The sequence below is a fragment of the Asterias rubens genome, chromosome 10 (genome assembly GCF_902459465.1).
Source record: "Asterias rubens chromosome 10, eAstRub1.3, whole genome shotgun sequence".
Lineage (NCBI taxonomy): Eukaryota > Metazoa > Echinodermata > Asteroidea > Forcipulatida > Asteriidae > Asterias > Asterias rubens.
In genome coordinates this window covers 11,623,029-11,695,117 of record NC_047071.1, presented here as the reverse complement: position 1 = coordinate 11,695,117, position 72,089 = coordinate 11,623,029, and the positions used below count along the sequence as shown (strand labels likewise).

General features: G+C 38.6%; 1 protein-coding gene and 1 long non-coding RNA gene across 2 annotated transcripts; both read right to left on the bottom strand.

Moving 5' to 3' along the window:
- Window positions 1-4,373: 4,373 nt before the first annotated feature.
- Window positions 4,374-8,627, bottom strand: LOC117295290 (cephalotocin receptor 1-like). The gene is made up of 2 exons (XM_033777847.1): window positions 8,613-8,627; window positions 4,374-8,232 (listed from the first exon to the last, which is right to left on the bottom strand). The coding sequence occupies exon 2, from the start codon at window positions 8,146-8,148 to the stop codon at window positions 7,102-7,104; it is 1,047 nt and encodes a 348-aa protein (XP_033633738.1). The 5' UTR covers window positions 8,149-8,232; window positions 8,613-8,627; the 3' UTR covers window positions 4,374-7,101.
- A 47,885-nt stretch (window positions 8,628-56,512) lies between these two features.
- Window positions 56,513-66,789, bottom strand: LOC117295325. Its single transcript, XR_004519679.1, has 3 exons — window positions 66,666-66,789; window positions 57,712-57,812; window positions 56,513-56,547 (listed from the first exon to the last, which is right to left on the bottom strand). It is a non-coding gene; the product is annotated as an uncharacterized LOC117295325 (long non-coding RNA).
- Window positions 66,790-72,089: the final 5,300 nt, after the last annotated feature.

Genomic DNA, 72,089 nt, shown 5'->3' with positions numbered 1-72,089 from the left:
ACCAGGGGTTCAATACATTGCAACGAACCAATGTGTACTTGAACGTGTCCCATTCGAACACACGCGAGACTTCCACAACCTTTTAAATTCAACATAACACACACTCTTTCAACCTCGAAATTCCACATACATGTACATTATCAAGAGCTGTCTTTCGCGAGCGAACAAGTAATCCTTGCTGGGGGAAATGACGCGGCGATATCGACCACCTCTGAGAACGAGGTTACAGATGGTTTCGGTCGAATCAAGCGACTTTGACTTCAACGCGACTTTAAACGAAAACCAAGCTGATATGGGGTGAGCTATATAAGTCAATATTGCTATGTGTCACTATTTCAGTAGACTTGACTCTAGTCTCAACCCGTGAGAGTCATTTTTATTTCCAATCCCCTCGCCTAACGTCAGAAAACTTTTGCGCGGCCGGTGTCAGATGTAATTGTGTCCGCCTTGCAATACTGTCCGCTCCGGACACTTTTGCACCTGCAATCGTGTCCGGGGCTATGCAAACACAGTCCAGTGGACATGTACATGACTGTACATGCATATGTGCGCGCGCAAGCGAGCATGCATAGCTTGTAAAAAAAATGGCGAACGTGTTCCGTCGACCAAGGGTGTTTTATTTGCACGGGGGCGGACACAATTGCATTATGCAGCAGCGTCCGGGCGGACACGATTGCATATGCACAACCGCTCAGCGGACATTATTGCATATGCAATAATGTTCTCCGGATAGTATTGCATAGAGGACATAACTGCATGCGACATCGGCGTCCCCCAAACTGTGTGCATGCTGCAAAACAAAAGCCACAGTTTGACGTTGACGGCGCCCTGCTACACGGCTTGTTTACCATAGTTTGCACGAGAAAGTGACTTGAATTTCTTCCCACATGCTTGAATCAAGTCCACTGCATCAGCTGTTAAAAAGAGTCCCCAGGGCATAACAATGATGCCCAGCTGTAAATGATTTACATCCGCGCGCCCTCAAGGTTGATATCCTCATCGCAAATTCAATTCACTATTTCCTCATTCCCGTTTAACGAGGTGGGATTTCGGCGCCGTTTCTTGTGGCTGCATTACGGTATCAATCGTTGTCTCCTCACCCGGGGTACAAGGACAGACCGCGTGTTCTTTTGTATAAAATTAAAAGGACATATCAAATTCAATTTGTGTGATTTTTTTCATTTTTCAATAGGCTGAGCCATAGTCCTCATGTAAGTGTAGAGCAATTTACAGTTCTTTAATTCCCTCGTTAAAATTGTACAGGTTACCATTATTTGAAACCCTTCTATCCATGCAAACTGTCAACATCAACATCCGATGACATTATTTTGAGAAAACTGGGTATGTTCATTTTTGCTTTGGTTTGTTTCTTTGCACAGCCCAGCGTGCAGTCTATACTATGGCACCCTGGGTAGGCCTACACAATGTTTTTATATTTTTTTTTATTCCCCCACTTTTTCTTCTGTTTTTTGTTTGTTTCCCGTTTAATAAAAGCTGTGGCAATTTTCTCTCGAGAGGGCATCAATACGGCATGCTGCCCTTAAAGACACTGGACACTATTGGTATATTGTCAAAGATTCACAGTTAGTGTATGTCAACAGGTGCATAAAATAACAAAACCTGTGAAAATTTGAGCTCAATCAGTCGTCGAAGTTGCGAGATAAAAATGAAAGAAAAGAAAACACCCTTGTCACACAAAGTTGTGTGCGTTCATATGCTTGATTTTGAGACCTCAAAATTCTAAATCTGAGCCTCGAAATCAAATCCGTGGCTTCAGTGGAAGCTGTTTTTAACAATGTTTTGTAACTATCAACCTCTCCCCATTACACGTTACCAAGTAAGGTTTTATGATAATAACTGTTTTGAATAATTACCAATAGTGTCCAGTGCCTTTAAGATAGCGAGGCTGAAGCATCAGGACCGCAATGTCATATTCTGCCTATACCGTTAAGCATAAGCGTATTTCACAGGTTAGCAAAATATTAGGCGGCCATCTTGTTCGCTCACCATGGATTTGTTACTTCGTTCATGTTAATACAGTTAGCATCGAAATGTTTAGTGTGCTTACGGTTAGCAGCGCTATGAAATCGAAATCGAATTGTAAGCACAAACTAGGTCGGCAGCGCACTGGAATTGGGCCCCGTTAATCTGAATGTTTCAGTCTGCATTCTTACCGCGTCATCATCCTGTTGCTATTACCATGTTTTCCCCAGAGTTAACTCCCAGCCACATTTATGTTCTGATGGAAGTATCGACTTGTCCGTATGCTAACCCCCTTAATTGTGTTTGTGCGATTACAATAATCCAATAGCTCGTGTTAAAGCTGTCTAGTGTTTTACTTCGGCGTCAGTTTTTGTCTAAATAAAAGTTTTTTCCATTCTGTTTAGATGTATGGTCTGAAGGCAGCAGACAGAACATTTTATTTTTTGAGAAACCTAAAACTTTGAGTCACTGTACCACTTTTTGCATATGCTCGAGCCCTTGCCCTATCCGATCTATATTAGTTGAGTTTTTTTTTTTTATAAGTGAGCTCCCCCACAGCATTCAGTTTTATTAGTATCTCTTTCAAATTACAATTTTTTACAGGATACACGCGGTCTGATCAAATCAATATATTAGACTCAAATAAATGTTAGAATTAAGTTAAGGAGAGCCTATTTCCACTCCACTTAATAGCAGCCGGTCTTTGAACATCGCAGTTCAGGCAAAACAACTTCGCATGACTGTGGTTAATGCAAACTACTTTTGTTTCTATGTTGTAATGTAGGATTTTAAACTTTGCATGGTGGAAATACGATATAGAAAGATCTGCGGTAACACCATGTAATGACTATCTCTAATGAGTTGGGGTGGTTCTAAAAAGAACCGTTGGTTTCAACTCGACGTTTCGATCAGTATGCTCTGATCGTCTTCAATGTTGTTGTTTTGGTACAATTTTGCACACTGTAATTTTGATTTTCACTAACAGTGGGTGGTTTCTTTTAGATGAGTTAACCCAAATAGCAAATTGTTTTAAATTCATGTATCCCTGTCCAAAATTTACCCAGATCCCGGAATGCAGGAGGCCTGACCGTAAAAGAGTCAGGCTGACCCGACAACTTGAAAAAAAGAGAGGATTTTCAGCTCCGATTCTTCGTGAGTTTGACACAGATTCCAAGTCACACTACCCAGACATACCTGGAGCACGCTCTTAAAAATAATTTTAGCTCGACTTCTTCGTCAATTTAACGACTTACTCAAGGGTCATTTTGACACAGATACCGAGCCACATTGACCCCAAAGGGGTGAAGACCACTGGGACACAGAGCAGGGTTAATTTTGACCCGGAAGCTCCCTTAGTGTGTACATGCGCGTTAGTAATCGAACATTCGTATCGTACTTCTTTCATCACATTTTATCATTCAATTGTCTTTTCACAAATATTTACCACCGATTTATAACTCAGACATCTCATCTATGTTTACTCGATAAAGCATAGCATCAAATAACATTCGAAAAACTCAATCTCCCAAAATTATACATCACGTACTCTACACGAACAAATATTTCCCCATCTATTTCAAAAACTTTTGGTCTCAAGAAACAGGCGTCCGCAACTTACATGTCAAAAACAAATCACATCAAGTGGCTTACTTCTCTAGACAAAAAAAAATATCTATCGCAGTTTTCATAAGTCGATAAGCAGAAATTATTTGTTTAGCACAATTAAGCAGCGAACCAGTCACACGATAATGCAGCCAAACGTGGCTGGTCATCAGCCAAGTTTACCAACATTAGTGTTTCTGCCAAAGAAACGTATTCACACCCATGTTAGGAAACTATGATTGTTACCTCACCCACCTTCAAGGGTTTGGGTAATTTGTGTTAGGACACAAAACAATTTGTCACAGATCTACCTTAATTTTACACGGTTTGGAGATAATAATGGCACGAAGCTTCCCTTAAAATATTACTTGCTGAGATGCTGTCATTTTTGAGGTGAGGTAAGTTATATTACATACATCTTCAAGTCACGACCAAAACCCTTACAGGCAGTGGACACTATTGGTAATTACTCAAAATAATTGTTAGCATAAAAACTTACTTGGTTACAAGTAATGGAGAGCTGTCGATAGTATACAATATTGTGAGAAACGGCTCCCTCTGAAGTAACGTAATTTTCAAGAAAGAAGTAATTTTCCACAACGTTTAATTTCGAGACCTCAGATTTAGAATTTGAGGTCTCGAATTCAAGCATCTGAAAGCACACTACTTCGTGTAACAAGGGTATTTGTTCTTTCATTATTATCTCGCAACTTCGACATCCAATTGAGCTCAACTTTTCACAGGTTTGTTATTTTATGCATATGTTGAGATACACCAATTGAGAAGACTGGTCTCTGACCATTACCAATAGTGTCCACTGCCTTTAAAAGAGGACTCTATCTATTGACGATTGGGTCCACCGGACACATATTTTACTTGTTGTCCCCTTTGAGCATGCCCCACGGCGACCCCGAAATAATACATGAATGATGCAGAATTGCAATTGCATAAATAAGTTTGCTATCACATAGGAGTTATAATTTACAGTTTCTTTTCCAAATTAGGCATATTGTGATGAATAGTGGAGTGCTCAAGCGGTGCTACGGCAACCGTTTATAACCTTTCTGGAGTTTTGTTGGTTGCCATGGAAATAATCATATCCTTGTCATGAGGTGCCCACGCAAAAAAAAAACCCAAAGACAGTGATCAGCAGTATTGTTGAACTATTATTGATTGAACTAGTACATTCGTCATTATATTATGTTTGTAACAGGTAAAGCATGCTCCATGCTCTTTTTTCGTTTCAATAAACTTTAGTCATTTCTATTAACTAATTATTTTGATAAATCGAGCGCCCTCCACGTCAAGTTTCGTGTGCTTCAATAATTGCATTCTATGAAGACGGCTCTAACGTGTGCCTCGTCTCCGTCTTCACTTTTACAGATACAGAGAATAAGATAGGAGATTGCCGGTTCTTCAGAACAGCGTAACGAGCCTTAATTTATGAGTGTCACGTGTTCAAGAAACAGAGGGGAAAAAACAATTAAGAGCAAACACCCTTCCTTAAAAATCGTAACATTTGATTAAACGGTCGTTTATTGTCAAGCACTAGTTCCTAAAGAATATAAGTACCAGAAACAGAGCAGAACTTAAAGCAAACTCTTGTCCCATAATTAAACATCGAACTTACAAATGGGCAGTCGTCAAAACTGTTAATGTCATGAAGGTTTTTTAAATGATTCATTCTGTTTGAAAACAGCAAAGGGTAAAACGAGCAGTTTTAGAGAGAAATGACTTACTGCGAGCAATCCACGAATGGCAGTGCAATGAGTTAAGCCCATTACAGACTAATTGCAAAATGGTTTAATGTTTCGTTCATTTTATTAGTGATCGTTAAAGAAGTGCCGTTTAGCGAGCAATTCTATTTTCGAGTTTGGCATGATTTACCGACTTCTCAACCACACAGTTCTCTATCTCTAGACGTAAGTGCCATTCATAAACTTGCTAAAGTTGCCGCATTCAGCATTTTTGTTTCATTATCTCATGCCACAATGTTAAAATGAAATAGTTCATCATATTTCTAACAAAGGACACCGTTTTACATAATTATTATCATTGCAGACGATTTAAGCTGAACTGGCTCTGTAAACGATGTGCCGGGTCAAAAACGAACCGGTTTCCTGGTCCCATGTAGACTTGACTCAAGTCCCTATCTCCCCCCGCCCCCAAACCTGGGACCACAACAGCTACATTTTGACGGCGGATAAGCTTAAGAGACCTCTCGCACGAGAACGGGACTTGAATCAAGTCTACACCCATGGGGCATGATCTTTAGCAGCATCCGAATTGGCGGCTACAGCTACGGCTACGGGTGTTGCTAAGGACGTCCTATACTTCTAGCCAAAGCCGTAGCTGTAGCCGCTTATTCGGACACGGCTTATGTATGGGTCAAGTTGACCAGTAAACTAGTTAAAATTGGTAAAGATTGAATGCTTGGCACGGACTGTGCTCTACGCATAAACGCACACAACCCATGATGGACTCCTAGATTTCCGGCCCCAGAGAAACAGTTGCGATCTCAGACTTGTTACTTTAAACAAAATGAACTTCAGCTTGTTGTGTTTGCCCCAGAAAATTTGCTTGGATAACTGATTAAAAAAAAAATAATACGTGACACTCAATTCAATTCAATTTCAGGTTCAACTCGCATGCACTACTGACCACCGCTAAGTGAACAAAGCATGATTCGATTAGGTAAGCTTTTACCACACAAAGTAAACAGTTGACCTATTTGGTCAACCTGCATCGCTCAAAAAGTGCCCTGCTGATATGTTCCCACCCTCGGTTCTCTCAAGTAAAATAACTATCTGGCATTAGTTGTTTACCCAAACAATAAACGTGATTACAATTACATGTACTGGGTAAATTGAAGCTGTATATTTTACACTTTACTCTCGATCTTAAAAAGAAAAAGTGCAAACTTGCCAAGGAGTTGACAGTTCTTATGTACAATGCACTTTCCTAAATATGTACAGCGTGACTAGACACTGCAATTACTGGGGTGTTAAATGGATTCCTCATGGTATCCATATGCGACAACACCAGCATGGTTTTATTTAAACCCATATATCGTTGGTATACCGTGTCGGTACTGTCACATCGCTGCCAAGAGAATCAATTTAACACCCCAGTTTTTGCAGCGTAAGTCAACTCATTATTTTGTGTCTACTACAAAATATGGGGTGTTAAAATTTACACCAGGGTCGTTGTTACACATACCGAAGAGAGAACCACAATTAACGTCATAGGGTGTTTAAATAACACAAATTAATTGTTTTCTTTGGCAGAAAGAAGTGTTATTTTTAACACCATGGTGTACACTTGGATTCTCTCTTTTGTATATATAGTGTGACAACACCCATTGTGTCAATTTTAACACCAAAGTTTTTGCCATGAGTGTGTGTGGAAAAGAAAACTGTACATCCATTTTGGCCCAACTCCTCCCACCACAGTGGCTTGGCACTTTAATTTACATAATAAATTACACCAATTTATTTAGAATTGCATTAATATATTCTACGTGGTTGAAGTACATGTCCGGTCCCTCCTCGTTTTGGCGTGGCTTCCCAGGTTGAACACCAGGAAAATGTACGGATTGACGGCGGAGTTTGACACGGCAAAGGTGCCGAGCACGGCGTAGACATTCTGGTTGATTTGAAAACCCTGGCTGTACGAGCGGATGATCTCCACGATGAAATAAGGCGACATGCACGTCATGAAGACGATAATGATGACGGTGGACATGGTGAGTGTTTTATTTCGTGCTTTATTCATCAGCGGGGACGCCGTCACCCGCATGTTCAATCGATCGCCGTTGGAGTAAACGGCCGTTGTCTTGATCGAGTTGCTAAAACTAGACCCAGCGGAGGCGCGAATCCAAATCTTCTGAGTGATCCTGATGTACGCGATGAGAACGACGAAAAAGGGTACGATAAAATCCACCACGGCCGCATAGGTGATGTAGGCCACCCTCCAGGATAACACCGGTGCTGGGAAGAAGGTTGTGCATGTCTTGGAGCCACGGGTGTCCTTCTGGTACCAGATGAACATCTGAGGGATGGAAAAGAGCAGAGCGCACGACCAGGCTATTGTCAGACCCATCCTGACTGAGTAGCCCTTCTTCAAGGGGCTCCTGACGGCTTGATGCCTGTCAACTGCTAAGAGCACGACGCAATTGCTCGAAGCGATCAGGCTCACGCTCTGCATAAACATGACGAGTTTACACAAGACATTACCCGCGTACCACACATCGTCTTGGAGTTCCAAAATGGCGCTCACCAGCACGTTGAAGATACAGACGCACATATCTGCGATCGAGATGCCGAACACGATCTTGTGAAGACGAGATTTCCTCCGGCGAAACAAACACAGCCAGATGAAGACGAGCGAGTTGCCGAAGCTCCCAACGCCGAAGAGGATCCAAAGGGTGACGATCCTGGCCTGGGCTCCGTACGGTAAATCGTCATCGGCCACCTCGGTTTCATTCGATGTCCACCCCTGCCAAGTGGTAGTGTAGCCACTAGCCTCAGGTAACGGGGCGTCAGTCAACAGTTTATAACTCATCTTGAAGTATGGGTTGGCTGTTTCCTCATCGTATTACAAACAATCCACAGACAAACCTCACTTTTCGGATGGTATCAGTTCAATCTGAGGAACAATATAAAACAATGTTACATTGATTACACTTTAAGGCTATATGGTGGAACAAGTCTGTAGGCCCATGTTTTGTTTTTGAAAGGGCAGGGGCAGCAACATTTTTTTCTTGGGTGAAGGGCACCCTATGAGGAAAATGTAAATTTCTGCGGGAGCATTTCAAGAGCAGCAATGCAATGACGAGGGGGCAATGAGGAAATCATCTCCGTTGCCTCTGTGAAAACACTAAGTAAGGCATTAAGTAAGGTTTGCGGTGACATCATGTAAACATCTCTTAAGTGTATTGGTAGATCTGGGTGCAAACCTGTATACATCATCAACTAGGCCTATACGTATAAGGTAAAAGTAACTAGAACTGCAACACACGTCCTTACCACTGTGGACCTCTTTTCACATTGACACCAATAAATGCAAGTCTGAATAAGTCACACATACACGCGTGCGTCAGGACTGAATAAGTTGAACTAGTAACTGCCATTGAGTGACGGACAATCAATCGTTTTAGGTTCGTGACTCTCATACCATTCCTGCTTAATTAATGCATTTATACCTCCTCTTGACTTAGTAATTCTATCTGAGCCTGCAATTGAACACGCTGAAGAAGGTCTACATGGAATTATTAGGGCATGCACCTCGTACAAGTTTGAAGGATATTTGTATGTAAATAAAGCATTGTTGTCGGGTAGCCGGGGAAAACAAAACGGATGTTTATTTTAATATACACGCAATGCGTAGTCATTGGTCTGTGTGGTATCTCGAATCAGGGAACAATTTCATAGAGATACTAAAACACCAAAATAGCATAGCACAACAAAAAAATAGCTTAGCAAAACCACATTTATGCTTACCAGAAAACGGTTACCAGCCAAACTATTTGTAAAATTTGTGACTGGCTTCCTGCCAATTTCTGCTAAGCAGACAATATTGTTAAGAATTTCTGTCTGCTCTAAGCGGCTCTATGAAATTTGACACAGGGCTCAATAAGGTTTAACAGAGCTGCTTAAACAGAGAGCTCAAGCAGAGATTACAATGCCTAACAATTTTCTGCTAAGCAGATATGAGCAAGATACCAGTCGCAAATTGCACTTGTGGTAAGCAGAATTTGTTTATGCTAAGCCATTTTGTTTGCTTAAGCAGCTCTATGAAATTGGGTCCAGGTATTGACTGCGGACAAGTTTGCCAGCATGCCACTTAAACGAGAAGGCTTTTGGTCACGTATCGACCACTCTGCCTGGCAAGCTTACAGAGGAACATCCTTTTAGCCTCGTAGCATAACTTACGGGCATAACTCGTTGGAATAGATGGGATGTGACAATGTGGCTCTAGCAGTATACAACCCCGGGTATGAAAGGATGCCACTTTGCAGCAAATTGGGCACAATTTCTTCTCATTGAAAAGGTCGCTCCTATATTTTCTCAGGTGTGGACCGGAAGGGGGTGCAAACATGTTCCGATCTGAATATATCGCCTTGCGAGAGGCAAAATGTTCCCTGTACATTGGAGTTTGCCCGATTTTTCTTTGTAAGGATTCCCTTCTTTGAATCGATTTAGAAGAACACCATAATTCCCCACCGAAAAGCACTACAATAGTGGAACTTTGATGTATAGAACACAAAAAGGTTGCCCCGGGTAAAAAATATGCCATTCATCAGCAGCAAAGTGGGCAAACTTTCTTCCGATTAAAAGGTAGCTCCTATGTTTTGTCAAGTAGACCGGTAGGGTGCAAACATTGGGGAAATATCGCCGTATACATGAGATGCCCGGTATTATGAAACATACATTTGGGTTGCAAACTCAGGTTTGATCGAACTATATTAGTTTACATTCCATGATGCAATATTTCCATAGTGAATTAGATGTAGGGTGAAGGCACATTACGGGATTGCAGATTGAAGAAACAAATGGCAAGCAATTTGACAAGTAGAGTCAACGGCACGGAGCAACGGCAAACATGTCCCAGATGTTACATTTCCTTTTTATTTTAAAGGAACACGTTGCCTTGTATCGGTCGAGTTGGTCTTTGAAAAGCGTTTGACACCTTTTGTTATAAAAAATGCATATGGATAGAAAGATATTTTAAAAGTAGAATATAATGATCCACAAAAGTATCACTCGAAATTGACTGGTTTTCCTTTTACCCCGTCGACTATTCACGGTCGGCCATTTACGGGAGTCAAATTTTTGACTCCCATAAATGGCCGACCGTGTTAGTTCGCATAGTAAAAGGAAAACCACAACCGATCCAAGGCAACGTGTTTCTTTAAATCTATGCGATCTAAACGATACCCGAAGATAACGTGCACATCAACCAGAATCATGGGTACACATTTTAAATGTTCGTTTTATGAACAACAATTTTGAAAACTACTTATGAAGCAGTTATCTCAACGACCGAAGCCTAGGTTTGGAACTGACTCAAAATATTACGAATGACAGTAAATGTTGTAGGACAATCAGCCATGGTGGGCACTCTCTAAGTTGCCAATTAACCAATTCATTTAGAAAATGTACCGCGTCATCAGACGCAAAACAAACAGGGAAAAAACCCGCAAACAAGCAACAACCATCAACAACGAACAAAAAGACTCACAATCGAAACTCTTCGGTTGGTCACCATCTTCAGACAACTAATCAACTAATCAATATGCACATCTTTAACACGCGATGCATACACGCGACGGTTCAAACACCTTTAACATCAGCCAAGGTGAAAGTACATCATCGAACAAAATTGCCGACGGCATCTGAAAACCTTCCAAGCTTCAACACCCTTCAATAAAGAGAGGGAGAGCTTCCTAGACGAGTGAAAACAAAACGATGACGATCAAGGAGAATGTTGGCCACGGGTTGATTGGCCAACAAGCTGACCGTGTACGTGCAGTGAACCGGGCGCTAGATGCAACAGACTGTGAACAAGTGAGTGAATCAGTCGTGTCATTCGCACCGAAGCACAATTTCATAGAGCTGCTTAAGCAGAAAATATTGCTTGAAGACTTTCTGCTAAGCAGAAATGAGCAGGATACCAGTTCATGTGACATGGTAGTTTACCTGATAGCCTGATTCCGGTAGGGAACATTAGCAGTTCTATGAAATTGAGCACAGGGGGGGGGGGGGGGGGGGGGCATAATTTCATGGAGCTGCTTAAGCACAAACAGTAGCTGAGCATAACAAAATTATGCTTACCAGAATCAGATTACCAGCTAAGCAGACAGATGTTAAGCTATATTTTCTGCTTAAGGAGCTCTGTGAAATTGGGTCCTTGATTGCCCGCCTAAAACAGGAAGGCGTGAACGAGACGAACTCAACTTGGTCGCTCTTTGTTTTGGGATGCGAAGGAATAATGAAGGCCTTTTCTGACCCTTCAGTGTGAATTTAATGGTGCCCCAAAAATTGAGAGAAAATTATCAGGACAGCTCTATATAGTAAGACGAAAATGAACTATTAAACACAATTCTCTGACATAAACAGAAATGAGTCGCTAAAGAAAAACCCACACAAATCAAATTCCCGGTGTTCACTAAAGCGTGCTTGCTCAGAGGAGGCGAGTTACTCTTGTAAAAAGGGAAAACTTAAATTAAAAAATACAATGATTGTGTGAATTCACGTGAAAATGTTGAGGTTATTATTACTTTTTTACAAGTTGTTATTTTGTTTGACAACATTAAACAGCAGTTGTGACCGATCGACGAGTGTGTTAAGCCACTCGAGAGATCGCTGTTTGTCGAACCACGTTGAATGACGTGTAGAGAACCGTGTTTACGTGGCTGTCGAAAAGAAGCAGCAGGGAAAACAAACTCTATACTTCTTGAACTCGAGGTTGGTGATAGAAACCTCATAGCCTTGAGAGTACTACGTAGTATACCCCCTGCCTATGACGTCACTCTCACAAACAGCGCCCTCACTGAGGCTAAAAAAGAGGCAGATCATTGGACGATTGTTCTTGGTGGTGTGTTTAAGAACGTGCGCATTATCTTCGTTCACAAAATTATGCCACTTGTTATACTTCTTGATAATTGTGTTAATAGCATCAGTTCCTCGAAAACCAATCTCTACGATCCTAACCTTTAAACACGATCATAGTTGGTTATAAAAAAGCAACATCGCTCCATTTAACCCAATTACATGTTCATATTAGTTAGCGATGGGGACCACACATACAGTGAAGATTAGAAATGACTCCCAGTAGATTTCAGACCAATAGTTTGAAGGTAGAATGCAATTCGTGACTGGGGGGGGGGGGGGGGGGGGGCATAACCGCGGGTATACAAGAGTAATGTCATGTAAACAAAGAGCTGCCTGGTTGTTTGTTTGTGCACTGTTAGCGCTTTTTTCTGGATTCGTTGAAAAAGTTGAATTTCCAAAATACTGTACGTAGGCTATCTCTTGAGGCTATTATTTGTACAGAAATTTTTGGGGGGACACAGTCGCAGCTATTGGCTGATTGTTTGCTGTTTGAGTCGATACAAGGTGCGGCTATGCGTAATTGGGTGTTTGTATTAAAGACACTGGAAACTACTAGACCAGTCTTCTCACTTGGTGTATCTCAACATATGCATAAAGTAACAAACCTGTGAAAATTTCAGCTCAATCGGTCGTCGAAGTTGCGAGATAACTATAAAAAAAAAAAGCACCCCTGTCACACGAAGTTGTGTGCTTTTAGATGCTGGAAGTCGTGGAAAATTACTCGAGTCTTTTCTCGAAAACTACGTCACTTCAGAGGAAGCCGTTTCTCACAATGTGTTATACTATCTTCCTCTCCCCAGTACTCATTACCAAGTATTAAGGTTTTATGCTAATAATTATTTTGAGTAATTACCAATAGTGTCCACTGCCTTTAATATCTCATTGGTCAAAGCATGGTACAGCAAAGGTTGAGAGTCGGTAAAACTGTTTTCGTATTATTGCACGGGTTATGTTTTCTTTTTGAATCAAGACAATGAACAGCACCGACTGCTATTTCAGGTTGAATGAATTGTTGCTGGTATGCTATGCATCTTTTGAAGGGGATAATGATCAATTACGTTTTTATATTTTTATCATCAATAATTTCACATGCCATTTGAATGGAATTCACTGAACATTGTTCGGCCCATATATTTGAAATTAGGATTTGGGTACCTTTTCAAAATGTCCATAGATTTACATTAAACTTACAGGGTTTGAAGATAATGAAAGTGGAAAGCTTCCCTTCAAATTTTACGTACTGAGGTGCTGTAGTTTTTGAGAAATGAGTAAAACAATGTCATGAAAATACGTTTGTAAATGATTAAAATAATTGAGACGAAAATTATTTTCATGACATTGTTTAACTCATTTTCCAAAAACTACAGCACCTCGGCACGTAATATTTTCAGGGAAGCTTTCTACTATCATTACCTTCAAACTGTGTAAGTTTAGTGTAAATCTGTGGACATTGTGTTTTTTTGTCCTACAAAAGTTACATAGACCCTTTAAAGGGTTTTAACTAAAGTGTCACTTTACACCACTTTAACGTTAAGTTAGAGAGCTAAACTCATTTCTCGACTCCATTAAGGACTATATGAAATAGTGTTCGAACCAGTTTATTTTGTCGTCAACATCAGTCCAAATTAAAGAACAAAAAAGAAAAAGACGAAAGTCTGAAAATAAGTTGAGCTTGAAATGCCCTCTTGACGTATAAATCTTGCACTGGACAGATATAATTTTCAAGTCATACCCTTTTCCTGTCACAGGTGAAAAGCGAACCTGATACACACACCTTGGAGGCAGATATTTGAACAAAGAGAAGGTAAACATGTTTCATTCAATAAAAGCCGAGAGGGGACTGCTCTAATGAAGAAGGAGAGAGAGAGAGGGGGGGGGGGGGGGGGGACAAGGGACAATGAAAGAACAGAAGAACAAAATCAAAACTCCCTCAAGATTAATACGTCAAAATTATAAGCCTTCCGGTGAAAGACGTACGAACTATTTACACTTTATTGAGAAACTCTCTCATATTCTTTTCGTTTCTATGTATGCCTATCTTAAAGTGACAGTGCATCGTTGTCCTTGAAAAGAGAGTTCATCCCATTCTCTACGTTTCAATAAGCTTATCATAATGCCCAAAACTGTGAGAACCTTTTTTATATTGTTTTAAATTTTAGTAACAGCTACAATTTACTATTTTTGACATAATGGTGGACATCTTCAACGTCTAGCTTTCTCGCGAAGACGAGCGGAGTATTCTGTTCGAAACGTCGAGACCACACTGGCTCTTTTTAGAGCCAACATTCCAACAAAAGAGATTTAAAAATGGATTGTACCCGCAAGTTCACTATTTATTAATATTTTCTTCCTACTAATCCACACCATGGAACATTTCAAACATTACTTAACATTCCATTTAATATTGGTGTTTGGTTTTGGTTTTAATGTACCTGTGTACACCCATATAGCAAGCGATGTGTTCCTACGTTCGCCATATCTCACAAACACCAAAATGTGCTAAGCAAATTTCCCTGTTCTGTTAAAAATAGCCAGGATTTACCCATCATAAATTGTATGGTTTCGGGCGGTGGTCTGATATCGCGTACAATTCGTGATCTAATGTGGACCATAGTACGGAGTCCCTGAAGGGACATCTAAACACAGAGCCACCTAAAGGGACAGGCAGGAAAATAATTCCCTTTCAATTCGTTCACCCGAGATATTATTTTTTTCCTCGAAGGATAACTTTCTTTCTATCAAAGTATTCTAGGGAAAAACAATCTGCCTACCAAAAAGACCTATGATATAATTACAAATAAAAGTTGAACAGTGGGCTGACGTTTCGACACACGAAATCGCAGATTTTTCTCGAAAAAAAAAATGTAAAAAATTTCCCTCGAATGAGCGTTTGTTACTTATAAATTATACTTAGTTCCATGTTCCATCGAAAAACTAAGTCGCGCCCTCGAAAGTTGGTTCCGAATCAATACCTAGGGGGCAAAGACCCCACTCGAGTTAATTATTTAGAATAATTTGAGCAAGAAAAACATTCCTATTTTGAAGGAGCAAAACGCAATTTTTGAGGGAATGAAAAACATAGATTTCTTTCTCCTTCCTTTACTATTTGTATTGACCTGTCCCTTATGAGGTTCCGTATCATGTGACCTTTGACAAACACACCTTGTCAGATACGCCACTGGCGCATTTTGCACACGGCTCAATTTCTTACATTCTATGTAATTGCATTCACTGAACAATATTGTTATTATATGGTGTTACCGCAAACCTTTCTACATCGTATTTCCACCATGCAAAGTTTCAAATCCTACTCAAATATTGGTATTATCTGGGCCCAGTTTCATAAAAAAGAGTTGCTAAAAAACAAAAATTGGTTAACAGTTTTAAAACTGCTTAGAAGTAATTAGAAGGAAAGCAATCACGAATGAACATGTCATAATGGTATGGCTGGAATATTTCATACAGAACTATCGAAACACTCTTCTCAGTTCTACCCCTTGTAAAATTCAGGACAAACACATTTATAAAGAGGGAGACCTTCGGTAAACAGTATTGTCCAACCCACACTTCGTGTATCACAACTTATATATAAAAAAAACAAACCTGTGAAAATTTAGGCTCAATCGGTCATCGGAATCGGGAGAAAATAACGGGAAACACACCCTTGTTTCCGCACGGTTCGCCGTGTCATGACATGTGTTTAAAATAAATCCGTAATTCTCGATATCGAGACTTGATATTGTTTGTATGTTTTCTCAAGAAGTAAAGCATTTCATGGAATAATATTTCAAGAGAAGTCTTTCACCTTTACCTTCAGTAAACCCTGTAAGTTTTTTGTAAATCTGTGAACTTTTATTTTTTTTTCTGTACCGAAAGTGTCCAATGCCTTCATAACAAACACTTAATCTTCGCGAAGGTGAAACCTATTAACTCAGTACGGCTCCCATTTAAACCAAACATTTTCTCTTGGCTGAGGTTCATTTGATTGCAATATGATGTTTATACGCACCGATTATTAGTGTTATGTGATTACTTCAAGAGAAAATTGTATTTTTAACCCGAATATTTTCTCAAAAACAAATTATTTCATGGTAAAATTTTTATAATCTGGTTCCCCAAGACCTTGAAGTATTGATTCATGTATTAGATTTCAAGACTCTTCGTTTGGGTAAATAATACGTGATCAGACGAGATTTAATGACTGAGGATATAACTTAGCTTGGAGAAAATAACAACTACAGTCAACACGACCCGGGCAATGGCACATTGGTTAATCACTAAATCTCCTTAAAGGCACTGGACATGTTTGGTAAATATCACAGACCAGATTCTCACTTGGTGTATCCCACAAATCCCACAAATCTTTACCCAATATTGGTCATCGAAGTTGAAAGAAAGAACACCCTTTGAAGACATTTGTTGCACAAATTAGTAAAAAATTACTAGCCAATCGTTCCCTCACTTCAAAATTTGGGCTCAATTTGTCATCAAAGGCACTGGACACGCTTGTCAAAGACCAGTATTCTCACTTGGTGTGTTCCAAAATAAGCATAACGTAACAACTGTGAATATTTGGACCCAATTGGTCATCAAAGTTTCAAGAGAACAATGAACTAAAATACACTCTTGTTGCAGAATTTTGTGTGTGTTTCAGATACCTAATAATCAGCCCTGGCGGCCTTACACTTTCGTTTTGTACAGAGAAAGAGTCCTATATAGGGCTACCTAATAGTATTAGATTTCAAGACTCTTCGTTTGGGTAAATAATTTCAACCGAATGTGAAGAAACTGCAAAAAATGTTATTTCGTTTGCGAGCTGTGCAGTCTATATGAGTGGGTGGGTGGCACGAACAGTCGATAATATTGGCAATAAGCCATGTTGGAGAAAAGCAGAAAACCTACAGAAATGCGTGATCTTTCTTTACATTTCTAGTGGCAACACTCGTGGGATGGAACGTGGTCGTATAAAAACATTCACATCTGGACGTTGTTATAGAGTGAAACAAAACATTTTCCAGTTGTATAACTAATTTATTAGTTGTATAACTATTTTGAAAACAAAGTAAGCATTGCGCCTTGGGGCATCGTACTATTATAAGCAACTGGGTTAATCTAAAAAAAAAAAAAAAAAAGTAATAAATAATGGAAAGCAAAATATCTTTGAGGTTCGGTTGATCCAAATTAATGTCCTTGCCGGAACAAATTGCTTTGGCGTGAGTTTCTAATCAAGTTGCGTTGATCACAAACATTTCATACGGCATTACTCTAATCTTGACTGAATGTTATTCTTATACTGATGCTGCATCTCGCTGTATGTTTTTTTACATGTTTTTTATGAGAGTCGAGTCCAGTCTAAACAAATTATGTCCAACCAGTTGAAAAACATGTCTCCTTCATGCCCGGGACCAATTTTGTTTTAAATACACTGGACACTATTGGTAATTGTCAAAGACCAGTCTTCTCACTTAATGTATCTCAACATATTTACAAAAAAAAAAAAACTCTGAAAATTTGAGCTCAATCGGTCGTCGATATTGCGAGATAATAATGAAAGAAAAAACACCTTTGTCACACGAAGTTATGTGCTTTCGGATGCTTTATTTCGAAACCTCAAATTCTAAATATATGAGGTCTCGGAATCAAATTCTTTGAAAATTACTTCTTTCTCGAAAACTACGTAAATTCAGATGGAACCGTTTCTCACAATGTTTTATACTATCAACCTCTCCCCATTATTCGTTACCAAGAAAGGTTTAAAGCTAATAATTACTTTGAGTAATTACCAATAGTGTCCACAGCCTTTAAAAGGAAAGTGCATCTTACAAGAGCTGTAGTTGTAGTAACATCATAAATCAGACAGCCTTTCCAGCGCATCCTTGTATACCTGACAGCCATAGCCATTCTCAAATAGAAACTCTGATTGGCTATAATTTTCCCGCCTTTTTTCTGGATCCTTTCCTCAATCCTTTCTCTTCTTTTCATTTCCTTCTATAAAAGGATATGTATTTGTTTGTACTTCTGGTTTGGATGCTTCTGAAGAAAGTCCGGTTTGGATCGATATCAGGCCATTTAACCATTGAAGTTGACAGCAGTTATACATAAGTCAATGTTTTACGCGGGAAAAACCCATCAGCTAATAAACAGTAAAAGATAAATATCACCAAAGACCAGTGTTGTCCCTATTTCTAGCCATAACTCTTAATGTTTTATTGGAGCTGGCCAACTGATGAAATTGCCTATCGAGGAGGATAATTTAAGTTTTATGATTTGAATTGAAATCGATGATACGCCCTTCAAGGTTGGAGTTTATATTTTTCACGATTGACTGCCCATCAACGTGAAGTGAAACGTGATCAGACGAGATTTAATGACTGAGGATATAACTTAGCTTGGAGAAAATAACAACTACAGTCAACACGACCCGGGCAATGGCAAATTGGTTAATCACTAAATCTCCTTAAAGGCACTGGACATGTTTGGTAAATATCACAGACCAGATTCTCACTTGGTGTATCCCACAAATCCCACAAATCTTTACCCAATATTGGTCATCGAAGTTGAAAGAAAGAACACCCTTTGAAGACATTTGTTGCACAAATTAGTAAAAAATTACTAGCCAATCGTTCCCTCACTTCAAAATTTGGGCTCAATTTGTCATCAAAGGCACTGGACACGCTTGTCAAAGACCAGTATTCTCACTTGGTGTGTTCCAAAATAAGCATAACGTAACAACTGTGAATATTTGGACCCAAAGTTTCAAGAGAACAATGAACTAAAATACACTCTTGTTGCAGAATTTTGTGTGTGTTTCAGATACCTAATAATCAGCCCTGGCGGCCTTACACTTTCGTTTTGTACAGAGAAAGAGTCCAATATAGGGCTACCTAATAGTATGCTACATGCCTGAAGTCTTTTATTATTTTGAGTAAGAAATTACCCCTTTCTAAAAAACTACGTTACTTTAGAGGTTGCCATTTCTCACAATGTTGTACGCTATCAACAGCTCCCCATTGCTCGTAAGTTGTTATGCTATCAACTAATTTGAGTAATTACCAATAGCGTCCAGCGCCTTTAATGCATAGCATTTTGAAGCTGAGAACAAAATAAAGATGACATTGGTTTCCATTAAACGAGAGGTAATCGGCGTGGGGGCTTGTTCGTGCGAATGTTGTAGACGTTAATATCTTCAAAATCCTTTAAAAGGTACCTTTTAGACTGTGGAAAGGCAAGGATTTGTTTTTATTTAGAAAAAGGCTTCTGGACTTTTTAAAACAAATTAAAATCTGACCAGAGAAGTGTTTGATCTTGTATAAATAACAGAGGGACATGTTAGAAGGGGAGCCAGAGCACGTAATTCGCCCGTAACCATACTTATGTCTCTGTATTAAATAGCATTCTCATACTTGGCGTTTCTCCAGATGGATGAGGCCTTGATGAACGGGGAAAATATTTTAGGAAGAGGCTGAAACTAATCTATCTGTTTTAATAAATAACGAAGAGGAGAAGAGATACGATGGAGAAAAAGGAAATAAAGAAGTATAAGATAACTTTTATACATTATAGTAAAAATGAATAGAATTATTAAGTGAAAAAAATGGCGAGACATTTTGACGCCTGCATCTGTAGGCCTATTTAGAGGTTGCATGTTTGGGCATAAAATCAGATTGCAAAAAATATGTCTTTTGATGACATTTTGGTTTGATTGTTTATACTTTTTTGTGACTTTTTTGTTGATAACATCAACATCGTATGGCGATAGATCATTCTCAGCTGCTGCTCCCAAACTTGTGAATGAGCTCCCAATGTCCATAAGATCTGCTAAGTCGTTAGATGTTTTTAAGACTTTGCTGAAGACCCATCTTTGTATCTGTAATCAAAACCTGTTTCACTGACTGTGTATAGTTTCTGTGTAATTTTCAGCATTTACATGTAGGTATGTAATTTTAACTTTTGAGTGTAAAGAGTAGTATTTGTAGTATTTTGTAATGGTTTCATTTAGTATACGTGTAGGTAACAACTGGTCTAGCCTAATGTTATAATTATATGTTTTGGGATTTAATTGGGGAATTTAGGCCTATAAGTTTTGTTTTCTTGTAATGCTTTTCAATTTGCTGTTAAGCGCTTTGAGGAATGCCAATTCATATTGCGCTGTATAAATACTGTTTTATTATTATTATTATTATTATTTTTGTTTTTGCATTGTAGCTTGCGCCTTCGAATATTCTCGGGTGGAAAGTGCTCAATAGAATAATAAAATAGTAAAAACAATTATCAAACTCATTTCAATTTGAAATCTTTTGCTTCGTGAAATCGAGCCCTGAGTCTCATCACGGCCTCGACTATCATACGTGTCAATCGTGCATGGCAGTCTATATACGCTACATTGAAATTAAGTTTTAAGGCACCAGACTGCCTGCCTTCAACCATGGAGCTATAGACCTGTATCAAGCTGTCACCATCTTGGTCATGTTCCCTGTTTCAATAACAGTAATGAATTCTCACATTCATTGCGCAAACATGGCACCAGACTATTATTTCGCCCACCTTCAGTTTGGTTACAATGCGTTGGAATGGAGTAAAATCAAGATGGTCACACCGTGAAAAAGGTCTATAACTCCATGCTTCAACATTATTGGTATGTTTTGATATCCAGAGATTTGTCAATACAGAAGTGACGGTCTGCCAGTTGTCATTTTTACAAAGTGTGACTTTTACGATGGCCATGTTTCACACGCTCCGTTGCTTCATTTTGCTTTGCAATACTCGGGAACTCTGTAATATTAAAAAATATCGAGAACATGTCCGCGCTCTGACTGATCTAACCGCCCTGCCACACTCCTACATTTTCGTCTGTGAAAGTAAAATGAAGTTCACTTCTAATAAAGCTCCCACTTTCGTATACGGACTGAGTAAATCGTTGGGGAAGTGGACACGGTGGTATACAAAGGTTTATACAATCTCAACAACTTCGTTGTCTCTGATTTACAATTTTCATCTAATGTAAATTTAAATTTGTACAGATTGCACCTGCTCGTATCAGGTTATGAACACACACCGTAGTTCGTGTCTGTGCAGTTTTATAATACAGTTCGATATTAATTCCAGCTGGATTTTCGTGGCAAAATGGATTATATTTGACCACCTAATTTTTGTAATCATTTTTTTTTTGGGGGGGGGGGGTACAGTTGGTACCTCATTCCAACTGTGTCTTCAGTCGCATTTTGAAATTGAAAATGGCCGTCAGTACCCCCAACATATTTGTTCTAGATCTGTAGTCTTATGGCAATGCCAATGCTCATGATGCTAAAGATATCCAAATTACTGCAAAAATTTCCGGTATGTCACTTGTAGTTCCGTTCGGGTCCGTTTGTTCTAGCCACTATAAAGCAAGTCTTGGTAGGGGTCTACAATTATACGAAGGCAAAATTTAAGATAAACAGATAAACAAAATAACAGACGAGCTGAAGATAGGAATTCCTTCTTAAACAATAGATCGTAAGATGGAGGGAAAAATACTCAGGTAGTTCCAAATAGATGCAGTACGTGGACAAAGCTGTTGGAATTGCTAATTTTTCTTTACATCTCCTCAAAGCAGAAGTGTATTATAATGGGTGAGCAAAGGCAGACAGCCTGGGACCAATTTCATTGCCTATACCGCCGAATATACCGCCGAATTCAGCGCTTACGACCACTTATCCCCGTTTCGTGCAAGCGCCGAAGTTCTGCGCTAGCCTTGTAATCGTAGAATGCTTGGTAACGTGGAGTAAGCACGCACAAAAACCAAAATTTCCGAATTTCCTGCTTCCGTAAGCGCCGATTCTGTGCTTACGGTATTAAAGCAGAGCCATGAAATTGGGCAATGGTTTCACGCTCAAACACCCTAATAGTGGAATCAGGTCAGACACACTGGTGGAACATTTACCAAGAAAACATCCACTGAAATCAGGGACCAATTGCATAGAGCTGCTAAGCACAAAAATTTGCTTAGCATGCTATTTCTTCCTTAAAACAGGTAACCGACCGAATTTCCACGTAATTTTCAGGATAAGCAAACACCATCTGAATACCAGTACCAACAAGCAATATACAACGAATGGAAATTCAGATGGTAATCCTGTTTTTTTATCAAGGAAGAAATTTCATGCTAAGCAAAATAATGTGCCTGCTAAGCAGCTCTATGAAATTGGGCCCAGTCTGGAAAAGGCTCATCCTGCGATCTAGGCCCTTCTAAAATAATCGGTTTTTAGGTAAAGCTGACCACTGTTTGATGTGTTTTGCATATTCAAAAGAAGCTAAAACAGAAAAAAAAATCAGAATTGTTGTTTTTATTGTTGTACATCTTCAAAGTTGTACAACCTAAATTGTTAAAATGTTTACATTGTCGACAACAAACATAAAATCATTGACATTTACATGTTAGCCTTTGAAAATCCTTTTAGCTATCTAGCAAATACCTATTTGAAGATCGGCAGTGTCATTCATAAAAAATGGAGAACAAAAACAGATAAATAAATAAATAAATCAAAAGGATAATATAACAACAGCTTTAGTGTAGAGCTTGAAGCACCTAATCAATCTTTTACGTGAAGAACGTTTTTGATTTCCCCACTTCTCCAAACCAATCTTGAAGAGGTAATACCTTTAGGTCGGCCTCTGTTATTCTTAAATTTTTTTCTCTTCTGAATGCCCCACCCCCAACGGTATTCTATTAAAAGATGACATCTTTTGGCGGGTATTTAGAAAGGTCAGGGATGAGTTTTTCCTCAAAAAAGTTTTTGTTTACTGAAAAAACAAACAAAAAACAACCTTGTATTTTGTTTACAAATGATTTTAATTTTGTTTTTGCTTGAAGTTGTTAAGGTTGAGAGAAAGGAGTAAAACAATGTCAGTGTTAATCTTTAGAACCAAAAACAGTGAGGATCTGTGCGGTTCGTCAATACGCGAAGCGAGGTGACAACGGGTACCAACTGCAATGCTGCCGCATTATTTGCGAATGGACACCACCGTGCGGAACTTTTAGAAAAACTCTACTTTGTCAAAAATTGTTTAAACTACTAACAGCTGTGCTGCTTTCTTTTCCAAGTACGTTTTTCTGAACTTAAACTAAGTCTATGACCATTCCTGTAAACGGCTAAATAAAACTGGGACCAGATATTAAAATCACCAACTCAAATATGAAGTAATTGCAACCACTGCCAGAAGGCACACAGTGGAATAAAAGACCAATCATCACGACACCAAGTCTTCGCCCTATCGCCTTTCAAACCCGGCCCCTGATATCCGGTCTGTTTGTCAGATTGCCTCTTCCCTCGTAGACTTGTGGACAAGTCGTTAAATGTCTGTCGCGGTGATAGCGTTCCGAATCTCCCCGCAAATCCCGCGGTATTCTCACGAGACTGTCGGCCCCGCGAGACTACTGCTCTCACGACTAAGGTCCCAGTTAATGGGAATAGAAGTCGGCAACCAGCAGTTCGCGCGAGAGCAGTGATCTCGGGAGAGCACTGCCACAACTCGACTATCTCACCGCGGCAGACCATTAACGACTTGTCCGCAAGTCTACGTCCCTCTTGAAGATCAGTAAAATTGAGAATTGTTCATTCTCGGAGACCAAATTCATTTACATCCATCTCGTCACACGTTCTAACTGAATGACAGTACGAAATAAAGTTATCAAGTTTTGTTAACCTTGGAATTAATTAGGTGTATATAAATCCAGTCGGATGGAAGATGGAAATATTTTAAAGGCACTGGACACATTTAGCAATATTGTCAAAGACCGGTGTATGTCCTAACACATGCATACAATAACATACCTGAGAAAATTAATTGGGCTCAATTGGTCGTCGAATGGATTACTCTGTGTGCTTCCAGATGCCTAAAAAGTCTTTCAATATTTCAGTGAGAAATATCAACAACTCTCCATCGCTCGTATACCAAGTAATTTTTGTATGCTAACAATTATTTTGAGTAGTTACCAATAGTGTCCAGTGCCTTTGATAACAAAAACATTTCAGGTGTGATTTGTGGACACTATTGGTAATTATTCAAAATAATTAAGAGCATAACAACTTACTTGGTATCGAGTAATGGGGAGAGGTTGATAGATATAAAACATTGTGAGAAATGGCTCCCTCTGAAGTAACGTAGTTTTTAAGAAAGAAGTAAGTTCCCACTATTTTTTTCAAATTGAATTCGAGACCTCAGCTGAGGTCTCGAATTCAAGTCATTTTAGAACACACAAATTGTGCGACTATGGTGTTTTTTATCCATTATACTCTCGTAACTTCGACGACCAATTGAGTTCAAGGTTTTCACAGGTTGTTATTTTATTTTATGCATATGATGAAATACACCAAGTGAGAAGACTGGTCTTTGAAAATTACCAAAAGGTGTCCAGTGCCTTTAACTCTACAAATTCACCATCTGCGGCCTTGCCAAATAATTTACATCCTTACTTGACAATCGCAAACATTGGGATGCTTTTGCTCATTCAAGTGGCTATAAGTTACAATGACATATCGCACCACTTTAGATCGTAACAAAATGATATTAAAAAAAAAGACAGGCATTGACAAGTTGATTAGCCGTTGTTTATTTTGTTCAGCTACCGCGATTATGTCAAACTTGTGCACTCGAGTAGTTCACGGCTATCGCCTCTTCATCATGGTAAAATATATTGGATACCATATTAGTTTTAAGTCATACTGGCACTGACTTTAAAGGCACAGGGGTAGATTTCACAAAGAGTTAGGACTAGTCTTATCTCGAGTTAGGACCAGTTATCGTCCTAACTTAGGACAATCCATGCAATTAGGACAATCCATGCAATCTCCTAGGACTAGTCCTAAGTTAGGACTAGTCCTAACTCTCTGTGAAATTGACCCCTGGACACCTTTGGTAATTTTCAAAGACCAGTTTGCTCAATTGGTGTATCCCATCTTAATAACAAGTCTGTGAAAAATTTGAATCAATTGGTCTTTGATGCAAAGAAAACAAAACCTTTGCACAATTTTGTGTGCTTACGAGTTGCTAATAAAAGTCTTCAAGTCTTAATATTTGAGTGAGCAATTATCTCATTCCCAAAAACTACGTTACTTAATAGAGGGAGCCATTTTTCACAATGTTTTATACTGTCAACAGCTTTCCATTGCTCCTTACCAAGTAAGTTTGTATGCTGACTATTATTTTGAATAATTACCAATAGTGTCCAGTGCCGTTGCATCATTGCGTCTGCGTGGATGCATGACATCCAACGTAAATTTGTTCGGATTCAATATTTTTTTTAAAGTGATATTTCAAATCTGGCAGTGGTTGAAAATCATATTCATGTACTTCTTAACGTTACTTTAAATCCATAATATCAATACAACAAGGCTGGTTAAACATGAATTTGGGGTTGAGCAAAAATAGTAACCCATAATGCTAAAACCATTTGCCATACAATCCAACGTAAAATATGTCCCTGAAAGTCATATTTAAAGTCACCTGGAAATATAATTGTTTTTCTTTCAAACATAAGAGTATATGCTTACGACAAATAAAACAATTTTTTTAGTAATTGTTTGTCACGATTTATATGTTTAAAAATTATATAAAGTTGTTTGGGGGGCTGACTCCGCCTACCCCTTTTGTGACGTAAATCGAGGCAGACTTTGCCTGCAATGCGTAAGTAAACACACGTGCAAAGTACATATGTACGTCCAAGTCGTGAGTTGGTACATTTCAAAAAAGTGTTTTTCTGCATTCAGCAGCAATACACCTGGTCGGCATTGCCGGAAATTTAAATCCATATTATGTTGAATACATTTGCCAGACATCCAACGTAAAATGCTTTTGAGTTCCATATTTTCTGAAAGTCATATTTCAAACTTGCCAACACTGGCTGTAAATTGTATACTTCTAGAAGTTGTCTTTAAATCCATATTATGTTGAATACATTTGCCAGACATCCAACGTAAAATGCTTTTGAGTTCCATATTTTCTGAAAGTCATATTTCAAACTTGCCAACACTTGCTGTAAATTGTATACTTCTAGAAGTTGTCTTTAAATCCATATTATGTTGAATACATTTGCCAGATATCCAACGTAAAATGCTTTTGAGTTCCATATTTTTTGAAAGTCATATTTCAAACTTGCCAACACTGGCTGTAAATTGTATACTTCTAGAAGTTGTCTTTAAATCCATATTATGTTGAATACATTTGCCAGACATCCAACGTAAAATGCTTTTGAGTTCCATATTTTTTGAAAGTCATATTTCAAACTTGCCAACACTGGCTGTAAATTGTATACTTCTAGAAGTTGTCTTTAAATCCATATTGTGTTGAATACATTTGCCAGATATCCAACGTAAAATGCTTTTGAGTTCCATATTTTTTGAAAGTCATATTTCAAACTTGCCAACACTGGCTGTAAATTGTATACTTCTAGAACTTGTCTTTAAATCCATATTATGCTGAATACATTTGCCAGACATCCAACGTAAAATGCTTTTGAATTCCATATTTTTTGAAAGTCATACTTCAAAATTGGCTGTAAATTTTATTCATGTACTTTTACAAGTTGATTTTTAAATTAATAGTGACATCCAACGTAAAATATGCCTTTGGATTCCATATTTTTTGAAAGTCATATTTCAAAATTGGCTGTAAAATTTATTCAAGTTGATTTTAAATCAATAGTGATAAACACACTTGCCGGAACCGGAACTATTTACTTAAGTGCGAAAAAAAGGAAAGTTTAAACACAACACTGATCGACGCACATAAAATACGAACAGTTATTGAATTTCACTCAATATTCTACAACATATTGGCCCGCCAGAGATATTATAAATAAAGATGCTTACATACGGGTTTTTATTGAACATTGTTTTAAGCCAGCAGTGAGTGGGTTTTTATACTTCAGTCCATGTCGAACTTGTACTCAATTGCCAATATCATACGTGTGAGGAATATTTTGTTTAGCCACAGCATTGGAGATTATCACTTAATCCATGATGGCGTTGCTCACACAAGTTTGTAAAGTATTTTGATAAGTCACTTGGGGTGTTCACTTTGAGTGCATTATGTCCCCAAGGGCCCTCTACCGAGATAGGTTTAAAAAACTGCGGCGAGTACATTCAGAATACAAGGAAGAGCCACTGATGGGTTTTGATCAATTCAAGTACGTCCAGAGGCCAGTTACAGGTTTCGCTCAGCCCCAGCGGCCAGTCTATCCATCCAGGACCGCTGGGATGGGCCAATCGCTTGCACAGATTCTTGTTCAGGAAGTACGTCATGCATACAGTGCAATTCAATCATGGTGCAGTGTGAGTGTGATGCATGATGGGACTGTGCATTAATGAACCGACGTGCGTGCATGATACGTTTGCCCATCCCAGCGCCTATGGTTAAAGCAAGGCGCTGGGGACGAGCGAAGTTTCTGGTTGGGTTGGCGTAGTTGTATCTTTCATTTCCCTCTAACTCTAGGACCTAGGTTCGAATCATGCCGGTGGGCACTATGTGGAATGGAATTTCAGTCCCTACCCGACTGCGTGGGCACTCCCTCCTGGAATAATTATCTGTGGTTTCCCCCTACGACTAAAACCGAAATTCCTTCCTTGTTGTCTCTCAATTGGGTTATTGGCTATAGTAAAGTGACTGAGCTCACTTTCCCGAGGGTTTATGGCTTCACAACCAGAATTAAAATTAATGTAGGGTCCTACAATAAAACAATCCCTTCCTCCATGATTTTAAATGAAACTGTAAAAATGATTGGTTATCATTATTATCAGATATTGAACAACCATAAATGTAGCGCAGTGTTTACGGATCTCTCTTTATAAACAACAATACAAACATTTTGGTACAGATGTTATCTCTTCCAAACATCATAGGCTGGTATAAATCCAGTTGCCCCCACAGAGGGCACCATAAAAAGGTCTCACTAAGAATAATGTTCTGTCTGATTACAACACGGGTGAGCAAAAAATCAATTGCAATTACGAGAGCACAGGTGTACAACTGTTGACTTTCCAACAATCCCGAATGCGCTTCACTTGAAGCTACGTGTTACGAAAACATGTCCGTCTTCAACAACAAGAACGTAATTGGGCATTTTAAAAGCAGCAAATAGAAATTTTCTCCGGGAAAAAAAAGTTAAACAACCTCTGTCCGGCCTTGAGAAAGTGCAAAATCTCCTGTGAAAAGCCGCATATATATTTCCTATTTCATACTCCTACAGAATGTTTTTTTTTTTTAATCGTGGGGGAGTATTGGCTTTTGAAAGACTGCAATGACGTAAAACAATATCATGGAGGTTTATCTGCACGTAGTTTAGCTACACGTTACGCAAGCAACGTGAACGTGGGTGTCAGAAAATTGTGTTGTTAAAATCTCACATTTTTAGCATACGTGAAGTTAACAATTTTCACGTCAGGTATATAAGTGCGGACGTCATACGTGAGCATGAAATAAGCCCAAAGCGGTGACGTCACCTAGAACAACACAATTTTCTGCGGTTCACGGTCACGTTTTTGGCTTACGTAACGTGCAGCGTAACAACACTATACGCCTCTCTTAATATTTATACATGAGGTACGTCACAATGTAACCCAAAAAGAGGCAATGGGCGCATCCACTGCAAGTGATGGGGGACTTGCGCCCATAGCCTCATTTTGGGTAAGAATTATGACGTCGTGCATAAATGTTAAGAGAGGCGTATTGTCTCCTGACGATGACTAGAGCAAAATTGAAACGTTGAGACCAGCTAATAAGTCACTCCGCGGTAGTGAAGTTAATAACGATCCTCTTTAAGCTAAATCAGTAGTAGTCCCAGACGAGTTTCTACCTTCCGCCCAGGAACATAAAAAGCAGTACAGTTTCTTTTAAGAACTGAGAAGTCTCCCGAAATCCAAAAATCTACTCCACGGTAGTAGAATATAGCAAGACAGTTCTCTAAGGAGCACAATCTACCTGACAACTGGTGTTACCGCAAACCTCACAATATTGTTTAGTGATTGACATTGATTTTCGCACTTGATAGGGGGACGTCGTTCAATCTCATGCGTCAGTAGACTATTAAAATAGTAATATGGTAAGGTTGGGAAAAACAAACCCCTATGTCGTCGTGTCAGACTACTCATGTCGCTTCAGGAGATTCTAGACTGTGATTTCTGAAGGTTGAGTTTAAATGGATGCTGCAGTGAATTAAAATAAAACAGTTAATTTTGCTGTCATTTATTTCTGATATATGTATTGAACATCAATAAAATGTGTTTTGTTTTTCCCCCGACATATCTCACTTGTGTAATTAGCGAATAAGTCATGCCCCCCTTTTGTGGATTGTTACCGCCCCCTACCATCGACGTCACGTCGGGAATTCAAACATATCGTCGGCAAAACAGCCAGGGGGACCCGACGGCTCGGGTTCCCGACATGACGTCACATGAAGGCTCCCTTTTAGGGGCGGGGTGGGTTCCCCTAATCTCTTGAAAACCACTTTTAAAACACTTGCGCATTAAATAAAAAAACTAAAAAGATATGTCAGGTTTAAAAAGTCATGTTTAATCGTTTAAATAAAAAAAATAAAAAACACTGCAGCCCCCTTTAAAGGCACTGTACACTATTGGTAATAACTCAAAATAATTGTTGGCACAGAAAGTTACTTGGTAACGAGCATGGAGAGAAACGGCTCCCTCGAGGTAACGAATAGCTTTCAAGAAAGAATCCATGAATTTGATTTTGAGACCTCATACCTAGATTTTTTTTTCTTTTTTTCCTTTTTGCATACGTTGAGATACACCAACTGAGAAGACTGGTCTTCGACAATACCAATAGTGTCCAGTGTCTTTTACGGCAGCATATACTTTTAGTGGGAACTCAACAAGTTAAATACCATACAAACTTACTTGGGAAAAAGCACTAGAGAGCTATTTCTTCAGAGCCAACACTCACTCAAATTAAAGAGAACTACTATATATGGTGGTGCCCACAAGTTTACTATTACGTTTAGTTTATTTCTTATCCTACACACCTTCGCAACATTGCAAGGAACGACTGCTTTAAAGTATGTAAAGCAATTTTAGGGAAAGAGGTAATTGTTCACCACCAATAATTTGAAACTGAGAAAGGCTTGAGGCATGAAGGTAAAGAGATTGAAGATGACTTCATTTCACCACAGTGTGAGATGTGATGACGCTCGAACTAAATTGCACGTGACAAAGTAAGACACACCAACATTAGGCAAAAAGCTGAAGATCGTAGACATCAAAAGATCAAGGATATGAAATGGGGATGTGCAAGACACTTGTCACGAGGACATGAGAACAGGTGGACCAAGAGAATCACCGAATGTCAATCTAAACTTGGAAAAGACTAAAATGACTATACACAAAGTCCACAACTTGGAACAGAATAGCAAAAAGAAGAGAATGAACTTTTGCAATGAGGAGGGCTTCATCAAATAATGATAAAAAGGATTGTAAAAACGGGGGTGTTTAAATTGACACAATGGTTGTTGTCACGTATAGATGCAAAACTAGGGTCTTAAAATAACACCAACTTATGCCAACACTAACACTCTATGTTGAGTTCTATATTCTCTTCGGTAGCTTGTGTGGCAACACCCATGGTGTCAATTATAACACTCGATTTGTTTTGAGTGTATAATAGGTTATATGAAGATAAAGTGCATACTTAATCAGGTTTATGGAACACAGGAACCATGCGTTCGTTCCTTACGGGATTGTTTACAAACAATAATACAAAGTGTGGCTTGGTTTTCACATGTTTTTTTACAACTACAACGGATCCCTGAGTGGACAGGGTCATGTTGAGTAGACAGGGTCATGGTGTGGCAAGTGTTCATTGGGTCTAGCGGACCGCGCCACTACGTGTTCGCATCTGATTGGAGGAACATAGCAACAGCATTGTCTGTGTGCTTAACCCCGTCTTTACCTTCACCATTACAACAAAACACACAACTCGCCATTTAGGATGCTTGTTGTTTTCCAGTTTAAAAATGAATAATACAACATAAAATTTATAAATGTCACGGCCAGGTGTACATAAAATAACACCCCCGTTTAATTTTGGTCAATTCCTGCTTTGCGTAGCGCCCCCTTCGTTCTCATTTGTATTTGCCGCCGTTAGCGTCATTCTGAAATTGGCCGAACTGTCATTAACAATAAAATTAGATTATAAACAAATAAATAAACAAAAATAAACCCAGAAGAAGTAATGGTGTACAACAACATTAGTTGCACTCTTGCGTTTTGGTTCCGTTTAGGTCCATACATGAATAATGTTTGGCTAAAGAACTCACGATGCACGTACCCTGACAATATACCCCTGTACCGATAAATGGCAGCCGCAAGGTAGACAACGGAAGAGGATCTGCCCCATGCTTTGCCACACTCAGTTGTCGAGATTTATTAATTAAATGCACTGAGAGTTATCGATGTAGCGCTGAGATAGATTTTGAGTTTGTGCGTTCAAGAGTTACAACCGAAGGAGAGCATTGCAATCGACACATGAGCGCAAATGGGAACCCCATGAGGCCGAATGATACAATACATCACTTTATTGACAATGAATTGCACACGGGGAGCAATGAGTTGAGCATGAGAGGTTTCTGTGTTGGTTCGTGTGGCAATTTGCCGCTCATTAGACAGAGCAATGCTTCTGCGGAGACAATGACACTTGGCTAATTAAGATATGCCTTTCCTTTAAAGGTAGTGGACACTATCGGTAATTACTCAAAATAGTTATTAGCATAAAATCTTACTTGGTAACGAGTAATGGGAAGCTGATGATAATATAAAACATTGTGACAAACAGCTCCCTCTGAAGTAACGTAGTTTTTTTTTCGAGAAAGAAGTAATTTTCCACGAATTTGATTTCGAGACCTCAGAATTAGATCTCGAGGTCTCGAAATCAAGCATCTGAAAGCACTCATTCTTTGTGTGACAAGGGTGTTTTTTCTTTCATTATTATCTCGCAACTTCGACGACCAATTGAGCTCAAATTTTCACAGGTTTGTTACTTTGTGCATATGTTGAGATACAGCAAGTGAGAAGACAATTACCAATAGTGTCCAGTGCCTTTAATAGTACACCATGGTATGATGTGTCTCCATAGTGTTGCCCTTCTGTGTGAGCCTTCTACCGATCATGTGCGTCTAACAGCAAGGCACTTCACTACAAAAAACCTCTATGCCATTGTGTCGAACAATAATCATAACAGTAACAGTATTTTTAATACAAACAACATGTTTACAAATTGGGGAAAACTTAAGGATTATAAAACTTAAAACTGTATTACCACAAAGGGCATATCCACAAATTCACTCCATAAAAGACAATTGACCAGAAAGAACAATAGAAAAAGTTACTTTCATCAACATTGAAAGTAGCTTTACCATATCAATGACTTAACCTGTGGAGAATATTCCTAGGAAATGCGTATTGCGAAAATAACATCGCTTCCCAAATTACCCCCCAAAAAACCCCAACTCTATTATATTCAACTTATTTGTACACCGAGCGGTCTCTGAGACCCAATAAAAGTAGTTCATTTTTGTATTGGTTAACAAAAGAAAATGAGTCAATAATAACTACTCGAAATTAGGTCCTAAAGAACGTTACACGATCACGTTCATTGAACGAATTCATCCTGGAGAGTTACATGATACCGTCAAAGCATGGTGTCTTAAATGGAGACTCAGATGCAAAGACTTTCATTATTATTTATATCTAGGTGAGAAGATAATGGTCTAAGAATGGCGTATATATGAGAGCCCCTCAATTTCACACACATTGACAATTTGGGTAATTGATATCATCCATTGATATCTAACCCGTCTTTTTCACGGTTGAGACTCCCGTGTCTTTGTGTTGGATGACAGGGTATGTGAACAGTGAATACCAAAATAGCATTGATGAGAGAGTGAGCAGTGTTAAAATTGTCTAGCTCGAGGCAACTTGTTTTGCACCGGGGAGCGGGGCGTAAGGCCTTTTGTTGATAAAGAGGCATAAATAACACCGTTTTAAGGCACTGGACACTTTTAGTAACTGTTTAAGACCATATTCTCACTTGGTGCACCAACATATGCATGTAATAACAAATCTGCGAAAGTTTGGGATTAATTGATCATCGAAGTTGCAAGAGAATACTGAAAGAATAAACGCCCTTGCTTCAACATCGGTGTTTATTCGGGCCTGACGTCTTTCTTATATTTTGCGTGAGCAATTATCCTTTTCTCAAAACTGTATTTTTTTTCAGAAGGAGCAGTTTTTTTAACAATGTTTTGATTGCTCGTTACCAAGTAAGTTTTTATGCTAACAGATATTTCGAGTAATCACCAAGTGTCATGTGCCTTTAAGAGACAGGTATCATGTCGTTCGACAAGTGCAAACCAGTACTTCACTTCGTGATATGTTGACATTTAAAAAAGACCCAAACCTCCGCTCAAAGGCAGTGATTATTCTTTTTCCCCCCGATCGAATTCAAATGATGTGAAAGTACATGCATATTAAATAACATGCAAAACTTCAAATAAATGGAACTCCAACCTACGTCACGAGTCGGTGCACGAGACGAGGTTTATCAAAAGCAGTTAAGACGTACTTTTTCGAGTCCGTACAAACAGTGCACTGAATTCTTTTTCATTTATGCTTTTAACCCGGCCTGAATTAGCTGCACGAACGACAAGACAAACATCCACGCGCGTTCAACTTAGATAACCACTGACACATGTGAGTGGCCTTCCATTAGCTCTGACAGTATTGAACCTAAAGGTCAAAGTTCGAAGCAACGCGACGTTGTTCATTTACACTTGCACGGCCGTGCACCTTTAAAGGCACTGGACGCTATTTGTAACTGCTCAAAATAATTGAGCATAAAACTAAATTTTGGTAACAAGCAATGGAGAGATTTATAAAATATAAAACGTTTAAGAAAAGGCTCCCTCTAAAGTAACGTATTTTTTTTTAGAAAGGGGAAATTTCTCAGTGAAATATTGAAATACGTCAGGCCTCAAGACTTTTTTTATTGCCATCTGAAATTTAGTGCAAAAAGGGTGCTTTTCTGTCATTATTCTCTTGCAACTTTGATTACCAACCGAGTCAATTTCTTCTGTAGAAGTAGACTCAAAGGAATCGAAAACTGTAATTGTTCTAGAAGGTCGTTGCGAGACGTCAGGAGATAGGCAGGTGCATATAGCATCGATCTTGTTTGTGAAGAACTCACCAAAGAGCCGAGCAAGAGATATACTGCAACTGTGAGTAGGAAGTGGAGAAGCTTGCTTGCGATTAAGAAGTTGATTAGCCACACGAAACAGACGTTTTGTGTCATTTCCACAGTCATCAACAACTTCATTATAATAAGCACGTTTATACTTGAAGTTGAGGGAACTGACGTGCTGACGTTGCTGCGGTAAAGGTCACGATCCACCTCCAATCCAGAGGATCGCCACTTTTTTTCCAGTTGTCTTCGTTTTCGTTTCTCGACGGTAACAGTGGGGTTGTACCATGGGGCATGAGGACGAAACTTGACGGGGCGAGATTTAGCAGGAGCATGGACATCCAGTAAAGTTTTAAGGGTGGAATTATAGCAATCGATCAGATTGGCAATCCCATCAGAACAGCTCGCTATAAATGTTACTCTGTTGAACATCCGCAGCGACGGAAAGTCTATCAATGGCTTTGATGTTCCTCAGGACTTTTGTTCGACAGACAGGGCTTGGCTTTTCCAAGCGTAACTGGCCTACGATGGCAGGAGTGGTCAGAAATGCCAGGAACAACATCAAGGTCAGATAAGACATTGCCGTCAGCAATGCGTACGATGAAAACATCAAGGATGTGACCATAGTCATGGGTCGGCGACAAGATTCTCTGCCTGAGACCATAACCGACAAGCAAGTCGTTGAAGCGTAAAATTCGTGGAAAATCACTTCTTTCTGGAAAACTATATGTCACTTCAGAGGGAGCCGTTTCTCACGCCGTTTTATACTATCAACCTCCTTACTCGTCACCAAGTAAGGCTTTATGCTAATAATTATTTTGAAATAATTACCAATAGCCTTTAAAGCACACGAACAGCGGTAACTTTCAAAGACCGATATATTATGGATGTTTAAAGGCACTGGACACCTTTGGTAATTGTCAAAGACCAGTATCCCCATTATAACAAACCTTTGAAAATTTGGACTCGATTAGTCTTTGAAGTTGCAAGAGAATAAAAAAAAACAAAAAAAAACAAACAAAAACACCATTGTTGTGTACATTTTTGTGCTTTCCGATGGCTAAAAAATGCACCAGGCCTGACATCTTGTATCATATTAAAATATTTGAGTGAGACATTACCTCTTTCTAAAAAAAACCGTCATTCCAGAGGGAGTCGTTTCTCACAAGGTGTAATGCTATCAACAGCTCCCCATTGCTCGTATAAGTTAGTTTGTATGCCGACAAGTATTTCGAGTAATTGCAAACCGTGTCCAGTGCCTTTAAGTTTTCAACTATTCTGTACTACATATAATGGTTCTACACACTCTTGAAGGTTATTTTCGGCTTAATAACTCTGAGACCTTTTCGCAAATACCGGGGCGCGCGCGTAAAGCTTGGAATTAGGTGCATTGTGGTCTAGCTGGTATCCAAATTTGATCCATAAATATCCCACAATGCACCTCATTCAACAGTCTGCGCTTGCGCATTGGTATTCGCGATAAGGTCTATGCTCAGTGGGTTGTACCATTGCCTCCATGTCAACTTCCGGACACAAGGCCCAGTCTGAAAAATTCAAAGAATTTACTGATAATATTTACAGGGTCCGAATTCCAGTCTATAAATTCAAGTATTATCCACATAACCATGGTTTGTACTTCTTCACTTGGTGTATCTCAACATATGCATAAACTAACAAACCTGTGAAAAGTTTAGATCAATAGGTCGTCGATATATTAATGAAAGAAAAAAACACCCTTGTCGCACGAAGTTGTGTGCTTTCCGATGCTTGATTTCGAGACCTCAAATTCTATTACTTGAGATCTCAAAAACAAGTTCGTGGAAAATTACTTCTTTCTCGAAACTACGTCACTTCTGTTTCTCGGAACGTTTATACTACCAACCTCTCTCCATTACTCGTAACCAAGAAAGGTTTCATGATAAAACATATTTTGAAATATACAAAATTGTACAGCAAGGGTATCATTTCTTTCATTATTCTCGTGCAATTTCGATTACCAATTGAGTACAAATTTACACATATTTGTTATTTTGTGCATAATTTGTTTGGATACACCAAACAAGAATACAGGGCGTTGACAATTGCCAAAGATGTCCATACCTTAAAGTGGTCCACGGTGGGAAAACAAAAAATGCCAATCATCTGACACGACAACAATCATCATTCCATCTGACACCTCATCTTTTGATTAAGATGTTAAAATGCAAAGTATTCAATTTAAAGCAGATGTCGAGGCCTGACAATGATGCATGGCTCTAACAGACAGGAATTTCGTCTCTCACATGAAACCGGGATTCATCGCCACTCGCCCCCATCACTGACAGGGCAGCACCTGGCCAAAAAACAGCTCAAAAGCCACATCTACCCGTCCAGGAAGCAATTTGTTTTCTCCTGACAATGACTATAGCAAGCTAGTCGAAACGTTGAGACCAAAGAGTTAACTAACTCCGCGGTAGTGCAGTTAAACGCGCTCGTGTAAGCTAAAGTAGTAGTAGTCCCAGCCAATTTGATATACCTTCCGCCAAGGTAGTAGTTAAAAAGCAGAAAAGTAAATCGTTGTCATGTTGGTGCATACGAACTATTGTGGACGATGTTCAAATTTAATTCTAGGCATTTACTTACAAAGGTTTGATGCATTTGTAGGCTTATGGCCTCTATTATAATTTTAGGTGTTAATAAACAATTTTCGTAAATCTGTTGTAACGGTGGGATTAATGAAAATTCTGACATATCTATCTAATAATACTAAGCTTCACACTGTCAATTTGCCTGGGCCATTACGTTACACATTTTTAGTAAAAATGATGGTTAAAATAATCGAACCCAGATAGTATCTCCTTTTTACCGATAAGGGGCTCTTGGCTGCAGTTGCGTCGCTGATAGTTGTCATCGGCAATCTGAGTCTCCCAGGTAAAAGACCGCAAGACTAAACTAATGTAGCGCCACTCATTTTACTCTAAATCACGGACAAATTATACGTCAAGACGTACACCGCTATTACTAAGCACAGAATGGCGCAATGTATCATAAGTTTGCGCTAACGAGTCATCGCAAGATTGTCATCGCTCACTAAAACTTTGCGAAGAGTGTTCTCATCGCAAAGTTTTAGTGAAATCGCTATCAAAAATCCGTCGCTAAGTAGCGATGGATTTTGGATTTAGCGATCGATTTCGGCGTTTGCGACGATCGCAAAGCGTTAGTGAAATCGGCCCCATAGCTCTAAACAAATTATACCTGACAAGTAGATACACACATGGTGTTACCGCAAACCAAATAAATCTCAACATGCAGTGCCTCAAATCCCATTTATTATAGACTTGCCATCAAAGAAACATTTTCTTATTTTCTTTTTGAGGCATCCCTTAATAAATCGATTTAGAAAAAGAAAAGAAAAACTAATCCCAATGACAAGCACACGGCAGTGGTAATTTTGATGTACATAAAAAGAAAAGAAAAAGTTCTTGTACGAGGTCGATTCCTACGTAATTCACGTGTAACACATCCTCTCATTGACTCAATTAACTGTTGTTTCCTCCTCCTGCATTTGCTCCTTACACGGGTCCACATTTACCGCGAACGAAGAGGTGGGGATGAGGACTTTTTCACAGGAGCATAATCTCATCATTTATACCATTCGTTAGTATAATCACACCGCTTGCAGCTGAAATTTCCCCGCGGTACGTTGTCAACGCGAGCTTCAGACTCGTCGTTAATTTGTTTTCTTTCACGCAGAGACACCAAGAGGAAAAGTGCAGTCTGGATCATCACATTACTAATGTTTATCCAGATAAGATGAACTGACTTGTTATTGGCAGTCAAATTATGTTCACAATCTGAGCAATCCAGAGAAGTTTTTTCTTCTCACCAAATTACGAGTCAGGCCTAATTTAAAGGCAGTGTACACCTTTGGTAATTGTCAAATTGTTCTCACTTCGCGTATCCCAACATACTGAAAATGTGGACTCATTACTGGTAAAGTTGCAAGTGAATAATGAAAGAAAAAACCACCCTTTTTTCACAAATTTGTGTGCTTTCAGATGCCTAATACAAGGCTTTATATCTTAGGTCTTTTAATATTATTTAAGCGAGACATTATTTCTTTCTCAAAAACTACGTTACTTCAGAGGGATCCGTTTCTCACAATGTTTTTATACTACCAACAGCACTCCATTACTCATTATACACAGTAAGTTTTTCATGCTAACAGTTATTTAGAGTGATTATTTATAGTGTCCAGTATAGAAGGCCAGATTAATAGACAACCATGAAGCAGAGTGAGGTACGAATCACCATCATTACCCCTCTCCGAATACTCGCTCGGACTGAAACTTGTCTATGTGTACATTAAACTCGAGTTGCGGTCGATTGGATAGAAGCAAGCACATGGAAGTGGAAAGGTTTGGTCGGCAAAATCAATTGACGCAAAACACCTACACGGGCAAACGGCAGTTTCGGTTATCCGTTGTTTAGTTTGTTTTTATTCATGTGGACATGCCCAAGCTCATTTTAAAATCGATCTGAACTAACACATTGCCAGTCCCCTGGCCTAGCCATCATTTCAATGCTCCCATGAACACGACGAACACCACATAGCATCTAGGTTTTTAAAGAAACGAACAGAAGAGTGAAAAACGCCTAAATATCGGACGTCATACTTCGAGCCTTGTGAATAACGCCAGAGAGTGGCCTCTAGCCTACGTCAATCCCCGCCCATCTTCACCTTTCACCTACATTCATTTCAACATGAAGACGAACGTAAGTGCAGCTGCCAAACGTCACCTCGGACCAATCAAAACACAGATACAGACTGCCTACGTCACTGCACGTTAATCCAATGAAACTATTGTATCCAATGCAATCGCTGGTTCTAAAAAGCAAGCACCTGTATTTATCATTGCAGATAAAGACAGGGGACCAGTCTAAGTGAAAACGAGCTGATGTTTGGGATAGGGAGAGCAGTGGCGAAAGATTGGTCTCGTTGCTTGCTTCTGGAAGCAAACACTAACTGTAAAGCAACAAATTATATTTGTAACTGCACCGGCAATTTCTTTTTAAAGACGTCGGGCCTTGTCACTCGATGCAACTTTTGCAGGCAACTTGGAGGCAACCAACTGTTTTGCATGTTACATGACCACTTTGGTAGCACAGGGGTCGCTTTTGTTTAAACAATGTCCTACGATCAACGAGCAAACAATGTAAACATGCATTCCCCCTCTTGGAGAAACCTTGAACGGGTTGCCTGTAAATTGCCTCGTGTGACATGACCCTAGTGGGGATCCCGAGACCAATCTTAGGGTGCGTTCGTTAGGGTGCGTTCCAGGACGAACGTGGGTAATTATCTGCACACGTTCGTCCTGAAAAAAAAAAACCCACCACACACCGGGGTCGACCCGGGGAAGCTAAACGAACGCACGCACCCACACATAGCCTAAACATCTGACATCACACTTCGAGGCTCGTGAATAACGCCACCCAGAGACCTGCCTCCAGACCGGCGTGCACTTTCACCTTTGCCCTACACTCATTTCACATAGAGACACGCACTTAAATTCTATATCGCGGACGTGGTAGGAGTGTACTGTTTGGGCACTTATGGAAAGCTCATAAAGAGGCCCAGTCTATCTTACACCAAGTTTAGAGGTAATATTCAAAATCCTTCTTGAGATATCACTCAGACAAGTTACCAGTCACATACACGCACCCATACGATCCTGCTATTTTGTTCTACGGTTCCCTTTTCTAAAGAATTCCCTTATGGGGTCCAGGTTGAATAAAGAGTTTCATTGCCCCATTTTGCTAAAGACTCCACCAGGTAACTTCTGTAAGCCTACACGCAAACAAACAAAAACCCTACGCAGCTCTGGGACCCAATCGCCCCCATGGACCCATGTGGAATAGTCCAGTCTAGGACATCAAGAACTATGACCCCCCCCAAGGGCATTACACTTTGGAAAAAAACAAGTGAAGGAAATAAATTGTGTGCCACGACTAACCTTGATTAAAGCCATTATACACTTTCGGTAAACAGTATTGTCCAAGTCCCACACTTCGTTTATCACAACTTATATATAAAATAACAATCCTGTGGAAATTTAGTATCATGACATGTGTTTATAACAAATCCGTAATTCTCGTTAACGAGAATTTATATTGTTTTACCGTTTTCTCAAAAAGTAAAGCATTTCATGGACTAATATTTCAAGAGAAGTCTTTCACCATTACCTTCTGTAAATTATTTGTAAATCTGTGAACTTTTTTTTTTCTGTACCGAAAGGGTCCAATGGCTTTAAGTTCTTTTTTAAGAATTAACAGACTCTTTCGAAATGAAAGTGCAATCAATCACGAGACAAATTGACATCGGGTGATGATCTTCGGCCTTTTTAAATCGGTTAAATTGTCGAGGTAAGGGGAAATGAAATTTCACTCTCTCTTTTAATGAGTAAAATTTCTGGGTTAAAAATTATCTTGAGTTTGGAGGGGCAAAAAGGAAACAAAAACCGTAGCCCGTAGATTTGCCCCGGTGCTGACACTAACAAGAGGTTATTTATTAGGGAAAGAAGGATGCGTGGTGTCCATCTGAAGCCGAAGGCAGTAAAGCACAAACAGGATCACCTTGTCCAGAAAAAAATACCCGGCAGAATTTAATCAGAGGTAGCTTCATATAAGCTGGGCGTATTGATTGCCAGTTGCACGGTATACACCAGTAAACACTATTATTGAGCTACGGGTAAGAATAGTGCCAGTGGTACTAATGTTATTTAATGCCAATACTAAACTCACATCGATCGCATCAATGTTTAGTTTCTGTTTACACCGAGCGGTTTACTAGCACCGGATTCAAACTCTGGTGTTTCTGATCAGCAGAGTGTGGGTTCGAGTCCCAGTCTTGACACATGTGTCCTATAAGCAAGACACCTTTTAAGACCACGATGCTTCGTCTTTCGGATGGCACGTAAAGCCTTTGGTCCCGTGTGTTGCGTGACGCACGTAAAATAAGTGCAATTTATCAAAAATTCGCCCGGTGTTCCTGGTTTGATATGGTCGGCACATTGTTGAAAATTTCATGGTTTATAGGATTTGAGGCATTGCATGGTGAGGTATCAATGAATATTTGGTTTGTGGTAACACCAATGTATGTATCCACTTGCCAGGTAGAGTTTGTTCTTTAGAGAACTGTCTTTTAATAATCTACTGTTACATGGTTAGTATAATTGTATAGATCTACATTTGCATACCGAATTAAAGCAATTGAATGGTTCCAACAACCAAAGTTATTATTTGCCTTTAAAAACACTGGACACTATTGGTAATTGTTAAAGACCAGTCTTCTCACTTGCTGGATATCTCATGCATAAAATAAAAAAATGTAAAAATTTGAGCTCAATCGGTCATCGAAGTTGTGAGTTAGGCCTAATAATGAAATAAAAAACACCCCTGTCACACGTAGTTGCGTGCTTTCAGATGCTTGATTTCGATACCCCAAATTCTAAACTTGAGGTCTCCAAACCACATTCGTGGAAAATTACTTCTTTCTCGAAAACTACTTAACTTCAGAGGGAGCCGTTTCTCACAATTTTTTAAACTATCAACCTCTCCCCATTACTCGTATAAAGGTTTTATGCTATTACATTATTTTGAAGAAATAGCCATTAGTGTCCACTGCCTTTAAAAGAGATTGACAAAACAAAATCATAGAAAACGTAGAAGCGATGCCCCCAAAAAGGTGCATTATTTACGTTCAAGTTGAGATTCATGTCAGGCGCTTTACTGTCATTCACGTCCATCTTTTAAACCCCCGAAAGGGAAAATAATGTCCTTCAAGAGGATTGAGCTACGGTCGGCAAAACATCTATAAATAGTGTTTTTCTGTCAATCCCCCGATCCCGCGATCCAAGTTATTATTCATTAGTGATTTAAGGTCAGCGCGGGAAATGGATTTGTATAAATAAATCTGCAGAAGTGGGTAGATGGACAACAGTTGCACCTGGCGGATAAAAGTATCAAAGGTTTTTATTTACAGGATGTTTGGTTCACGAACAAAGCAGGAAAATTTCATTTTATTACAAAGACTGGCCTACATGTGCAAATGGCAACCTTTAATAGACTTTCCATGCAATTTTCATCACATTTGAAAAATATTTTTCCTGGGCGACAAAAATAAATATATTGGAAATCAGAGTTTTATATATAACTAGACATAAGAATTTGTTTGATAACAAATTCGAGGTGTTCGGATTTCTGGCCTGAATTAACGAGCCATCACTTTTTAAGTTTAGTTGACTGGGGAGATAGTGAGCTATGCTGTGTGTTATTGTGAAAACAAAGTGAATAGCTATTAAATAACCTTTTTTCTAAGCGTTTTTTAGAACTTCCAGTTTAGACAGGTGAAAAGGTCAATACAAGGTCATGAACATATTCTTTTTTGTGAAGTATGTGGAGCCCTTTCATATGGTGTATATTGTCGAGATGGCTTGTGTAGTTAAGGAAATATGAATTTATGAATATTGACGACTGTAGAAGAGACTAGATTTAACCGAAGGGAAGGATTAAGTGACAAAACGCTTTGAGCAGAAACTATACAGGAAGTTGCAGCACACTTGGGGTTTGTTCATACAAGTTTCAGTTTTTCTCAAAATTGGCGGAGAACGTTCAGGCAGAAGAAGACGGAGAAATGAAGGTTTGTCATATTAAACTTCAGCTTCCGGTTTGACAGGATTTAAAGGTCAAATGGGGTCACACTTTGTGCAAAACATATAGAATTGCCAGATAGCTCAAAATTGATGTAATGATTATTAATGTACCACGTTTCATTAATAAGATACACAATTTTGTATGTACAAACTTATACTTCCGGGTTCGACCGGAAATGATGGTCAAATGAGGTCACACATTGTAAACATTTGTAGAATCGTCGAAGGGCCTTAAAATTAAGTTATTATATTAATACACAAAATAATATTATTCAGATACGATTTTTTATAAAACAAACTACTACTTCCGGTTTCGACCGGAAGTAAAGGTCAAATGGGGTCACACCCTGTGTAAGATTTGTTTAATACTTCATGACCTTTCATATGGTGTAAAGATCACGTATGTAGCATATCTGATTCTGGAGATATGAGTATTTTAATAAAAAACTTCAATTTAATATAATGACGTCATCGATGACGTCATCATTCCAAATTTTGTTCTTTGTCATATACACGCTTTGGTCTAAGTACGTGGTAAGTTTCAAGTCCGTACATGCTGTATTTTTTGAGATAGCAAAATAATTTTTTTTCGACCTCGTGTACCATTTTCGTTGTGACGTAGCTATGACGTCACACATTATATTTTTAGAATGCTCTTGAGTTAAAAAAAATTTTATGCATTGGACATTTTTTCATATTTTTATTCACTTAGGCTCTAGAGCCCAAAATAACATGATTTGTTACTTTAACTTCCGGTTTCGACCGGAAGTAAAGGTCAAATGGGGTCACGTTGTGCACCGCATTTGTAGATCTTTATAAGAGGTTTTATGTAAAAAAAGAATCTTGAACGTAGCTCTTTTGGTTTTGAAGATATGATTTTTCTAATTATTTAAGGTTTATTTCACGTTTATTTAACGTAATGACGTCATCAATGACGTCACCATTCCAAAAAAGTTGCGGTGCCGTCTACTCACCGAGGTTGATGTTCATGAGAAGTTTCAAGTTCATACAAGTTTCAGTTTTTCTCAAAATTGGCGGAGAACGTTCAGGCAGAAGAAGAAGACGGAGAAACTAGACATAAGAATTTGTTTGATAACAAATTCGAGGTGTTCGGATTTCTGGCCTGAATTAACGAGCCATCACTTTTTAAGTTTAGTTGACTGGGGAGATAGTGAGCTATGCTGTGTGTTATTGTGAAAACAAAGTGAATAGCTATTAAATAACCTTTTTTCTAAGCGTTTTATCACGTTGTGCACCGCATTTGTAGATCTTTATAAGAGGTTTCATGTACAAAAAGAATCTTGAACGTAGCTCTTTTGGTTTTGAAGATATGATTTTTCAAATTATTTAAGGTTTATTTAACGTTTATTTAACGTAATGACGTCACCATTCCAAAAAAGTTGCGGTGCCGTCTACTCACCGAGGTTGATGTTCATGAGAAGTTTCAAGTTCATACAAGTTTCAGTTTTTCTCAAAATTGGCGGAGAACGTTCAGGCAGAAGAAGACGGAGAAATGAAGGTTTGTCATATTAAACTTCAGCTTCCGGTTTGACAGGATTTAAAGGTCAAATGGGGTCACACTTTGTGCAAAACATATAGAATTGCCAGAGAGCTCAAAATTGATGTAATGATTATTAATGTACCACGTTTCATTAATAAGATACACAATTTTGTATGTACAAACTTATACTTCCGGGTTCGACCGGAAATGAAGGTCAAATGAGGTCACACATTGTAAACATTTGTAGAATCGTCGAAGGGCCTTAAAATTAAGTTATTATATTAATACACAAAATAATATTATTCAGATACGATTTTTTATAAAACAAACTACTACTTCCGGTTTCGACCGGAAGTAAAGGTCAAATGGGGTCACACCCTGTGTAAGATTTGTTTAATACTTCATGACCTTTCATATGGTGTAAAGATCACGTATGTAGCATATCTGATTCTGGAGATATGAGTATTTTAATAAAAAACTTCAATTTAATATAATGACGTCATCGATGACGTCATCATTCCAAATTTTGTTCTTTGTCATATACACGCTTTGGTCTAAGTACGTGGTAAGTTTCAAGTCCGTACATGCTGTATTTTTTGAGATAGCAAAATAATTTTTTTTTCGACCTCGTGTACCATTTTCGTTGTGACGTAGCTATGACGTCACACATTATATTTTTAGAATGCTCTTGAGTTAATAAAAATTTTATGCATTGGACATTTTTTCATATTTTTATTCACTTAGGCTCTAGAGCCCAAAATAACATGATTTGTTACTTTAACTTCCGGTTTCGACCGGAAGTAAAGGTCAAATGGGGTCACGTTGTGCACCGCATTTGTAGATCTTTATAAGAGGTTTTATGTAAAAAAAGAATCTTGAACGTAGCTCTTTTGGTTTTGAAGATATGATTTTTCTAATTATTTAAGGTTTATTTAAGGTTTATTTAACGTAATGACGTCATCAATGACGTCACCATTCCAAAAAAGTTGCGGTGCCGTCTACTCACCGAGGTTGATGTTCATGAGAAGTTTCAAGTTCATACAAGTTTCAGTTTTTCTCAAAATTGGCGGAGAACGTTCAGGCAGAAGAAGAAGACGGAGAAAAAAAAAACAAAAAAAAAAAAACTTAACAATAACAATAGGTTTTCGGCTAAAAGCCGAACACCTAAAAAAAAAAAAAAAAAAAAAAAAAACTTAACAATAACAATAGGTTTTCGGCTAAAAGCCGAACACCTAAAAAAAAAAAAAAAAAAAAAAAAAACTTAACAATAACAATAGGTTTTCGGCTAAAAGCCGAACACCTAAAAAAAAAAAAAACTTAACAATAACAATAGGTTTTCGGCTAAAAGCCGAACACCTAAAAAGAAATCCATGTCTGTTTAGAGGAGACAGGAAGCAACCGGTAGCATCATCCCTTTAATGGCAGGGGCAGGGCGGCTTCTTTAATGACAAACAAATGTGATAACAACAAAATAATACATTATTAATAATAACAGTGATTGTTAATAATACTAATATTGCTGTATACATTTACCGTAACTTTCACGACATTACATGTTGCTCACAAGTACAGATACTTTTGGCACTTCGGAGATTTGGTCGACTTTAGATCCACATACTTTTTGAAGATTGGAGATTTTCAAAGAAGTAACGGGGATGTAAAGACAAAACAAATTAACTTATGTCTGAAAGTTTACTGATTAATGTTGTAGGTCTACATTAGACATTGTTTGTATGTAAAATATTTCCCTTCTGAAAATTACGTCATATTCGAGAAAACTGTTTCTGAAAACCTAACAAAATGCTCGTGATTGTAACTTATTTCCCCCTACTCACAACAACGGACTAAAGGCGGTGGACACTATTGGTAATAACTCAAAAGAATTATCAGCATAGAACCTTACTTGATGACGAGTAATGGGGAGAGGTTGATAGTACAAAACATTGTGAGAAACGGCTCCCTCTGAAGTGACGTAGTTTTTGAGAAAGAAGTAACTTTCCACGAATTTGATTTCGAGACCTCAAGTTTAGAAATTGAGGTCTCGAAAACAAGCATCTGAAAGCACACAACTTCGTGTGACAAGGTTGTTTTTTTCTTTCACAGTTATCTCGCAACTCCGACGACCAATCGAGCTCAAATGTTCACAGGTTTGTTATTTTATGCATCTGTTGAGATACACCAAGTGAGAAGACTGGTCTTTGACAATTACCAATAGTGTTCAATGTCTTAAACCCAAATGTTTTAACAAACATGTTTGTTATTTCACCTGTATCCATCATATTCTGAACACTGACTGAGACTATTTTGTCAGGTCTACCAAATCAACGCATTTAACTCATTCAATTGCCTGGGAAACAAAACATTGTCAACATTTTTGAACAGCCTGAACTCGACTCATAGACGTATAACACATCTCTAAAAAATGATAAAGAAAAAGGTCCGCTTTTAGTCCGCTTATATCCACAAACTTACAAAGAGATAACGAGGATTGCTGGTGGAAAGATATCCTCAATTAAAATACCTCAACCGAAATGAACAAATGTCTCCCATTACAAACCAGCCTATCTAGTTGGAAAACACATTGAAACGTTAATTTCCAAAAACAAACCGACTAGTCGCAAAAACATGTTGACCAAAGGTACACAACCAAAGCTCTCAATTTAGGTCAGGGAATTTTCTTGAATCTTAGCGGTGAAACTAAGAAAACACCAAAAGCAAACAAAGGCTCGTTTATATGTATATAAACTGGAGAATAACCCTTCCAATTTGCTGTAATAATGCCCAAGCAAAACCACAGTTTGCACTCGGGTATTTTGGGTTTAGTTTTAAAGCTCGTAGTCCCACTATGCGGATGAAGTATCCCAAAGACTACGTCAGCTATTAATGTTGCAATGAGCAGGCCATCAAACCTTTGTAAAACATGTATTTATAAAACTAGTGAAGGGGAGATGACATTCGATTTCGACACAGACCAGTCATCCGTCTTTGTATATATATAACTTTGTATCATAACATTAATGAGTAGGGGTGATGGCCTTAACAAACAACAATTACAAACAAGTACATATCCATGAATAGAAAACAAGAGGGGAAAGGGATTAAGGGAAGGATCCAGAAAAACGGGAAAATTATAGCCAATCAAAGTTTCAATTTTAGAAACAATTGGTGGCTGTGAACCAATAGGAGTAGAGTGGTGAGAACAAAGGATGGTCAGTATGAAAGGATGTACTGTTTTAATGTACTGTTTTGAACCCTTGGTCGATGGGTAGATGTCGCACTTTTTAAGGTTTCAGCCGTCGATTTCACCAAACTCTTCCTGACTTAGGATTTATCTTAGGACTTAGGCCGAGTCCCGGCCCTGCACTGTAGCATGCAAACCTGAAGATTACTCGTCCTAACTCGAGATAGGATTAATCCTAGTGTTTTCTTGAAATCGGCTGCAGTTTTTGTAGTGGAGCAATACATAAGAACCCTATCCTCAAAATTTAAATAAAGATATTGGTATTTTAACAATTCATCCCGTAAAGGTGAAAGTTTTCTCAAATGAATTTGTAACATTGTTCATACCGTTTTTGTTTACCATTTAAATGTAATTTCGATATTTTTATACTTCTGATTTTTTTTTTTTTTTTTTTTAAATGTTATCGATTAAAAATGAGGCCCCAGCCTGAAGGGTTTGAAAAACTTCAAACACTTTTGCCGTTGACGGCATGCGTCAAGATGACAATATTTTGACGTCATGTATGGGAGTTTGCTTTGTTTTATACCTCAACGCAAATTTGAGCTCCCGCATCATATGACGTAACATGAGTGATGACGTAACAGAGCTTTTCGCGAATCTTTTAGAAATATGCTGGATAAGGGTATTCAAAATGTTGTTTTTACAGAAGTAAAATATTTATACTCATATGACTCAAAGTCATTTTCGATTGAAAACATTTTAAATGAAATTCAGTAAAGATCACGACTTGCCAGATAAAGTGAAAAAAAAAGGTCTTTCGGTAAAATTCCGGTCATGCAACAATTCCTGGCACGTGATCTGTTCAGGTTTTTAGTGGTTTCTAATCAAGTTCAAGTGAACTATCTGTTTATAAGATTAAAGGCAGTGGACACTGCTGGTAATTACTCAAAATAATTATTAGCATAAAACCTTTCTCTGTATTGAGTAATGGGGAGAGGTTGATAGCATACAAAAATGAGAGAAACGGCTCCCTCTGAAGTAATGTAGTTATCAAAAAAGAAGCAATTTTCCACGAATTTGACTGCGAGACCTCAGATTTAGAATTTGAGGTCTCTCGAAGTCAAGCGTCTGAAAGCTACAACTTTGTGTGACAAGGGTGTTTTTCCTGTCATTGATATCTCGCAACTTTGATGACCGATTGAGCTCAAATTTTCACAGGTTTGTTGTTTTATGCAAATGTTAAGATACACCAAGTGAGAAGACTGGTCTTTTACAGTTACGAATAGTGTCCATTGTCTTTAAAAGAACGTTATCAAGTTTAAGTCGATTTACTTATACACTTGGGCTACTGTATCTTTAGGGGTTTGTATAGAGGGGGGAAACAGAATACACTCTCTCCATAGAGCACACTTTATGAAAGAAAATTGAAACCACAAACACTGTCAAAGCTCTGCTTTATTGAAATAACTCTCGGTCAAGTTGCTTCTCAATTACCACTTTCCTTTTGTTGAAAAGTAAACATAATCGGTTTATACGAAGGATTTTATGACCATTTTTGCCCTTCGTTGTCATCCATTAACTAAACCAGTTGAGGGTAGAGTTCGTATTGAGTGTTCACCTACGGTTCCAGATTGTTTTCAGCTTATGTCATTAAAAAACGTACTACCTGGTATCATGTTTTCAATTTGAGTGTAAACTGACCTTTTGAAGTATAATCCTTTCAGAGGTTATCCAACAATTTTAATTTAAAGACGTTGGACACTTTTGGTTATTGTCAATGTCTCAACAGTTGGTGTACGAAAAATAACAAACCTGTGAAAATTTGAGCTCAATCGGTCGTCGAAGTTGCGAGCTAATAATGAAAGAAAAAAACACCCTTGTCACACGAAGTTGTATGCTTTCAGATGCTTGATTTCGAGACCTCAAAATTCTAAATCTGAGGTCTCGAAATCAAAATCGTGGAAAATTACTACTTTCATGAAAACTACATTTCTTCAGAGGGAGCAGTTTCTCACAATGTGATTTACTATCCACTGGTCGAGCAGTACAACTCTCCTCATAGCAACCACTACTCACACAGAGATGTTTTACATGGTGTCACCACAAACCTAACATGCATAAACCTTAGGTCTAATCTTTCAATCTTCAATGTTTCTTCATTGAGTTTACAATTCAATAAATGAGATCGGTCTCCCTCCCCCTCTTGGCAGGCGAGCAGATCGTGATCCAATAAAAACACTTCACATCTTGTTTGCCAATATTATTAAACATACAGTAAATGCATGTTTACTCTCCCATCAAAAAGAGAAAAAACCACGACCGGAGGATTTTGTCAATCTCCCGCCAAAACCAAAAAAGCGTGAACTGAACATCTGTTTGTCTTATTTTTGAAAAATTAAGAAAGAAAGCACGTGTACGCAGTTGAGAAATATCGATCGCATACGGTTCTTCCCCGGTCAGATTTTATTTCTCACGTACAAAGCGCAGCAGAATGCACGGTTATGCTTCCAGATGATCAATATTTTGTTTTCCTTGTGGGGGAAAAAAGGGTCGACCGGGCTTGCCTGAGAAGGGGTATACCGTGAAATGAAGCGAATCACCCCGGGCGTTCCTCCTGGCATGGGATGGTATAAACACCACGAGGTTTAAAATACAGGTGAAATGAGGGATGGGGTTCAGATTGGCTAATGCTTCGGTAAATCCATTTTCTCTTTAAATTCTCAATCTTGTCTCTGGTCTTTTGGAGACTGAAGGTAGGAAGGGCAAGGTCCAAGACACCTGGAATTGAGTTGCCAAGTACGTCTTTTTATTTACCGTTTTAAAAGAAAATCAAACTGTATGATTATTTGTTTTTGTTCCAAGTTAAATTCCTTTCCGTATGACTTATTCATTAACTGTATTTTGTTTTTATAATATTGTTACCCTCCCCAGGGTTACGGGGTGTGTTCCAGTTTGGAAACATACATAATACAATACCATGAAATTATTAATTTGTGATTGTCACCTGTAAATAAATACAGTGTAACGCATTTTGGTTTTGCGTGTTTTAAAATGTCTTTTACTTAACAATACTTAGATAAAAAAATAAGAAAATGAAAGGAGAAAAGATCTATGTAGTACAGCTACCAATCATATTATTAAAACATGTTAAGTTTTTCAGCCACACACTCTTGTGGACCTTCTATTCAGTATGCTGGACAAAGTGCTAATTTTGATTTGAGGTACAAATCATGAATAATCACGTACACTTTCGCGAGACGTAATGCATAATTCACGAGTGCTTAATACGTAAATTATTTACGTATTGGGATTTGGGTTATAACTATAGTTACATTTGTGTTTGCTGTCCCTTTTAATACACTGGAAATTTCGGTAATTGTCAAAGACAAGTATTCTCACTTGGTGTATCTCAACACACAATAACACATTCTATGACATTTTAGACTCAATTGGTCGTCGAAGTTACGAGAGAATAATGGAAGAAAAAACACCCTTGTCACACAAGTTGTGTGCTTTCAGCTGAGGTCTCTTATTCAACATAAATGTTTCAGTGAGAAATTGCCTCTTTCTCAAAAACTAAGTTACTTCAGAGGGAGCCGTTTCTCACAATGTTTTCTACCATAAATAGCTTTATTGCTCGTTATGAAGTAAGTTTTTATGCTAACAATATTGTTTACCAATAGTGTCCAGTGTCTTTAAAAGGAGTCTTGTTACTGCCTAATGGTCTGAAAATCAACACCTAGAATACAAAAACTTATATACCGTATACATTGGCACCGAGACTTATGCCGTATTACGGTGTCACCAGACGGCAGGCCAGTTTGCGAAACTTTCAACTAATCACCACGAGTTGGAACGTGACAAATGAATACAGACTTGAATTTCTTTCAATGCTATTCTGCTCATTAAAAAGAAAACCCCAGGTTGTTGTCTTGGAAACAATTACAAACCCATTGTCATCTCACCCTTCATGACAAAACTTCCACACTGTCTTTTTAACATTACTTGTGTTTATTAGTTTACCCTCTGTTTACTTAAAGAAAACCGTTGCAAAAAACAAGGCATCAAAATTCGAGACATTTTTTCAACCAAGTCGAGGACAAAACACGCGAGACGGTCCTTACCCAAACATTTACAAATCTTCATAGAATGAAAACCCTTGCATGTAATTAGATATCCCTTGAGGCTTCAATAACAAACAAATGACGCTAATACAACGTGACTGTAAAAGTGACAGGGGTATTTTTCTCTCTCTCCCGTCTCGCGACTCGCTAATAAGTATCATTTGAGCCGGCTAATGATAAACAAGTTTTCACCTCGGCCCCGTGTTTATTATTAGCGGCGTGTGTGAATAATCGTTGAACACACACTGTCACGCTTGGGGCTCGGATTGAATCAGCATAACTGGCACACCAAGGATACGGATCAAAATGTTTGACTGTAAATGTATCTTCTTCTATCGCATACTACGAATAGTTTTCTTGCTTAGCATCGCGCAGAAGAAATACAGCATGGTCGTAACACTTTAAAGGCAGGGGACACTATTGGTAATTGTCAAAGACTAGCCTTCACAGTTGGTGTATCTCAACATATGCATAAAATAACAAACCTGTGAAAATTTGAGCTCAATCGGACATCGAACTTGGGATAATAATGAAAGAAAAAACACCCTTGTCACACGAAGTTGTGTGCGTTTAGATAGTTGATTTCGAGCCCTCAAGTTCTAAACCTGAGGTCTCGAAATCAAATTCGTGGAAAATAACTTCTTTCTCGAAAACTAAGGCACTTCAGAGGGAGCCATTTCTCACAATGTTTTATACCATCAACCTCTCCCCATTACTCGTCACCAAGAAAGGTTTCATGCTAATAATTATTTGAGTAATTACCAATAGTGTCCACTGCATTTAAGGAACGTATACTTGTTACACAAGACAAGTTTTCCAAGCAATTTGGAGGCAACCAACTGCGCAGTGCATGCTACACGACCACTTAGGTAGCACGTGCGTTATTTGTCAAACAATGTCTTACGATTCTCAAGAAATGTATGTAAAAAAATCAAATGTGAATGGATTCTCTTCTTTGAGATTGCTTGGAACTGTTCCCTGTTAGTTACCAAGTAGGCATGGTAAGTTGAAATTGCGCGTTCTAGGCCGGCAGGATACACTTTTGTGAAACGTCAAAGACCAGGCTCACTTGGAGCGCCCCAACACACAAATAAAACAACGAACCGGAACAAGTTGGACTCATTTTCCTCATCGAAGTCGCAAGAACAAATTACCTAAAATATACCCTCGCTGCAAAGAAGTGTGAGCTTTCAGATGACTGAGAAAAGCCTCATTACCAAAGATGTAACCTCCGTTTAAAGACCGTTGATACACGAGTGCGAGATCAAACAACTGTTACTTTAAAATACTGTTCATGAAGGGATAAAGCATTGATGGTAAATTCGATTGTTCTTTTCCAAAGCGATTGGCGATCTACGGATAGCGAGCCAAAATCAGATATGTTTGAATCCTCGATTGCTCTATAATTCTGTAACATGACTTAAAACAGCCGTCTGTCTTCCTTTCAACACGTGTGGCGCAGTCTCTCTTTCAAGGCGTTGTTCTTATCCAAATTGCTGCTCCATTCCGCCAGGAAATCACAAATACAAACACACACAGAACACCTGCTTTTGACTCTACCGTGCAATCCGACGGTGATTGACTTGGCGTTGCAGCTATCAATTTATGGTGGTGCATTGTGTCGACAGATCCGTTTCAAATTAACAACAGACGACGGCCGGGTATAATGCTATAGAGCTGTCGGTTGTCCGGTGTACAGTGCCGTTACAATATCCATTAATCCATTAAGGCAGGGTGTACGAAACGTATTGTCGAACGTAATTGTACATGTAAGTGAATTATATTGTATCGTGTCGACATATCCGATATATGAGATCTGTCGTTCGTTTGTTCTTTCAGTTAACAGTATCATTGCACTCTTTTAATCAATTACGGTAAGGTGTACAAATCAATGTCGAACGAATTGTTGCATGCAGTTGAATTATATGGCATTGTGTCGACAAATCCGCTTCAAATAAACAAACGATGTCCTGTTTACGGTGCCGTTACCACCCTTTTTAACCATTACGACAGCGTGCACAACAGTATATTGTTGCATATAGGCTAAGTGAATTTTATTGTAGGTGTCGACAGATCCGCTTCAATTTAACATCAGACGAGGCCAGGTATATAATGCAATGAGATTTTTAGTTCGTTCGTCTGGTTTACGGTGCCGTTATAATCGCAATTAAACCATTACGGCAGTGTACAAAAACGTTGCCGAACGTAATTATTGCAGTTTAATGTATTATATTGTATTGTGTCGACAGATCCGCTTCAAATTAACAACAGAAAAGGCCGGGTATATTGCAATGAGAGCTAGCTCTCTTTCCTTCGTCCGGTTAACGGTGCATTCCGTTATCCAATATTAATCCCTTGCGACAGGATGTACCAAAACGTTGTCGTACGTAATTATTGCATATAAGGGGTTTAGTGAATCATATTGTTTTGTGTCGACAGCACAGACGAGACTATATATGTATTATGCAATATCATGAGTTTATTCGTTGGTTCACTGTAAGGTTCCGTAGTAATCTCATTTCAAAACGGGGGTGTGTACAAAACGTTGTAAAACGTAAATGCTGCTTATAGGTTAATTATTATATTATATGCGACTCATTGGATGAGGGCCTCCAAAAGGAGGGTAAAACCCAATGCACTATGTGTGCTCGCAAGCACAAATATCTTGTTGTTGGAAAAAAACCAGCTTGGCCTAACGCACTCTTAACAAAAAAGCGAGTGTACTCATTTTCGAACCATCCAGTGTGAAAGAAAGACTCTCTAATAATACTCTGTATTTGTTGCCTTGCAAGGCAATGGTTGTTTAATTCGGACACTACATTCAATTCACCACTGGCACAAAATAAAAGCCTTGTTAACAACCTTTTCAAGATGACTGGCAGTTTGACAACCTTCACGGAACTACAAGCGTCACGTCACTACATTCACCAACCTTTGGACAACACACATATCACCATGAAGTTCATTTTGTTAAGAAATATAAACCAATATTGACAGACCAACCTTTGGACATCACACGTATTACGGAAAGCAAATTGTTAGGAAATTTATCAATCTTTACGAACCAGGGTTGATCGTAAACCTAATAGGGATCCAAACATTTTGAATTATAAAATATCAATTTTGATATGGCCTATCAGCATGTTGAACAATCTTCAGTACTTTGAGACCATTATTATGGTCTTGTGCGAAAAGGCCTTGACTCCAACTTAAGCCCGTAAACGTCAGTACACAGCCCCCCGTAGCGACCCCACAAACGTTTTCGCGTTTTCACAATGACCAACGGAGCCCAAGGCAAACCCTTGCTTGGTTCTGAAAAGGAATATTCGTAAGGAGTAGTCGCCAATAATTCCCTATTAAACACTTATTCTAAAATCATATGATAGACTTCTTTTAAGATGTTTCCAGTCAGGGGATATATTTTGATGGCAGTTACCCTTTCCAGTTTCAATAAGTAACTTATTCAGCGTGTTCAAATTGAAGTTTGCTAAGTTCGCCTCTACTTTTCTTAAGGTATTAATCAACTTCTTCTGAGGAGTTGTTTGCACATTGTCACTCGGACCTGTGGTTTACTGTACTATTCAACTCTTTTAAGTGATACTGTCTCCTTCCACATTCTAAAGGATTGATGTGGTTTCAAGTTAAAACGTTACTCATACACAGAGAAAGGGAGACGTGCTTACCTTTGAGTTAAAGCTGCCGAAGATAAAGCAAAGTGTGTGAATCCAAAAACTCCGCCTGCTGCTATTTCTTGATCAGATCCTCAGTAATTCTTCCGTCAGTAAAATTAAAAGTATTCAGAAAACAAAGTGATATCTTCCTCCCGCGTGTGTGAACAGGGTAGACAAGCAAGCCTTGAGAGTCGACTTCTCATCCTTAGTAGATTTTACCTCACACAACCATCGTGGTCCAATCGTATCCGCACGGCACGAGCAGCACTTTTCCCGCCACGGTACACAATAAGGAAAACCCCTTCCCGCCAAACAGAGCGAAAAAGTGACTGTTTTGTAAAGATCCGACCGATTCCCACAACGATGAATAATACAGACGGACCTCTGCAGTCCGCCTTTGTAGCTCATCTCCTTGCTCTTTGATGCTCCCTACGGCTCTTTGATGCTTCCACACGGCTGTTTCATGCAGCGCTTCGTCATCATGTTTCGATCACGGACGGCAATAATCACGTATAGCTCTCTCCCTCTTCAAGTTTTAATTTCAAGAAACATGGAAAGCTTTGAGAATTGCTCGCAGCAACCGGTGTTGCAAATTAAAGGGTACTTGGAGATCTAACGAGGTCGTCACGGCTTAACAAGTGGGCAACCGAGCGTTATATTGTAAGGTGACCGGATTGGAAACGGACGCTGTTTGTGTAGTACATGATCTACTCGACTCTGCTCTGCCATGTACGCTGCTAGTATTTATATGGTACAATGATGCACAGTAAGTTTTCCCGGTCAAGTATTTGACAAATTATAAGCGGTCATTTTTAAACGTCGCGTTATTCGACAATTTCGTGCTAAAATGGAAGCTACTCAAAATAGCTAAAAGTAAACATGATAATTCAAATTATATTTTGGTTTTACCTCATTCCACCGAAGTGTGTGTAAGCACTGTAACCTCAGCCTGAGTTCTGTGAAAAACAAAAATGAAAGGCAAATTATTACTCGGGTGGGATTCTAACCACCGACCTTGGCAGTCTAGATCAGATGTCTATAACCACAGAACTCATTCAAACTGATATTTATTCAAACTGATATTTATTTCCATACTTCATGAAAACAGAGTATACAATCAATGTTTTAAGGAATAACCAATAAACAAAGCTATTTAATGAGGGTTAGAAAAAGAGTACGAGTATGGAGTCATCATCTGGAAGCAAAGGCTTATGTAGAGATGCCTGGGGACAGGCAATCAACGAGGACAAGAACGAACGGACTGACAAAATAGAACAAAGACAGACATGATGAAGACAACAATGATGAGAACACTAATTGCACAATAAAAAAACTCGGGGAAGTACTGAGTATACAGCGCTAAAGACAAAGTGGTGTAAGGGTCAAATCAAATATTATTCTTTATCCCCGACGCAAATTTAACATCTGCTTTAAAGACCACTCTTCCCACTTGGTGTATCCCAACATAAGCATAAAATAACAAGCCTGTGAACATTTGAGCTCAATTGGTCATCGGAGTTGCGAGAAAATGATGAGAGAAAAACACCCTTGTTGGACGAATTTGTGTGCTTTCAGATAGTAATTAAAGACTTCTGGCTAGAAGTAAGTTATTATTTTAATGAAAAGTTACCTCTTTTTTCAAAATCTATGCTACTTCAGAGGGAGCCGTTTCTCACAATGTTGTATACTTTCAACAGCTCTCCAATGCTCGTTACCCAGTCAGTTTTTAACTTGATATTTGTTTTGAGTAACTACCAAACGTGTACCTTCCCTTTAATCTAACAATCCACTCAAACAACATTCAAGTTTGCCAAAGCTTTTCGCAGAATAAACCCGCTGCGCGTGCTATTCTAAATGGATTGCCAATTTCGCCTGGCTAGAAAATAAACACCTTCAATTTTAATTGACTGGAATGCAATGTCAATACACGCATGCCTCAAAGTGAAATTGAATGACGGTTTCAACTGAAGAGGCAACAATAGGGGGACATGGCCGAGTGGTTCAGAGCATCGAATTCAAGTTCTGGTTGTTAACTGTCATCGGGTTGTGGGTTCAAATCCCGGTCAAGACACTTGTGCTCTTTAAAAGGACTCTAAGAGTCCCTTGAGGCTGAGACTTACCTTGATCAGATTGTTGTGGTCGAAATTCCCCCACTATCTATCTGTAAATGCCATTCCAGTATTCCATCTGCCCCATGGTCTTCACCGGCCTTGTGTCAGTTCTGTTTGGAATAAAAACAAAAAAACCCATTAACTTAGGAGTAGTTACGGTATCAAAGTTTGGGTTATTTCCATCTAAGATGGTTTGAAACAGGTTTGTCGTGTCTGAACAGATCCAACAGAAGCCATTTTGAAGTATGATGGACACAATACTATTGCAACATTAGGGTGAATTTGGCTGATACACCCAAACCACACATTGCACAGTTATGGTGTCCACCACATTTCAAAAAGGCTAATGGTTAGTGGTAGTCGAGGCAGTTTTAGTGGGCCAAGAACTGTTTTTAAAGACACTGGATACTATTGGTAATTGTCAAAGACCTGTCTTCTCACTTAGTTGTCTCAATATATGCACAAAATAACAAACCTGTGAAAATTTGAACTCAATTGGTAGACGAAGTTGCGAGATAATAATGAAAGAAAAAAAGTTGTGTGTTTTCAGATGCTTGATTTCGAAACCTCAAAATCAAATTATGTGGTCTCGAAATCTAATTCAAATACTTTTTGTGCAAAATTACTTCTTTCTCAAAAATCACATTACTTCAGAGGGAGCCGTTTCTCACAATGTTTTATACTATCAACATCTTTCCATTGCTCGTTACCAAGTAAGTTTTTATGCTAACAATCATTTTGAGTTATTACCAATATTGTCCAGTGCTTTTTAAAGCGTATGCATCAACGCTGGGGCTTGTCATGTTTTTGTGTATCTCTTTCATATGAAGACGATCAGAGTATACTGATCAAAACGTCGAGTCATTAACGGTTATTCTCAGAGCCAACCGCAACCACTTATATATATATTTATAATAAAAAACTGTAGGTTTTCTCGGCCAATTTCGGAAAAAGAGCAGCCAATTTAACCATCAAGCTATTCTATTTCGTGCGAAATCGAATTCTACTGAAAAGGGTCATTCGATTTCGTTTTAAGATTAGTCAAATATAATGTTGCGTCATTCGATTTAACAAAATAACAATTCAATTTAACAGTTCATTAAAGCAGCATTCAAACTCGTGAGTCGCTTCTTAAGGCGTGTGTGTCTCGAAAAAGAATGACGATACACTAAATTGAACATAGTGCTAAAGGAGTTTGACTCGACTCAAAAAGAAATTGAATGGCCGAGTTTTGAATTTGAAACGCAGTAACAACTGGAGAGGCAAAACAGCTTTAATTCGAACGCATGAAAATGAAATTGGCAGCTCATTTGCCGAATTTGACCGAGAAAACCTATATTAATTTTACAGGAATCGAATAATGGTGACCAGAATCACACTAGTGAATAAAATGCAAAGAATACCTTTGATCTTCTGAACCGTTAAGTTGTTTAATTCTGTGTACATTGTATAAAATAAAACTTACATGTTGAAATTTCATTTCAACAGGACAAAATAGCTTTCCCGAAACAGCTTGTCCATCGATTTTAAAATGACCTTTGTATAATACAACAAATCGTTATCGCTTGACGTTTCGACCATGGCAGAGCTGTCACCTCAAAGACTAAACAAGCTATTTTAAAGGGAAGGTACACGTTTGGCAATTATTCAAAACAAATCTTAACTTAAAAACTGACTTGGTAACAAGCATTGGAGAGCTGTTGATATCATAAAACATTGTGGGAAACGACTATCTCTGAAGTAACGTATTTTTTTAGAAAGAGATAATTTCTCACTTAAATAATAAAAGACTTCTAGCTAGAAGTATTTTATTCTTATCTGAAAGCACACTATTTCGTCCAACAAGGGTGTTTTTTCTTTAATAATTTTCTCGCAACTTCGATGACTAATTGAGCCCAAATTTTCACAGGCTTGTTATTTGATGGTTATGATGGGATACACCAAGTGAGAAGACTGATCTTTGACAATTGCCAAACGTGTTCCTTCCCTTTAAGCAAAATATGACGTTTTAACAATTCCAAATTTGCGCGCATTAAGACTGTTTTTGCACTAACACGACGATATCCTAAATAACATTTAAAGGAACATTAGAGAATTTTTTTTCGCTAACAAAACAGTTGCTGGCAGTGTAGGCACTTTATGTTATCTATCATTATCATTAACTGACAAACCTGTAGAAGTTTGAGATCGATGGGCCATCTGGGTCACAAGAGAATAGTGAAAAACCAATTACAAATTTTGCATTGCATCGATGCCAAAATAAAAATGAATAAAACGCTCACTGAGCGATGAACCCCAAATGCCGAGTTTATTTATTTCTCATCAAATATAACATTTCAGACAGAAATATTTCAAGGGATAATTTCAACCATCATCATCATCTTCACGATGTTTGTTTCTTACCAATAACGTTCTTTTAAAGGGAAGGTACACGTTTGGTAATTACTCAAAACAAATATTAACTTAAAAACTGACTTGGTATTACACAATTCATCCAACAAGGGTGTTTTTTTCTCTCAACATTTTCTCGCAACTTCGATGACCATTTTAGCTCAAAATTTCACACCAAGTGAGAAGACTGGTCTTTGACAATTACCAAACATGTATCTTCCCTTTAACCGAAAGAAAAGTAAAAAAAAGAATTACATAATTTAACCGAATAGTTTCTTGCATTTTGGTTTACTGTTAGATGAAATCAAAGAGTTCTTGACCGTATTACAAAATTATGATACACACTACACTACGTTCACCCAGCCAAGGGTGAGTAAAATACGTGTTTTCGAGTCAGCCGATTGCATTTCACACCTCATCGGCCGCCGTGTCATAATTTCTCCTCACCTCGAAGCCACATGATAAATATTGATATCTCCAGCGGCCTAATTTTTCTACACGGGTGAATTTATTTCTTATTTTGTCCCCCATTTTTGTCTGCACTCACTTAAAGGTACTTGACACTAGTGGTAACGAGCATTTGAGAGCTGTTGATAGTATAAAACATTGTGAGAAACGGCTCCCTCTGCACAAACGTAGATTTTGAGAAAGAGGTAATTTCTCTCTTGAATAAAATAACAACAAAATACGTCATCTGAATGAATCTGAGTGCGATTTCTGCGTTGGGACACTGAAACAGCAGTTCTGCACTTCGCAAACAGATACGCCATAAAAGAGATTAGCCGTTGGCATAATTTTAGTTGGCATAACCTCGACCCCACCTTTAATGATATGGATCAGAATCAATACGAAAGCTGATCTTCCGCAGTGCAAAGAGAAACTAGAAGGCCTATCATTATTTCGAGGTTGTCGTTGATCTACCCTGGCCCGGCCCTAGACTGGCCCATGTCTTTATCCGCAATCGAAGAATGACGGCAGATGTTCAGGCTACCCTATTCCTGACAACTTTGTTTTAGGTTGTGCGTTTACAGAAAACTATATCAAACGGTTGGTGGCAGCAGACAGCTAGTTAAACTGCATCGTTCAAGCGCATTCTCTTCGACCCTCAGCAATTAAATGACTTATATGAAACACTGAAGAAAAATAGAGATTACGAGTGTTGCTTTAGGAATAAATCATTAAGCCTACATGGAAATGTATTTATTTATTTATTAAATACTATTGTTACAGTAACAGCTTTATACGGGATGAAAAGATCAGCAAAATATGTTTGACATCAAATACCCTTTCAAAAATTACTTGGAAAAATCTTAAATGGATATCCTGTCATTGTTGTTTTCAAATCTAGAAGGCGTACCAAAATTAACATACAGGAAGTTGCAACAGGAGAGTCAGATACCGCAACATGTTTAACCTACATGACAGTTTTACATACGTGCAAAAAAACATAGTTTTTTGTTCTTCTTTCTTTTTCATAAGTAGACCTACATCACATTTGATTTTTTTATATTTTATTGTAAATAAGCCTTGTTGTTGTTTGTAAGTTGTTCTTGTTCCACCTCCACACTGCTTATTTTCTTTTATTGTAAAAACCTTTAACTACTCAGTCCGCTAGTACATCCTATTTATACAACATATGATGCTGTGTTAAGTTTTGCTAGTATGCTGTGTTAAGTTGTGATTGACAGTACGGAAATAAATGTGAATTGGATTGAAATATTGAATTGAACAACACGCATTTTCTCTGTTTTGGCGGCACTCGTCCGTAAAGCAAACCCCTTCGGAGTATCAACTGCCAAACAAGAACACCGGAGTGTTTTGCCTCGACCCTGTGTTTGATTTCGCTCAACCCCTCAATGAACGGCTTCACTGATATGCTGTTCCGGATTCTAAAGTGGACACGTCTCAAGGGGGTTCCGTACTGTTCCGCAGTATCGCAATCCGGCTAATGTGTTCCTGTTCCGACTGTAGTTACGACAACAACATTGTCGAAGAAATGATACTGGTAGGTGCTGTATGCACGTTTTTCTGGACTGTCGTATCTTGGTCATCTAATTATACCTGGATCTGGATACTTGGAAAAAGGGCATTGGTCTATGAGGAGGGCAATTTTTTACTTTAGGGGCTTTGGTTACACTCCAAGTTGATTCACAGTAAATTAATCCCTCTTGCACCGGGCGGCGTAACCAAGGGAGTAGCCCTTCTCTGTTCGTCTCCATTCTCATGATGACGAGCAGAGTGCTGTTCGAAACGTCGAGACCAAACCGGCTCTTTTCAGAGCCCGCACTCACACAAAAGAGATTTACACATGGTTGTAGTTTCTTTCTATTTATCCACTTCATGCAAAGCTTCAAACAATACTTAATCTCTTCCTCGTCCATTTTATATGCGAGAGACACAAGTTCAACTTTCAACACCGCGCCATCAAATCTGTCCCTGTCTACGTCTGTATGACACGGATCACAGCCTTTCTGTGAAATAATAACTGGTACCAATGCCAATCATCATGCCTAGCACAACCTTCAATGTTTATAAAATGTCAATAAATTTTCTCAATCAACTCATCACCGCTACACATGATGATAATAATCCACTTACGATGCCTTAGAAATGTCAATGTCATTGTATGGACGTAGCAACAAGGAGTGCTCATCATTCCTGCTGATAAACCAGCAACCTGAATTTGTCTTGTTTACGCAAACGTTGTGCTGGTATAGTGCTTAAAGGCACTGGACACTATTCGTAATTACTCAAAAATATTATTACCATAAAACCTCACTTGGAAGCAAGTTACGGGGAGAGGTCGATAGTATAAAACTTTGTGAGAAACGGCTGCATCTGAAGTGGAGTAGTTTTACGAGAAAGAAGTAATTGTACACAAATTTGATTTCGTGACCTCAAGTTTAGAATTTGAGGTCTCGAAGTCAAGCATCTGAAAACACACAACCACTTAGTGTGAGAAGGGTGTTTTTTATTTCATTATTATCTCGCAACTTCGAAGACCGATTGAGCTCAATTTTTCACAGGTTTGTTATTTTATGCATATGTTGAGATACACCAACCGTGAAGACTGGTTTTTGACAATAACCAATAGTGTCCAGGGTCTTTTTAGATATACCTGCGGTTATTTCTCAAAATATTCATCAACCTTATTATCTTACTTGGAAAAGAGTACTGGAGAGAACACATTGTAAGAAACGACGCCATAAAAATAAAGCGATGCAAATTTAAAGAGGTAATTTTTTTTTCACCACAAAGTTCAAATCTTGCAAAGACTTTAAGGCACGAAGCCTTTCTCAGGCATCTGAATTTCTCAACAGTCTGAAATTGATGCATAAACACACTGTGTGCAACATTGAAGTTTTTCTTTTAATATTTTAAAGGCAGTATGGACACTATTGGTAATTACTCAAAATAATTATCAGCATAAATTTGAGGTCTCGAAATCAAACATCTTAAAGCACACAACTTCGTGTGATGACAAGGGTGTTTTTTTCTTTCATTAATATCTCACAACTCCAACGACCAATTGAGTTCAAATTTTCACAGATTGGTTATATTCTGCATATGTTGAGATGCAGCAAGCGAGAAGACTGGTCTTTGACAATTACCACAAGTGTCTATTGTCTTTAATGCAGCTTGTATGATCGAAATTGGGACAACATTTTCACAGTACTCTGAACTGTCACCGGTTTGTTTATTACTTCTATAATATGCATAGTTGGAACACATCGTGTGAGGATACTGGTCTGTGACAATTACCGAAAGAACACACTGTCTTCAACCAACCGGCAACCAAGCTCTTGAATTACACGAGCCTCTTTGTTCACTTCACATAAGGGAATCAATATGTGTTGAATTTCAACTAGTGGTTTAAACCCAACGAGGACTGGTTCTTGATAATTATTTTTACCGAGACAGAATGAAGAAACTGTCTTATAAACGTAGTCTGGTCCCCTGACCAAAAATTCCTTGACGTCTCTTGTTAAAAATCTTAGGTCAGGTATCACCCACGGTTAAAAATAGAGCATGACGCAACTTGCCAGGGTCGGGGGTCATCTCCAGGGAAACCATGTCAGCACGTACTACTAGTTGCGATAACGTAACCCTCCTCCCAACGGCCGCCAGGCCGGAAGGTTACGAGATTAATTCGATCGGCAATTAATGACAATCTGGTTCAACACGTATAATTTCAATAACAATAGCTGGCATAAAAACTCCTGGATCTACGGCCGACAGGACTGACATTATGATTCCATACCGAACATTAACGATACTGTCCGAATGTTGACGACAACACGTTCGGAACATTTCGGATAACTTCGAAAAAGGAGGAATTCCTCCTTTTTGGTCACGTGATTTTGGGTGATACCGGACCCTAAATTCGACAGACCCTAGTCGGAGATTTTTGGGTCTAGGAACCAGACTATTATAAGCGCAGGTGCAAGCTCGCGTTAACACTTTTTACTGGTCATAAACAAAGGTCTATACACACCCACGTGACGCGCTCTCCACCAATAGGAATAGCGAAACTGTCTGAGGTATTTATGAATGTCTCTTTAATTCCAGGTTGCAAGCAGAATACTCTTCCACTTCATAACAACAATGATGTACCAACACCTAGGGTCCAAACTAGATGTACCTATGTAACCCACGGAGCGAAGAGATTTATTCCTTCTTTACAGATTTGTAGATGAATTTGTGTATCATATGGATTCTTGAGTACAGTATGGAAGTGGGATGGGGGGGGGGGGGGGCAGCATTCAAACAGACAGCCACTTACCCCTTCCAATGCAATAGCTAGTCTACCTGCATTTTGGCATCTCATCAAATTGGTACAAGGATAAACCGTGTCAACCAGAAGAAGCTACAAAAACAACAAACCTATGACTCAATTTCAAGCATTGACCGTGAAATCCCATCGACTGTGGGGCCAATTAGATGCCCCAGACCGGGGGACAGGGAGGTGAATTCACAGAGGTCGTCGCGGTCCTGGGCCCAATTTTATAGAGCTGCTTAAGCAGATAATTATGCTTAGCAGCTTTCTGCTTCTAAGCAGAACACCAGTCACAGATTGTACATGTGACATGGTAGTTTGATTGGCAACCTTATTTTGGTAAGCATATTGTTGTTGTGCTTAGCTACTTTTGTGTGCTTAAGCAGCTCTATGTAATTGGGCCTTGGGTATAGGGACGGACGAGACGTGAGCTGGGGATGAGAGTACTGGGATTCTCATCCAATTTATCTTATAATTCGTGGTTCTGATACTTTCTTCAAGATTATTTTGCAGGGACAGGAGGGGGTTTATCAACATTGTTACTCTTTCATGTGTGGAATTAGGTTTTGTTTTCACAAGGAAATTAAAGCTACAATTTGGCGTGAGCTCATGACGAGTAAAGGAGCGTTAAAGCTAAACTAATTGGGTCGTCTTGTCTTTTTTTAACATTGGTGACAAACAATTTCTGGAATTCGTTTGCCAAGTCCTGATCGTTGTAAGTGTATGGAAGGACATGGGTTTTGGGTTTGAGCAACAACTTATCCATTACATTGAAGAGCATATTTTGATCTCCTGAGGATTCGTGCATTTGATATGAGTAATGGATGATCTTTACCTGGTTGATCGAATTCCTGACCACATTACATTGGTTGCGATAATCTTGTCGATGTGTTTGCTGTCAGTAAACGCTTCTCAGATTCAACTTTGTTCTCAAAATGTATTATATATTCGAAGCTGCTGTACTTCCCACCAAGTAAGTCTTTATTAAACATTAATTTTCTCTGATGAGTTGCCAGTCTGATGAAGCCACTAGTGTAGTGGTTAAACGGGTCTGAAAAAGTATAAGTTTGCTCCATTTTTTTCATCCATGTATTGGAATTGGTAAAATGAACATTTTTACAGAATTTTTTTAAGAACATTAAAATTAAATCTGTTCAAGAATGTAACTGCAATGGGTATACCTATATGAACAGTTGTTCGAGGGTAAAGGGGCACACTGCCTTATAAATTACGCTTTGTGCTCGACAAAGCGTTCGTTTTGATGAATATTTGGAAAGATGTTAGACATGGTTGTGGCCTACTTCACATTCTTACTCACTAGGGAGTAAATACGCATGTGTGAGAGTTGGCATTATCGAGGCTTGACCGAACGGTCTAGGCAAACATTTTATTCTTCAAGTGGTTCTGTGGAATTGTTCTATACTTCCTAAAGGTACACATTGTGAACCACGATCGCAATGCAACTTATGTGGTTTTTATACGACTTCAACCTCAAGTCCCAAATAAAAGTGAATCTGATGAAAGAACTAGTTATTGAGGAAAAATGTGGCTTTGATATAAACATGGATTTGAATACTAGTGTTCTTGACACGGGATTAATATTATATATGCCTACATATTGAAGGGAGTGAGTGGCAGGGGGATGTGCTGAGTATGGGGTACTGCGCAGGGGGACTCAAGCCCCCCCCCCCCGCCTCCTGTTTACAAATTGTTTATAAATAGGTAGTTTAAGCTGAGGTAGATATTTCTACCACCAGCTTTTGAGACTCAGTTTCTTCAAAATGTGTCCTCTTACCCTTAATGTTGTAACGGTACTGTCCCCGAGGTGCAGCTATAGTCGAAGTGTTCCTCAACGGCTTCGTCACCCAGTTGTATTGTTTAACACAAGGCCTATGCTTTATGGTTGTAAAAAAAGTGAAACTACAGGTATACGGTACGTGGTAAAAGTTATGGGGGAAGTTGCTGTATAGGAGTTTACAATGCCAAGGCAGTTTTCTGTCCCCGCTGCCAGTCAACCGATAAATAGATTGAATACCCCTACAGACAAATACATAGATTTTGCTTCTTCCGATTTGTATAGCTCCTTGTTACAAAGTTCACTGGGAGGAAGCACTGTGCCCTACTTGGGTTACAAAAGAAAGGATTATATAACTGCAAGAGCTACACTATTTGAAACTCTCCAATTGATGTTAGGGCATTGATGCTTCTATCATGGAGAAGATACCTCCATGCTTCTATACAGACCTGGATCCCAATGGGGCCAGGAATGCAATGAACTGCACTACAATCTTAAACAATTTACACATTGGCGTTTGCTTAAAGACAGTGGACACTATTGGTAATTGTCAAAGACTAGCCTTCACAGTTGGTCAGTTGGTGTATCTCAACATATGCATAAATAAAAAACCTGTGAAAATTTGAGCTCAATCGGTCATCGAAGTTGCGAGATAATAATGAAAGAAAAATAACCCTAACACGAAGTTGTGTGCGTTTAGCTGGTTGATTTCGAGACCTCAAGTTCTAAATCTGAGGTCTCGAAATCAAATTCGTGGAAAAATACTTCTTTCTCAAAAACTATGGCACCTCAGAGGGAGCCGTTTCTCACGATGTTTTGTACCATCAACCTCTCCCTGCTACTCGTCACCAAGAAAGGTTTTATGCAAATAATTATTTTGAGTAATTATCAATAGTGACCACTGCCTTTAAACAAGATTTGCGTTTCCCGTCGAATACTCAGCAATCCTGTGTTTCTTTAAAGTATAGCAGATATGCAATAAACCTCTATTTGAGATGTATCAGTTAACAAAAGGTTTGTCATATTGACAACAAAATACAAATTATCAATAGAAAATTATCAACAAAATATTCGTTATAATTTACATTCTGAAGGTCCGGATTGGATCGAAAGCTAAGGCCATCTACCCTATTCATTATAATTTACATTCTTATAGAAAATATATGTTTAGAACACGCGATTAATTTCCCCTTAAAAAAATGGAATAACCCAAAATAAACCGTCAATATTTAATCAACCAGATTGATAAGCCGTTCTTTGTATTTTTTGTTTATAAAGTCAGGAGCAATATCGTAATACAAAATTTTCTTATAAACAAAGATATTAATAGTGACCACGGGATGAATCTCCCCATAAAAAAAATGGAATAACCCAAATCCACCCTAAAGCTTTATCCCCGAAACCCCGTTCCTTAATATTTATTAATCCCATACCTTTTATTACTGTTTATAATTTGAACAGCTAAAGGCCAGAGGGAGAAAACCCCCCCCCAGAAGATCGTAATACGAACAAAAAAGTAAACACTAAACAGCCGTCTGTACTTGCCGATAGAGAATGTCGGATCTGAGCTTCCCCTTTTCGGTGCTCACCTGGGACCACCTGTTTCAGAGATTGGATTGCGATTGATTTTCTTCTTATTGTATCAGATCCGAGCAATCTTCACAAATCCCCCTCTCAAAAATGTGTACACAAAAGTCCCGAAGAAGAAGAAAAAAAAAAAAGTTTATAAAAAAACTCCTTAAAAAAAACCCCAAATAGACAATCAAAAAAGCACTTTATTTTGTTGCCCTCTGACATAGCGTATTCACAATTACCCTCAAACGTTTTTCCCCCTCTCGCAGAAAAGCCATCTTTGATCGTGTCTTAAGCTCTGGTTATAAACTTTATCTGATGATGGAGTGAACAGATTGTGCCCTTTATTATTATTATATTAATGTTTTATCATTTTTCAGCACCATGGGCAATTTTGTTGGATAAAACACTGAGAATTATGAGAAATTATTACGAGCAAAAATGCGATGAAGAGACCGACAACAACCGGGTTTATACCTCGTGAAAAAGTACGAGTTAAAACAGAATTACCAAGCACGATTGATGATTTAAAAATTCCATTCAGCAAAAATTGGGGGTGTTAAAATTAACACTTCAGGGTGTTAAAATAGAACACATTTGGTTTGGAAGCAGTTTAGATTGAGGACACAGTGATTTTTTTAAATACATTACCAGACGAGCACATTAAAGGAACACGTTGCCTTGGATTGGCTGAGTTGGTCTTTGAAAAGCGTTTTGTAACCGTTTGTTATAAAATGCATATAGGTAGAAAGATGATGTAAAAGTAGAATACAATGATCCACACAAACATGCCTCGAAATTGCACGGTTTTCCTTTTATCTCGTCGACTAAACACGGTCGGCCATTAATGGGAGTCAAATTTTGGACTCCCATAAATAGCCGACCGTGTTAGTTCGCACAGTAAAAGGAAAACCACGCAATTTCGAGGCAAAATTGTGTGGATCATTGTATTCTACTTTTAAAACATCTTTCCAACCATATGCATTAAAAAAAAAACGGTTACAAACGCTTTTTATAGACCAACTCGTCCGATCCAAGGCAACGTCAGAAAACAAAATCAACACCTCCTCAACGGTAACACTTTTTCTTTCCGCACATTTTGACAGCCAGCTAAATTAACAGTTATGAACATGTTCATCATATATAGAACAGCATCATATTGCGAAAGATTAAAGCTTTACTTGTGCATCAGTCAGATGCATTATACATTGTCAAACCCAGAGTGTTAAAATTCACACAAGGGTGTGTGTCATTTATAATTGTATCAAAGATTGAATCAAACGTAACATCGTAGGGTGTTGAGTTGTAAAATGTGCACATGGGATAGAGCATATTAAGTTTGGTTCTACCCTTACTCACATCTGTGTAAGGGTTAAACCAAATGTAATTGCCTTTGCAGAAATCAGTGTTATTTAAACACCATGGTGTTAAATTTGATTCCCTCGCCTGTATTTATAGTGTAAAACACACATGGTGTAAATTTCAACACCCCAGTTTTTGCAGTGCACCAATTTTTTTCTTCTTCAAATAAACTTAAACCAGCTCTAAGTAATTAATTAAAGTGATTCTCCCTGATATAATATTTTCCCTTCTGGGCTTCAGGGAAAATAGGCTGGTTATTCAGAACTAGAATTATTTATAGGTTTTTAACTTAGACTTCTCATTCTGTCAGTTAAGGCTAATTAGGCTGGAGTTTCTTTGGACACGAACGCGTGAGCTCGCGACTGGCCGCTGGGGAAACGATACCAATGTTTTTTACTGCACGCTTTCAGATCGCGAACAGAGATTTTGTAAAATAATAGTTTCGCAGGACGTCAAAATGCCTGTGTCAAATATTAAAGAACACATTTTAAGAGTCTCAAGGGTATGTTGGCATCTCTTTGTTGATAAAGATTTACGTTTAGTTTATACGAGGCCTGTACAAAGATTTGCTTCGATCACGTTAGTTGCTTCGATCACGTAATTATATACATTTTTTAATTGCATATAATTGGTACAAGCTTAGACCACTGAATGGGCCAAAAAGAAATAAACTAAATAATTAAATAAATAATTAAATAAATAAATTGTTGACTAAGGTAAGTCACGTTTACACCAGGCTAAAACGCAAGTGTTGTTGTTGTTGTTGTTGTTGTTGATTGATGAGTTACGGTGTTCCGATGAGATTTAATTTTGATTAAATATTTATATTCAATGTCGGTCTCAGCAGTAAACAAACACGCACATAACCCTATCAAGTGTTGTTGTTGTTGATTGATGAGTTACGGTGTTCCGATGAGATTTAATTTTGATTAAATATTTATATTCAATGTCGGTCTCAGCAGTAAACAAACCCGTACATAACCCTATCAAGTGTTGTTGTTGTTGATTGATGAATTACGGTGTTCCGATGAGATTTAATTTTGATTAAATATTTATATTCAATGTCGGTCTCAGCAGTAAACAAACACGCACATAACCCTATCAATTATACAGAGAAGGTGCTTTCACAAAATAAACAGGAAGGGTCATTACTAAAGGGTGATTGATGGTAAAGCTACATTTAGGCAGATGGAGGAAGCTTGCAGGTTTAAGGCCTCCAGTTATTGCGTTTGGTGAACCGACCGACTCTGTAAAACGAAGCAACATCTATTTCATTTGCTTTTTCAAATAAAGACAAATAATTTGCGGCCACATCCATTTTTTTCCAGTGCAAACGGGTATTATATACAAACAGGAGAAGACCATCAACTTGCGTATAGAATGCCAGCGTTGAGATCAACCATATAGGGTGCGTTCGTTTAGCTTCCCTGGGTCGACCCCGGTCTGCCCCCGGTGCGTTTGAATAGCTTTGACGTCATTCCAGGGAATCACCTGGGTCAGCTCCCAGTGCCCTGCTTGTGGAGTGGGTCACTTCGGGGCTGGCCCCAGGTACATGACGTCACTACTAGAGCGGTGAGTGATCGTTCGATTAGCTCTTGTCAGGGGGCTTACCCGAGTGAGCACGGCGGGGTAGACCCAGGGAAGCTAACCGAACGCACCCATAGAAGCCCGACTCTATAGACTGAACATGACGCCATACTTCGAGGTTCGTCATATTTTTACCCCAGTAAACCTGACTTGAGCCTACTACACAGGATCCTTCCAAAATGCACCTTTGACCTCGCCTTTATTTACATGGAGATTTCGGTGTACGTGCATGTGACCGAAAGTTCAGCTGACAAACATGCCCTGGGACCAATCAAAAGACAGACATGGAAAGCTTAATTCACTGCACGCTTATTCAAGTACAGACTAGGCCTACAGACATTTGGACATTTGGACATTCATCCTGCATTAGAACTAGTTGAACAGTCAAATCAAAGTCAATAGTATCTAAATGAAGGTACATGTTTGGTAATTACTCAAAACAAATATTAACTTACAAACTAACTTGGTAACGAGCATTGGAGAGCTGTCGATAGTATAAAACATTGTTGGAAACGGCTCCCTCTGAAGTAACGTAGTTTTTGAGAAAGAGGTGATTTTTCACTAAAATAATAAAATACTTCTAGCTAGAAGTATTTTATTTCTATTTATAAGCACACAAATTCGTCCAACATGGGTGTTTTTTCTTTCATCATTTTCTCGCAACTTCATTGACCGATTGATCCAAAATTTTCACAGGCGTGTTATTTTATGCTAATGATGGGATACACTACAGGTGAGAAGACTGGTCTTGGACAATTACCAAACGGGTACAGTGCCTTTTAACCATTTTAACGATACAAATCTGATTGACCAAAGCGCAAGCATAATGAAACAAAATATTAAAAACAGAACCAAACAATACAAATCTGACCTATTCTTAATTTCAATATCAGCGTTGTTAAT

What these genes read in the sequence shown, in the direction of transcription:
- LOC117295290 (XM_033777847.1), bottom strand. Translation starts at nt 8,148, where the DNA reads ATGAGTTATAAACTGTTGACTGACGCCCCGTTACCTGAGGCTAGTGGC.